This window comes from Phyllobates terribilis, unplaced genomic scaffold (genome assembly GCF_046119375.1).
Source record: "Phyllobates terribilis strain yellow unplaced genomic scaffold, ASM4611937v1 Scaffold_1__5_contigs__length_1240528914, whole genome shotgun sequence".
NCBI classification, from domain to species: domain Eukaryota; kingdom Metazoa; phylum Chordata; class Amphibia; order Anura; family Dendrobatidae; genus Phyllobates; species Phyllobates terribilis.
Genome location: NW_027362761.1, coordinates 170108082 through 170180170, shown reverse-complemented (window position 1 = coordinate 170180170; position 72089 = coordinate 170108082). Strand labels below are relative to the sequence as shown.

The window sequence follows — 72089 nt, the reverse complement described above, 5'->3', positions numbered from 1 at the left end:
ACATTACCACCTTTTTAGCATTTTGTTAATTGTCCCAACTTTTTTGAGATGTGTTGCTACCTTCAATTTCTAAATGAGCTAATTCCTTCAAATGAATTGGAAATACGTCTAACTTGCATCTTGTGATCTGTGTTTTGTTGCAAATAAAATATGGCTCTAGGAAATTTCCAAATCATTGCATTCTTGGTTTCTTTATATTTTACACAGGTTCCCTACTTTTTTGGAAGTGTGGTTGTAGATTTTTCTCTTGGCGTTCTATTGTCATTTTGAGCTTTTTTTTGTCAAGTTATTTGGATAGAGATTCTGTTTACCCATAATGAACATGTTCTGCTACTGTGGGACTATAACTCCCAACATCCTGTTATATAATTTTTATTTTTATATTTTAGTTTTTTATTATTATTATTATGCCATTTATTTCATGGCGCTTTACATGTTAAAAAGGGATATACATAGCAAAGACAATTACAAAAATCTTAAACAATAGAAGTCATCGACTGGTACAGGAGGAGAGAGGACCCTGCCCATGAGGGCTCACAATCTACAAGGGATGGGTGAAGATACAGTAGGTGGGGGTGGAGCTGGTCGTGCCGCGGTATGGTGGAGTGAGGGTTTCTGCACGTTGTAGGCTTGTCGGAATAGGTAGGTCTTCAGGTTCCTTTTGAAGGTTTCCACGGTAGGCGAGAGTCTGATATGTTGGGGTAGAGTGTTCCAGAGTAGGGGGGATGTGCGGGAGAAATCTTGTATGTGATTCTGGGAAGAGGGAACTAGAGAAGGAGATCTTGTGAGGATTGGAGGTCGCATGCAGGTAAGTACTGGGAGACTAGGTCACAGATGTATAGAGGAGACAGGTTGTGGATGGCTTTGCATGCCAAGATTAGGGTTTTGAACTGGAGTCTCTGTCAATCCCTTCACTGGCTCCCCATTGCCCAGGGGGGAGAGGCCGGGGAATAGCGGGGGGACAGGTGGATTAGTCGAGCAGCAGAGTTTAGGATAGATTGGAGGGGTGCGAGAGTGTTAGAAGGGAGGCCACAAAGCAGGAGGTTGCAGTAGTTGAGGCTGGAGATGATGAGGGTGTGGTACTAGTGTTTTTGCAGGCTCTTGATTAAGGAATGTACGTCTGGGAAATATTTTGGAGTTGGAGTCAGTAGGAAGTGCAAAGGGCTTGAATATGTGGTTTATGAAGGAGAGGTCAGAGTCCAGGGTTATCCCGAGGCAGCGAGCTTGCGGGACTGGGAAGAGTGGACGGCCATTTACTTTAATGGATAGGTCTGTTGGGGGAAGTGGGGGTGTTGAGTGAGATGGTGGAAAGATGATTTCTGTTTTGTATATGTTAAGTTTTAGAAATCTAGCAGAGAAGGAGGATAAAATAGCCGACAGACATTGTGGGATTTTGGTTAGTAGAAAGGAGATATCGGGTCCAGAGAGACAGATCTGTGTGTCATCAGCATAGAGGTGGTACTGGAAGCTGTGAGACTCTATGAGCTTTCTCAGGCCAAAGGTGTAAATGGAGATGAGCAGGGGCCCTAGGACTGAACCTTGGGGGACACTAACAGAGTGTGAGGTGAGGAGGTGGTGTGTGTATGTTAATAACACAATATCATATATGTTTTATTTTTGTGTTTTCTTTGGAATGAACCTTCTATCCTAAGTAGGCATAGAATGGCCATTGTAACACTTTCATATTGTGAATCTAGAATGCAGCCTTAGGCTGCGTGCCCACGTTGCGTATTACAAGCGTATATGCTGCGGAATTTCCGCAGCGGAAACACTTGTAAAACGCATGTATATCCGCACCCCATGGTCCCCAATGGCATTCCGCAATGTCAATGCCCATGCTGTGGATTTTTCCGCAGCGTATATGCTGCGGTCAAAAATCCGCAGCATGTTCATTAATTTTGCGTTTCCGCATGCGGAATCAATGTGCGGATGGTACCCAAGTCTGGAGGAGAGGAGACTCTCATCCAGACCTGGGTACCAAAGAACCTGTAAAAAAAAGAATAAAATAAAGTTTATACTTATCTTTTGATGTTTTGCCTCCGTCGCGCTGTTGTGTGAAGGACCTGCCACGTCATTGAGTCATGTGACCCATCACATGACTCAATGACGTCACCGCAGGTCCTACAAACCACAGCGTGAGCCGCTCAAGACACTGGACGGGGCAGAGAATGCATCGGTAGGTGAGTATAAACTTTATTTTTTTATTTTTTACCATTCTGATTCTTTTTTTTTAACTATTACTTGGTCACACTATATAAAGCCATGCCGGTTGCATGGATTTATATAGTGTGAACAAGTTGTCAAGCACTTTTCCAAGTGATGCTTAAATCACTTGGAGAAGTGCTTGATAACCCGCATGCGGAAATGCATGCAAATACGCTGCAAAGACGCCTCACAAACGCTTCTACCTGGCGGGAAAACCGCATGTAAAATCCGCATGCGATTTTCCCGCCAGGGAGAAGCGTAAAAAATATGCTTCAGTTCCGCAACGTGGGCACTTAGCCTTAGAGTACAGGTGGCCATATACACACATTAGATTGATGGTTACACGGCTCTCCTGGTATTATGTTAAGTGGTGTTCCAAATGTCCCCCTGCAGAAGGTGATCGGGCAGTTTCAATATGTCTATTCTGCTCTCCCCATTTGGACGATCAGCTGAGCTGTAAGGGGGTATGAGGAACAGCTGCCTGATGTCTTTTTAGAGCGGAAGTATTTTATATCAGTATACATAAGCATTAACCAAGAGTGGCTCCAAAACAAAGAGGAGGTGCAAAACTCTCCCTCCAGCTTTTCTCTGAAGTATCTGTGGCACCCCAGGGGTCTGGTTTCCACAGTAATAGCCATATTACGTCTGTGAGCAGGTGGGAGGTCTCCTGGTCAGGAATCCTAAGCATACCACACCTCCTGCCCAGTCCTGGGAGGGGAAGAACTTCCCCTATATAAAGCTGGGGCTGAGGCAGGGTTAGTGAGTAGAGTGAGAGAACACAGACAGAGACACAGTCTGGTCTGTAGTGGAGCAGCTATAGGGAAAGAAAGATCAGGAGCTCTGTGGGAGCTGTGCTAAAAGAGATCAGGGGCTGGAAGCTGTAGAGCTCACCCTGATTGAAGAGTTCTGACTGGACCCGGAGTCCGAGGCTGTGGGGACGAATCCTTGCCCAGCAGCAGAAACCGACCGGCAGGGGATTTCAGGTCCTCTGGCCAAGAAACCCGAAGGCACGGTCACACGCAAGGGACCAGCACCGCCGTCGTGGAGCGGAAGCTACCAGAAGGCCCCGAGTCACCGGCCATACGGGTGAGCACCACACGGTACACTCAGGGACGTGGGCTACTTTTACCCGCCTCTAGCAAGGTAGCCAGAAGAGTACGATTAGTTGGGGAGGCCTACAACTCCGCCTGGCCAGGGGAGATCCCATCTGCTCACGGACTGACCAGGCCCCGATCGCTAGCCAGTACTCCGGGAGGGTCTACCTTTGCCACCAGTAAAGACCCTGAACTACACCGCACCGTCTCTGAGTGTTTCATCATCCACGTCCGCTGCCCTAAGGCCATACCCCTCCCGTTGGGGGTTATACCATCCACGCTGCACAACCGTACCACCGGCCTCAGCAGTCTGCCCTGCAGCGGCGGCTTCATAGCCGCATTCAACGGGTGGCGTAGTCGGACACTAATACCATCAAATCAATAACGCCACTTAGTTTGACACCCTGGACACGGACCGGGTCACCGCCACGAGGACTACTACCCCTATCTGATCCGGCTCCGGGTATTCCCCGCGTGCGCAACACTACACAAACATGGCCCAGGGGGCGCGTCAACTTTTGGCGTAGTCGGCAGGATCTCGTGCCCGCAACCACCGGGTACTGCGTGCCTGAAAAAGAGACTTTTAAACTTACCTGTGGTGTAGATTCCCGCCATCCGACGCCATCTTCTACCTTCTTCCCGCCATCCGTGGAGTTTTCCCGCCGTTGGACGCCATCTTCTGCCTTCTTCCCGCCATCCGTGGAGTTTTCCCGCCGTTGGACGCCATCTTGAAGACGCCGCGCGGGAAGAAGAGGGGCGTAGACTCCGAAAGCGCGCGAGAACTGGAGCTCCGCCTCACGTCCGGACGTTGCGTAAGGTCCTGGAGGGAGCCCAGCAGACGCCGACGTCACAGGAGCGCGACGGAAGGTCCTCGACCCTGACGATCCACTGCGGAGCCGCGGCCTACGGAAGAGGATCATCGCAAGGTAGGCCACGGTCCACTAGGGGGGAGGAGGATGTCGGATACGGAGGAGAGCTTCACTGCCACAGCCACCGCCAGCGCCACTGCTGCAGCGGTCATGCCTTTCACGATGCCCTATATCCCGGGGGAGTCACATACCCTGAATGACTTTAGAGAAAAGCTGGATAGCCTCTTCCAGGTGTACCCCCTCACAGAAGAGCAAAAAGTGAGCATCCTGGTGGCCCAACTAACCGGGGCAGCCCAAAGGGAGGTAAAGTCCTGGCCACCTGGGAGGAGGACTGTAGCAGGGATATTGACCCGGCTGAAGGACACCTTTGATACCCGCACCTCAGCTGAGATCAAGCTTAGATTCTACGGGTGCAAACAGCGAGCACATGAGAATATAAGGGACTATGCACTAAACCTACAAGAGGCCCTGAGAGCCATTAAGCAGGCCGACCCTGACGGCGTGGGAAATGAGGACAGGCTGTTGACCGAACAATTTATAGAGGGACTATATTGCAATGCCCACCGAACCCAGTTGCGGGCAATGGCCTTACAGGATCCTCATCTGGACTTTGCACAGTTCAAGGACAGAGCCATTCGGGTGCTCCGAGAACCGGCACCGGGTGGCGTTGTGGCCCACAGGCGCCCTACTACCGCTTACCACCAGGAGGCGGCGCCCTTGTCGGCAGGGCCTGTGGGAGCTGATGCGCAGGCTTTGAACAATGACCCGGCTCCAGACCTGCACCATCAGGTCCAAGAGCTAGCTAAAAGCGTAGCTGCGCTAACCCGAACTGTGCAGTCTTTACAGGTTGCTGCTCCAGGGAAGATCCAGCTGGCATCCGGACCGGAGGACATCCCATGGCGTCAACCAAGGAGGACCCCACCGGCCAGAGGAAGACCCAGCGACCGATACAATGAGGACGGACAACCCATCTGCCGCCGCTGCAATCAACCTGGACATATGGCAAGGTACTGTCCTTTAAACTGGCACAACCTGGGGTAGAGGGCCAACCCCTAGGAATAAGATCACTGGGCCCATCGAACTGGCGTGACAAATACGTGGGAGGACGTCCAGTCTTGCCTGTAGTACTGGATGGCATTCCTATGAGTGCCCTACTGGACACCGGGTCACAGGTCACCACCATCCCGTACGTGCTCTTTAAGCAGTACTGGAATGACTCGGATATAACCCGCTACCCTGACGACGACTTGAGTATCATCGCCAGCAATGGTCAACCCGTGCCACAGATCGGATTCAAAGAGATGACCATTAAAGTCGGTAGAGTCGAACTGGCAGCACAGGGACTGATCATTGTAGACATTGACAAGCGCGAGAGTCACCCAAAGATAACTCTAGGAACTAATGTGATTGAAAATTGTCTTGCAGAGGTGATTTTCATTTTACAGCAGGTTGCCAAGAACACCAGCTCCGGCCAACAGCGAGTGCTCCAAAAAGAGATCCGGGCACTGATGCAGCGGCAACAGGTGGAACTCTCCGGTGGTGAGATTGGAAGCGTGAGAATGTGTGACCCTTTCCCTATTGCCATGCCCCCAAAAAGTGAAATGATGATTTGGTGCCGGGCAGCTATTGGTCTGAGAGGTAGAGATTACCAGGCAATGGTAGAACCAGTCTACTCAGATAGTAGGCCCACCATTTTGACGGCACGGGGGGTGGTTGATGTACGCCATGGGAGGGTGCCCATTCGCATAATAAATATCGGGAAGAGGGAAGTGTACCTGCCCCGGTATGCTACGCTAGCCAAATTGTATACCATCAACCAAAATTCTGTACAGTCTGTGGAACCCTTGCCTCCATCTCATCCAGAGGAAGGTAACGGCTCTAAGCAACAAATGGAGGACTGGTGTCAGCAACTGCATTTGGGTACTGACTCCACATCCGCTCACCAAAAGCAGGGAGTCTACCGGGTGATCCAGGAATACGAGAGAGTGTTCAGTAAACACCCGCTAGACTTTGGGCGAGTAAAGGGGGTAGAACATCATATCCCCACGGGAGACCATCCTCCCATAAAGGAGAGATACCGACCCGTACCCCCTGCACACTACCAACACGCCAAGGGAATGCTTAGAGACATGAAGGAGGCTGGGGTAATCAGGGATAGCTGTAGCCCCTGGGCAGCTCCACTAGTCTTGGTTAAAAAGAAAGACAACACTATGAGAATGTGTGTAGATTACCGGAAAATCAACCGTATCACACACAAAGATGCGTACCCCTTACCAAGGATAGAGGAGTCTTTGGCTGCTTTAAAATCTGCTAACTTCTTCTCCACTTTGGATCTCACTAGCGGGTACTGGCAGGTTCCTGTAGCAGAGGCGGACCGGGAGAAGACCGCATTCACCACCCCGATGGGACTTAGTGAGTTTACCTGCATGCCGTTCGGATTCTGCAACGCACCAGGAACCTTCCAACGGTTGATGGAATGCTGTCTGGGACACCGAAACTTCGAGAAGGTCCTGTTATACCTGGACGATGTCATCGTCTACTCCAAGACCTACGAGGACCACTTGAAACACCTGGCAGAAGTGTTCGAAGCCCTGGCAAACTACGGCCTAAAGGTGAAACCCTCCAAGTGTCACCTCCTGAAACCAAGGGTGCAGTACCTGGGACACGTGGTGAGTGCTGACGGAGTGGCTCCCGACCCTGATAAGATCACCGCGATAAAGGAATGGCCAAGACCCTCCAGCGTAAAGGAAGTGCGGCAGTTCCTCGGGTTGGTAGGCTACTACCGAAGGTTCATTGCCGGTTTCACCAAAAAGGCAGCTCCTATGCAGGACCTCCTGATAGGCCAGTCCAGGAAGGCCAAGAACCAGAAGCCGCTCTTCAGATGGGAGAAGTTGGAAGAAGAGTCCTTCCGCCAACTGAAGATGGCCCTCACGGGGGATGAAATCCTGGCGTACCCTGATTACAGCCAGCCCTTTATCTTCTACACCGACGCAAGTAACATCGGGCTAGGAGCCGTACTGTCCCAGATCCAGCAGGGGAAGGAACGGGTAATTGCTTACGCCAGCCGAAAACTGCGACCCACCGAAAGAAACCCTGAGAATTACAGCTCATTCAAGCTAGAGTTCCTGGCAGTGGTGTGGGCAGTCACTGAACGCTTTAAGCACTACCTCGCCTCTTCCCGGTTCACCGTGTACACGGATAACAACCCGTTGACACACCTGGATACGGCAAGACTCGGTGCCCTGGAGCAGAGATGGATGGCCCGCCTGTCCAACTATGAGTTCACGATCAAATACCGGGCAGGACGCTCCAATACCAACGCGGATGCCCTGTCCAGAATGCCAAACCTACCGAACGTAGGGGAATATCCAGAGGAATTGGAAGAAGTTGAACTCCCCGCGTTCCACCGTCATGGGACTATCCAGTATTCCCACCGTGTAAGGGGTAAGCAATCCGCTACGTTCAACCCCTTACCTCATTACAACTGGGCGGAAACGCAAGACAGTGACCCCGCCGTCCGACTGGTGAAGGAGATGCTGACTCAGCCAGATGCCCGCCTTGACCCAGACGCTCCGGAGGAGACCAAGCAACTGTGGGCTGAGAAGAGTCGACTGTTCCTTTACAAGGGGAAGTTGTGCCGCAGAATGGTTAACTCACGGACGCATGAACTGATCTGGCAAGTAGTGGTGCCAAGAAGAGACGCGGCTATGGTACTGGAGGCATACCACAACGGAGCTGGGCACTTCGGATGGAAGAAGCTGGAGTTCCTGCTGCGCGGGCGGTTCCACTGGGTAGGCATGAGAGGAACCATCGAGAGGTGGTGCAGAGACTGTGGACCGTGCCACCTAAGAAGGAAGGACCGTGCCAGCCAGAAGACTCCCTTGCAGCCCATCATCACCCGACAGCCACTGGAACTGGTAGCCCTGGACCATGTGAAACTGGCTCCAAGCAGATCTGGGTATGTCTACGCCCTCACAATCGTAGATCATTACTCCCGGTTCCTGGTGGTGGTCCCGGTCAAGGACTTAACGGCTCAAACAGCAGCTAGAGCCTTCCAGCAGCACTTCTGCCGTCCACACGGATACCCAGAGCAGGTGCTGACGGACCAAGGACCTGCCTTTGAAGCGGAAGTCTTCCAGGAGTTCTGCACTCTGTATGGCTGCCGGAAGATAAGAACAACACCCTATCATCCGCAAACCAATGGACTCTGTGAGAAAATGAACCAGGTGGTGATAGACCTTCTGAAAACATTGCCCCTGGAAGAACGCAGTCTGTGGCCTGAGAAACTGCCTGATCTGGTGGACCTATACAACCACATCCCGGTAGGTTCTACCAACTGTACCCCGGCTTACCTAATGAGAGCAAGACCTGGTAAGCTGCCTGTTGATCTGGATATGGGAGTCCTGACACCCGAGGACACTTCACCAGAAGCAGACTGGGACACAGAGAGGCAGCAGCAGTACCGGAAAGTACAGGAGAGCGTTGAGCGAAGTCTCTGTCAAGCTAGAGAAAGACAGGAGAAGACTTACAACCAGTATGCTCCCGCTGTTCCCCTGGTACCTGGAGAGCAGGTCTTGAAGAGGAAGAGACGGCTCCACAAGTTGGATGACCAGTGGGAGAAGGACCCGTACACCGTACTGCCCTCAAGCCATGAGAACCCAAAAGTCTGCACAATCAGTAAGGACGGAGGAGAAACCACAGCCATTGTCTCCCGAGATCACCTGAAGAAGTGTCCCGAGCAGCTACGAAACCCTGAAGAAGATCAAGAAAACCCTCAACCCGTAGAGGAAAGGGAGGAGATGGTTAGTACTGTACTCGGAGACTTCCCTCGGTCTTGGACTCAAGTAAATGGCGCTGTTGTGGTACCCGTCCTCACCTTCTTCCAGCCAGCATCCCAAGTGCCTACAGAAAAACAGGTAGAGCTGGAAGAGCAGCCGGTCCAGGAGGCAGAAGACCCCACAAAAGCAGACCAGGAGAATCGATCCTCTGCTTAAAGTGAGCCTGCCGTACCCCTAGTGAGCCAAAGAGCCCGTAGACAGCTGCCCAGTTTACCTTTGACAGCTCCTACATCTTGTAGCTCAGGACCAGTCAGTAAGCTCCGTAGGTCCACTAGAGCCACTAGAGGCCAGTTGCCCGTACGTTGGAGGATCTAAAGTGTTTAGACTGTTTTATTTGTATTTACCTGTTTATTGTTGCTAGTAAATAATTATGTATCTCTAGTTATTTCATAGGTGTCTTTAATGGATTATCCAGAATCCTTTGTATATATGTTTGGAGCGTAACTCAGGAAAGGACTAAGACTGTTAAAGACTCAGGGTAGGACAGACCCCTACCTGGTTACGGCTCCCTGTTCCTTGGTGAAATGGACACCCTTGTTTTCTTCAAAAACTGCACCCGGTTGCGGACACGCCATAACCATCATAATGTGTTTTTCTTTGTTATGCTGTTTCTGTTTATAACTTTTTGTTTACAAAAATATGTTTAGTCCCGGAGTACTAAATTTCACTAGGGGGGAATGTGGCACCCCAGGGGTCTGGTTTCCACAGTAATAGCCATATTACGTCTGTGAGCAGGTGGGAGGTCTCCTGGTCAGGAATCCTAAGCATACCACACCTCCTGCCCAGTCCTGGGAGGGGAAGAACTTCCCCTATATAAAGCTGGGGCTGAGGCAGGGTTAGTGAGTAGAGTGAGAGAACACAGACAGAGACACAGTCTGGTCTGTAGTGGAGCAGTTATAGGGAAAGAAAGATCAGGAGCTCTGTGGGAGCTGTGCTAAAAGAGATCAGGGGCTGGAAGCTGTAGAGCTCGCCCTGATTGAAGAGTTCTGACCGGACCCGGAGTCCGAGGCTGTGGGGACGAATCCTTGCCCAGCAGCAGAAACCGACCGGCAGGGGATTTCAGGTCCTCTGGCCAAGAAACCCGAAGGCACGGTCACACGCACGGGACCAGCACCGCCGTCGTGGAGCGGAAGCTACCAGAAGGCCCCGAGTCACCGGCCATACGGGTGAGCACCACACGGTACACTCAGGGACGTGGGTTACTTTTACCCGCCTCTAGCAAGGTAGCCAGAAGAGTACGATTAGTTGGGGAGGCCTACAACTCCGCCTGGCCAGGGGAGATCCCATCTGCTCACGGACTGACCAGGCCCCGATCGCTAACCAGTACTCCGGGAGGGTCTACCTTTGCCACCAGTAAAGACCCTGAACTACACCGCACCGTCTCTGAGTGTTTCATCATCCACGTCCGCTGCCCTAAGGCCATACCCCTCCCGTTGGGGGTTCTCCCATCCACGCTGCACAACCGTACCACCGGCCTCAGCGGTCTGCCCTGCAGCGGCGGCTTCATAGCCGCATTCAACGGGTGGCGTAGTCGGACACTAATACCATCAAATCAATAACGCCACTTAGTTTGACACCCTGGGCACGGACCGGGTCACCGCCACGAGGACTACTACCCCTATCTGATCCGGCTCCAGGTATTCCCCGCGTGCGCAACGCTACACAAACATGGCCCAGGGGGCGCGTCATATCCGTTCCTGATCTAAAATAGTGCCATGGAAAACTATCCTAAAGCGTACATTATACATTGATTAATAAGAGAGACATATGAAAGGCAAGGCAGTTTGTGTTGTAAACTATAAACAGCGTCACAACCTCGAACACTTGGTCATATTGTGTTGTGAAACTCTTGGCTCCTTCCCAGCAAGCATGTGGCTGTCAAAGTTCATGGGAGTTTCACAAGCGCCTGCACCTTTAAGAGCCAGGATGTGGCTTTGCAGCATTTGAAGTGTGACTCTGCAGAGAACAGCTGAGGCTTCAGAGGGTGGTGGAAGGAGATGTCCAGCAGAAGGTGTTGCTAAACGGCTGACCTATGAAGAAGTCTGCCCTGTCCTGCTAAGTTTATACAAATGTGGCTTTTTTTCCTTATGTGGCAAAAAGAAAAAAAAAAGTAGAAAAGGCAGCTGTGAGGTTAGTAGCTGGATGTGGTGACGGAGACGGAGCTATGACAGGCACTGTCAGCATGAGCACACAGCGGCTGAGACTGACAGTCGTATGCAGCACAGCTCCTGGCGTCTACAAGTAAGTCCTGCTATACAAGCAGCCTCTATATTCATTCTCCGTGGTTTTTCCCTTCCTCATCTAAGTAGCTCTACTTCTGTCCTTAAGGTGAAGTTGGTGTCTTTGCCGGTGTAGTATGTGTCATGGCAGAGCATGAGCTTGTGGGACCCATATATAACTTCCCTGTGTGTGAGCTCAGGCAGTTTCTCTTTCTGCTGTGGCATTTCAGACGGAGCTCAGTACAGGTTCGTCTCCATGTTATTAGTTTGTATTTGTGACGTGGTGGGCTAAAAACCTTTTACCAAGAGCTGTCTCTGCAAGTGAAGGATTCCTCGGTCTATGGGATTGCCCTTTAACTGCCTTGTGTTTTTTATCATGGAGGTAGATGGCTAGTCGTCCTGGATTCCTCATAAAAGGTGGAAAACGCTTGGCTCACCAAGAAATATTTGACTCTTTTTTTACGGAACGGTTATAGGAACATGTTGTTTTGTCAGAGGTTGTGAGCTTTTTCTTGTTAAGTGACTTGTTTGGAAGCAATGGAAAATGTACAATACACCCATAGTCGCCATCCATGTGTATGTGTGTGTGTGCTGACCACAAAGACGTCAGGGTCTTCCATTTATATACTAATATTTTATGTAGGTTATCAGCGTGATCTTGTACGTAGAAGCTCAAACCTGTGTGTTACCGTCTTACAAGAACACAAGGGAGAAAGCTAATTATCTGCCCCAGTGCAACCATTATCTACAGTATATAAATTTTAGGTTGGACTTGTTTGCAGTGTATTTTCCCACACTTCTTGAGGACATACAAAAGGGGAACACCCTGAAGAAAATTAACATTTTAAAGAAGCACAAGTTGGGCTCCCATTTGTCAGAGGACAAGACAGAAACATGCCAGGGAATTGGATGTCCCTCCACAGAGTCTCTTTCCTCCTCTAATAGTGATGAGAATAAGCACTCTCCTTCATTAATTGCTAGGCGACATACTGTTTCTGGTTCTGCCAGGTCACCTGCTTCACAAGAAGCTTCTCCAAACTTTTTAGCCATCCCTGAAAACAAACCATTAGCACCACCATCCCCTCATCTTCCCAAACGCAATTTTCATGTTACAAAAACGCTAATGGAAACGCGCCTTAGGCTGGAAAAAGAAAAAGTCATGCAGTTAGCTTCATCTTTCACCGATGTACGTAGGCCCAGGTTGGCCAGTTTTGGGGGAATGGGTTCCACTGGTTCCCTTTCATCATTGACATCAACTGCCCAGCCGATTCAAAATGGACACCAAGTTAATGGTGATTATAGTGCTTTCTTTGCCTCCTCGTTAGGAAGCTCAATTCGTCACAGTCCACTAAGTTCAGGGGTCGCAACACCAGTGACGAATGTCAGTCCCATGCACCTCCAACATATCAGGGAGCAGATGGCTGTGGCACTTAAACGCTTGAAAGAACTGGAGGAACAGGTAAAAACCATTCCTATACTTCAAGTAAAGATTTCAGTATTACAGGAAGAAAAAAGACAGCTTATGTCTGGAATTAAAAACCAAAAAGTTAGTACCCAGAATGATGCCACAGGTTTCCGTAAAAGATCCTACAGTGCAGGGAATGCTGCTGGCTTTGAATCATCACGGACTACTGTTAAAACTGGTGGGGAATTACATATAGATTCGGAGGAGGAGATAGACACTCCTGAACAAAATACACACACACACTTAAGGAGTTCAGACAACTGACGGCTGAGATGCAGGCTTTAGAAAAGAAAATCCAAGCTAGCAGTTTTGAAGATTACTGTTCCTCACAGTCTAAGGAGAGGAAATCTAAGGAAAAATGTGGTCGTTCTGTTGCGGTCGGTGCTGATGAAAACATGAATGACGTGGTTGTATATTATAAATCTGCTAAACCTACCAGAGAGATCTCTGTTGGTACTGAAATTTGTGTTAGAAGCACTGGAGTGGGGGTAACTGAAGAGATGCTTAGGGTAACTACTGATGTCGAAAGAGAAGTAGAACTCCAACAGCAAACGATTGAAACACTTAAAGATAAAATGTACCATCTTGAAACAGATTTGAGAGAAACCACCTATGAAATGGAAATGACTAAACTAAAGCTGGAGATACGGGCAGCAGGCTCAAGAAAAGGAGTAGACAAAGCCGTGATGGCTCAGCCATTAACTTTCAGTAAGATGTTTGAGGCTGTAGTAGAAACCAGGGACCAAAACCATGGAGAGTATTTAGATGTAGTTGACTCTTCTGTTGGTAGCTGCTTACAAACATGCAGCATCGGAGTTTCCTGTAGCCCTTTGCTTCAAAATGCAGCTGTGGGCCCTGACTTCCCAATGAATCACTGGATTGTAAAGGAGAGCCTGGAGACTTGTGACATGGGTGTGGAGCAGTTGCTTAAGATGTGTGACAAATGTGTTGGTGTGGACCCGACCATTTGTGAAACTGGGCTGTGCATAGAGTATGTAGATGAGCTGTCCCAAGACAAGGTGGTAGTTCAGGATGTGAAATCTGTTGCATGTGGAGATTGTTCTGTGGATGTGATAATTAAACCATTATTGGATTACTATTCACGTGGTGTTAATACAGAACTTGTTACCAAAATGGACTCTGCCATAAATGTGACTCCTTGGACTACAAGCCAGCAAACAAACACAGAATTTGAGGTCTCAGACCAAACCACCAACACAGAGGTGCCAGGTCTGGTTGATGTAAGTACAAATACTGCCTACAGTATGTCCAGCAAACATACCAACACAGAAAGTGTGGAAATGCGCTCAGTAGCTATAGGAGGTGGTAAAGTAAAGGAAATCGATGCCATACCAAAAACACGTTCTATTGGAATATGTACGTCTGAGTCCGATTTTGAACATCTTAATTCCATAAAAAAAAACAAAGATTTTGGTGTAGGTCAAATAAATGTCTTTGATAACTTTCTGGTTGGAGTCAAGTCACGTAGTATAGCCTGTGGACCTAGTGAGCCTGAACCCATTCCTGCAGACACAAGATCTGTTCCTGTTGAAGAAGTGTCTTCCCATGCAGTAAAGGAAAATGTATCAAATGTTAATTCTCCAGCTATAGACCATTACATTGAGAGAGTGCAGAAGCTGCTGCAAGAACAGCAGATGCTCCTTGCCGAAAATTACACCGAACTTGCTGAAACCTTCGGTGAACCATATTCCCAGATTGGGACTCTCAATTCTCAGTTTATCCATACAATCTCATCCATTAACTCTGTTATGAAGTATGGCAGTAATGAAGATTTGCAGACTTTAGGACTACAGAAGAAAAGCTTGGAGCTGAATTTATATTCAGGTAAGATCGTTGCTGGTATATTAAGAGTGACTAAAAACTGTAATAATTGCTGTATAAGGTGCCATGTAGACAATTTATCCAAGGACCTACAAGACATTTCAATACACTGTATGTCCATTCTGTACTTTACTACAAAATCTTCTTCCCGTTGCCGTATAGAGCTTTAATTCAACTCTTTATGCTCTACAGATTTTCCATAGGTAGCACAGAATTTTATGCAATTTACTATACAAACTGTAAGAGAACCAGAATATATGCAAACTGTCCTTAAAATTGGGATAATTTGACTGGTGTCTTTGAGTACTGGGTCTAGTCACTCTGTTAGAAGCACTACCTATTGGCTATAGGAGACTGCACAAATTTATCCCAGAGCTGGATGTTTTGCATGTCAATGAGACCTTCTCTGAACAAGAGAACTTATTAAGATGGGAATAACTGTTTAAGAATATGAAAATGTAACAAAATAACCCAAATATCAACACTACGGGGCTCTGAAGTGCTCCAAATAAATCATGATGGGCACACATGCACTCTACTGCTTTTATTGTCTGAGACTTTTAGCAAAAGCCAAGTACAGTGGCTTTCATAGACAGTGAATGAATTTGTGAGATCGTTTTTTCATGACATATTGTACTTCATGATAGTGGTAAAATCTCTTCGATATCACTTGCGTTTATTTGTGAAAAAATTGGAAATTTGGCGATAATTTTGAAAATTTTGCAATTTAAATCAGAGAGAATTGTCACACAAAATAGTTGATAAATAACATTACCCACATGTCTACTTTACATCAGCACAATTTTTGCAACAACATTTTTTTTATTAGGAAGTTATAAAAGTCAAAAGTTGACCAACAATTTCTAATTTTTCCAACAAAATTTACAAAAACATTTTTTTAGGCACCACATCACATTTGAAGTGACTTTGAGGGGCCTTTTTGACAGAAAATACCCAAAAGTGACACTATTCTAAAAACTGCACCTCTCAAGGTGCTCAAAACTACATTCAAGAAGTTTATTAACCCTTAAGGTGTTTCACAGGAATTTTTGGAATGTGGAAGAAAAAAATAACATTTATTTTTTTTTCACAAAAATGTTACTTTAGACACCAATTTTTTTATTTTTGCAAGGGTATCAGGAAAAAATGGACCCCAAAATGTGTTGTGCAATTCCTCCTGAGAACGCCAATACCCCATATGTGGTGGAAAACCACTGTTTGGGCACACGGCAGCTTTCGAAAGGGAAGGAGCGCCATTTGACTTTTTGAATGTAAAATGTGCTTGAATAATTAGCGGATGCCATGTTGCGTTTGGAGAGCCCTTGATGCGCTTAAACAGTGGAAACCCCCCACAAGTGACACCATTTTGGAAACTAGATCCCTCAAGGATTTTATCAAGGGGTATAGTGAACATTTTGAACTCAGAGGTACGACACAGAATTTGATAACATTAGGTCATCATATTGAATAAGTTGTCATTAGTCTTGAGCGCAAGTGCTCGCTATTTGAGTTTGCATCGGGTACTCGGGTATGCACCAAGTATAGCGGGTGCTCAAGTGACATGCTCGAGTTCCTGCCCGCATGTTTCACGGTTGTTAAAACACCCAAAAAAAACATGCGGGGATCGCTCGTGCATGGCAGGCAATCCCAGCAAGTTTTTTTGGGCTGTATAACAGCTGCAAAACATAGGGGGTGGAGATTCGAGCATGTCACTTGAGCACTCGTGATACTCGGTGCATACTCGAGCACCCGATGCAAACTCAAGTAGCGAGTACTTGGGCTCAACGCTAGTCGCCATATTGTCGTCATTTTTTTTTCTTTATTTTTGAAAAAATCCCAACCCTAGCACAACCCTAGCGTTTATTTTTTACGCCGTTCCTCCTGAAGTATAAGTGATTTGATGACTTTATTCTACGAGTCGGTGCGATTGCAGCGATACCACATTGATATCTGGTTTTTATGATTGACAGCTGTCACACACTAAAAAAACTTTTTTTTTTTTCTTTTTTTTTTTAAAGACTAGTTTTTGCATCGCCATATTTTGAGAGCTAGAATTTTTCCATATTTTAGCTGACAGTCACGTGATGGCTTGTTTTTTTTACAAGACAAGTTGATGTTTTTATTGGTACCTTTTTCGCACACGTGACATTTTTTGATCGCTTTCTATTCCGATTTTTGGGAGACCGAATAAACAAAAACCAACAATTCCGAAATTGTTGGATTTTTTTTTATGCCATTCCATGTGGGGTAAAATTGATAAGGCAGCTTCATTCTTCGGGTTAGTACGTTTACAGCGGTACCACATTTATATTGTTTTTTTTGTTTTGGCGCTTTTACACAATAAAAACTATTTTATAGAAAAAAAAATTTTTTTTGCATCGCTTTATTCTGAGAGCTATAACTTTTTTTATTTTTCCGCTGATGGAGCTGTATGGCGGCTTAGTTTTTGCGGGACAAGATGACGTTTTCAGCGATACCAATTTTATTTAAGTTTGTCTTTTTGATCGCGTTTTCCTCCACTTTTTGTTTGGCGGTATGATGAGTAAGCATCGTTTTTTGCTTCGTTTTAATTTATTAATTTATTTTTTACCATGTTCACTAAAGGGGTTAAGTAGTGGGACAGATTTATAGGTCAGGTCGTTCCAGATGCGGCGATACCAAATATGTGTACTTTATTGTTTTTAACCCAGAGAGCTTGCATAGCATAGAAATGCTGCAGCAGCAGCTCTATGCTATGCAGGCTGCAGCCCTGCACACACAAGTTAGTTAGACCATGCACTGAGCATGATTTAACTAACTTCCTGCTGTCTGGTGACCCGGATGTCGTCATGACGACATCTGGTCACCATGACAACCACTGGGACCCCGCACAGATAGCGCGGGACGCCGGAGAAGAGGTAAGTAAGCAGCGCTTACCTCCCTTTGCCACCGAAATACTTGGATTGCAGCATTTCGGGGGTTAATGTGCTGGGAGCAGTGCAGGAAAGCTCCTAGCAGATAGCACCGGGTGTTAGCTGTGAGAATCAGCTGATACCCGGCGGCAATCGCCCCGCACAGCTTGCGTGCGGGCGCGATCATATTCCGCATAATATTACGTCCCTGGCCCAATAGACCCAGGGCACAAGGACGTACTATTACCACAAATAGTGATGTTAAAGAGATTAATGTCTAGTAAACTATACAGTACGTATGAAAATTATTTGGAGACTAAGCATCATTCACAGACCATATTATATATTTACTGCAAATATTCTGACTGCTCAATGTACAAAACAAAGTGGACATAATCTATTCATCTTTATAACAATTTCTCATAAAAATACACGTTTTATAAATGAGGAGCATCACACATGTCAAGAGGCCACTAGGTCCGATTGTAATACATTACAGCAGTGACTAGTACTAGAAAGCACACTGTAGCCATAACACATACTGTTCCAAATAATCAGGTACAAAGCTTATAATGGTAAAAATCTCTATTAAAGGATGTAGGGTATCAGCACTCTTGTAGCCGCTTGGATACGCACAGGATTTTTATATCAAAACCATATGTCCATTATAAACTTTACCGCTCCAAAAAAAAAGGCATTTCTAAAGTACAAATGAGTAACATAAACAGTCCTTTCTTCAGGCGCAATAAAACAAAGTAAATGTAGCAGCCTCGCAATCTCTGTATTTCAGGCAGTAGCAGCTCAAGCAGTTGGATGGATGGATTATGGAAACAACCTTTTTTCCCTCTTTTGGTTGCTCTTAAATCTTGGACCCAAAATTCAGTCAAATTAACTTTCTCAGTAGTCTAGTGTTACTGATACAGATTTTACATTACCAAAGCCAACCACCTCGGTGGCACATATCTACCATTCAGGACCTTACATCCTCCTTTCTTACAAGGAATATTCTAACTAAAGAGATTTTCGTCTTTTTAAATCCGACTCTTTTTATTAAACATTTTTTCAAATAATTACAAGCATGGGAACATCACCCTGAATAAATTACATACAAAAACAGAAAAGCTTTTCCCCCTCCCTTCCTAAACAAGTCCTGGAACTGTTTTTATACAGGAAGATTAAAGAGTATCTTCTGTATACTACATTGGTCTTATTTGCATATATGGAAATGTCAATCGTAATTCCTCTGATTCAACGTGTAAACAAAAGTTAATTGCCATCCAGCAAGTGTCCCATTATTTATGAATGTCTGTTGGCCAATGGTCACTAGAACTGGGGTCCCACTCATTTGTTTGTTTGGGATCTCCTCCTGAAGTGTCATGGTAAAGCATGACTGCTACTACTCTTCGATGTCTATGGGGCTGACGGCGATAGCCAAGAAGAGCACTTGGATAGATATAAGTGGAGCAGCAGCAGTCATGTCCGACAATGCTTCTCCTTTTAATCCTGAGTCTGATACAGTTGCTGAAGTAGATATACAGTTTGGATTGATTTTAGCTAAGTAGCATAATGTAGTTTATATATGCCATTCTAAACTAATGTTCAGCACTTCAGAATTGAAACCAGCAAAACCTGGCTGGATTAAAATGGATTTTGAAATGATGTTAAAGTGAGTCAGATCCTCAGATTAGAGCACAATGCGATTGGGAAAGTGAAGCCTAGTGCCATGTTACGAACAGCTGATCTATGGGAGTGGCAGGTGTTAGACCCCAACTGATTTGATATTGATAACCTCTACCCTAAGGATGAGTTATAAATATCATAAGCCTGAATAACCCTCGTAATTTAGGTAATCAATAACCAGCTATCCTGCTCCTTCGAACATACCTACACTCAGGAGGCTAAGACATTTGGAAATACTTTTTATGCCTAGATGCACACAAAAAAGCTCAGGCAGTTTGATATAAAGCTGTGGTTCCATGGCAACATCAATCACAGCCTATTATTTTTTGAAATGTGGCAGCTAGAATTAAGCGAGAGAATTTTCCAGGTACCCATAGATTTCAATGGGGTTCGGGTTCATGTTCAAGTTTGGGTAAAGTTCTGGTACCCGAACTTTGGACTAAAGTTAGTTTTTGTACCCAAACCCGAACTTCCACGGGTCCACTCATCCCTAGTGCCAACATTTCATAGACCACCTACTTTGAGAATCTGGTTGTGGACTAGACTAGTCCAGCTTTGGCCCCGGCCGACTCTTCCAAGCACTGCTCCAGGTGATTGACAGATCTCTTCCACACGTCTACATGGGGAGAGACCTGTTAATCACCTCTAGCAGCGCTGGGGAGAGCAACCGTGTTTGGCGCCAGACTGGTCTTCTCCTTGGCCGGCTGCAACTCAAAGTATATTTTCTATAAAATGCCAGAGCGTTGCAGAGAAAAATATACCAGGCTGCAGTTGTACATCCTGGCTCTGAAACCTGCTGACTGCGGTTTAGGCAGCTTGATTCATGTAAACTGTTTTCTCTAACTTATAGAACATTAACTATATTAACAGTATTCAGAAAGGAAGATATGTTTCCCATGGCTTCCTATGAATTTGCTGCTTTATTTGATATCTTATACAAGTAGGATACCAGGTTCCATATGTAGCACCTTCACTATACTAGTTTTCACACATAATTGGGCTCTGCAAACAGGCTATATCCATTATAGCTATGCTCCCTTAAAAGAGTAATGTTTGAGCTATGTTCCTCACAAAACCCCTTGAATCTTTATTATGCTGCAGTCCTGGGAGGAAGTTTCAGCAGTCTGTGTTCCGCTTTAGCAGATAAACATTAACCGTAAAAAGATATCTGACAAATTCTCACAAAATTAGGACAGAAGGGCTTGTCCAGTCTTCTTTAGGTAAATCTTGAAGGGCATGTACTATATAATACAGTATCTAAAATAAAATACCAGATATTAGAGGGGTTGGAGCCATTTAAAATATCATCTGATTTTAAAGGGGTTGCCTCTGCTTCTTCTACAGGAGCACACTGCTCCTCTGCCTCCCGGCTTCCTGCCTGCTGGGGGTGGTGTGCTCCTGCTTGATTGACAGTTCTGACCAGCAGTATTGAGCCTGAACTGTGATCTCTCAATGCTGCTGTATGTGGCAGACTTGCCTCTGCAGCACCTGAAGAGCACACAGTAGCACTGGCATTGTGCAGGATAAGGAGCTAACCATGCGTTCCAGCAATCCCAGCAGGTTCAGAGCCACGATTACAAGCTCTGCGAATGTTAGGCAGGCAACCACCAGCTGTTTAATTGCAGCTGTGCATGTTTCACTGTGAAATTTTGCGGCATTTCAGAGAAAAATGTATTTTGAGAAGTCTGCTGGAGACTGTGTCTCGGATGACTAGCTGAATGCAAGTTCCCAGCGGCTTCTCCAAGCTCCATTCGAAAGACTCCCTATACATCCACATGAAGAAGCTGTCGGGGACCTGCTTCCAGCATCTGAGACACACAGGCCCTGCTTCATGAAAGCTTTTACACCAAAAAAGTAGCATAAAAGCTTTGAAAAATCTCAATCTTGACACAACTTGGAGTTGCACCAAACTGTTGCGACTTTTGCCGTTTTAACGTCCATTCGTTCCAGCTCCTCAAAAATGGGCAGAGCTGGGATGGGACAGGGGTGTGGCGGCGCAGGATGCCACAGCTAGTCTAATTCATGACTAGCCATGGTGTTCCAGATGCCAGAACTCCAGTATTTGACTGGCGTAGTGCACATAACTCGACAGAAGCTCCAGATTAAGGAAGAGGCGTGCACCTCATGAATTAAGAGCGACTGACTCCAGCAAGTCTCCTCAAGACCGGTGAGAAAATCGCCAGTCTTGATGAATCGGAGCCATAGTCCCCAGTTGGCTTCTCAATGTATGTTTTCCATAAAACACCACAGCATTTCAGAGCAGAACAGTCTGCCTGCGCTTTTGCAGCCATGTATTACTGCGGTTTGGGCAGCATGATTATCATGACCGATTTTACTTTGACTCATGAAATGCAGAAATTTTTAAAGTGTGACCTAAAGTAGATTTGGTTATATAGTATGAGAAATATTGGGTGTTTTAGAGGGTAAAATAATAAAACTGTTACTCAATATCAGTCAGCAGACAAACAAGACACTTTTTGCAATACATTGACCTGATGGAGGCATTATGTATACTGTATTTCCCTGTACAAGCAGATATGTCAGACTTTGTGGTGTTGATATGCTGTATAGAGAAGGATTTGGGCCTCACGTTATACAAATTATTTGCAATATTCGTGACAATTCTTTATAGAGGTAAGGGGCACATAATGTGGAAACTGCTTCACTCCTGGCCAGAGCAGCAACCACAGTGCCACTTCAGGATAAAAATACCATTGTACTATTATAGAGCGGGTGTAGGTAAAAGCAGCGCCGGCAGAGCCAGGCCTGAGTGACAAGTGGCCATCTGCTCTGTAGACACTGGAGCATTAGACCAGCGGTGAGGCTGACTTCACACTATGTGTCTACTCATAACATGACTCTTCCTGTATGAGAGGTGTGCTATTTAAAGTGACTGCTCTGACACCGGGAAGTGCTCGGTTCCTTTACTCTATACATGTATGACATTTTCTTCAGATGTACTCGCCAGAGTCATTTCTAGCAATCCTATATCCTAGCATTCCTATGCTTATACTATATATTAGACAACTTCACAAGCTATGATCAGAATTGGCTGCATCTTACAAGTGCCAAGCGCTTCCAGCAGAAATGTATTCCGGCCACGTATTGGGGGACATTTCTGGCATAAATTATGCCACTCTAGTGGTGTCATGAACTTGATGGGTGGTGGGCTCAGCCATACCCTGTCTCACCCATTCTTTTCCCATATTGGCATAGCTTGCTAAGACTGGCATGAAAAATGTCAAAAGTTACAGTACATTCGAGTTGTTCAAAAGTATTGTTGTGTCACCCTGGCCTGGATGCCACTAATGTATAATAAAGCTGTGTCTGAGAGCAAGGGGTGGTACTCTGGTCAGGGACCATTAGCATGCAGCACCTCCTGTCCCAGGCCAGTAGGGGGAGCAGGCTGCCCCTATAAAAGCTGGAACTGGGGGCAGAGTTAGAGAGTTCTGGACGACCTGTCTCTGGAGTGAGAGGTGTCCCAGAGAAGGGAGAGCCAGTTCAGCTGAGGCTGAGGAGGACGAGTGGCAGCAGAGTAGCCAGGGATGGAAGGCGAGGGAAGCCTGTCCTGGCTGAGAGAGAAACTGAACCACCGGATTTTGGTGTCCGAGGTTGTTAGGATTCCAAGTCCTGCAGCAAATAACCAGTCCTCAGGGGATTGTATGTTCCTTGTCCTAAGAAGCCCGGAGGTTCCGCCACAGCAGAAGGGACCAGCAGAGCTGCACCAAGCCAAGAGTAGAAAGGGACCCAAGTTGCAAGCCATACGGGCGAGAAGACACGGTGAGCTCAGGAACGTGGGCTGTTACACCACAAGGAGGGAAATAGCCAGAAAAAGCGCAGAAAGTACGGTAGGCCTTCACCCTCACCCTGACCAGGGCCAGCTTCCCACTTGTTCTCAGACATCCAGGCCCCCTCCTATCCTAGCCGGGACTGTTTTTGGGTCGTCTCACCTGTTCTAATAAAGACCCTGAACTGTTTAAGGGGCCTCCGTTTCCTGGCTATTGCGGTCAGAATCATCCCCTCCATCATCCATCTATATACTGCCCTGGGGCCATACTCCTCCCGTGGGGAGTTGTACTATGCAGTGCTGCACATTTACATCTGCCCCAGCGGTCTGCACTGCAGCGGTGGTTAACCCTGATCGCAATCCACGGGTGGCATAGTCGGACATTCAAAACCCTACAAATAGACTGCCATAACATTTGGTCTGACCACCCTGAGCCACGGACTGGGTTGCCACTACCACCCCCATTATTGCCCTGTTGCCCGGCTCCGAGTGCCCCACGGCCCAGGGGGCGAGTCAGGTTTGGCGTAGTCGGCAGGATTGTGACCAACGGGTATTGCACGCCTGAAAAAGACTGTACACGTACCTCAAAAGTAAGTTTCTCGCCATTCGGAGCCGTTTCCTGCCATCTTCAGTCGTTTCCCGCCATCTTCAGCCGTTTTCCCACCATCCGACGCCATCTTCAGGACACCGCGCGGGAAGAAGAGGGGCGTGGACGTCCAAACCGCGCGAGACCTGAAGCCCCGCCCTACGCACCGACGCTGCGCAAGGTCCTGGAAGGAGAGAGAGCGACGCTGACGTCACCAGGACGCGACGCAAGGTCCTCGTCCGGAGCAGCACCAGCGGAGCTGCGGCCTACAGAAGAGGATCGTCGGAAGGTAGGCCACGCTTAACTAGGGGGGAGGAAGATGACGGACGTGGAGGGACCTTCTATCACCAGCGTGGCTGCAGCAGCGGTGATGCCGTTCTCCATGCCCTACATCCCCGGAGCAGCCTGGCTGCCCCAATACTCAGGGGAATCCCATACGTTAACTGACTTTAAGGAAAGACTGCACAGTTTATTTAAAGTTTATCCCCTGACAGAAGAACAGAAAGTGAGCATTCTGACAGGGCAGCTAACCGATGCAGCCCAGCGGGAAGTGAAATCATGGTCAGATGAGGAGAAAAGGACTGTAAAGGACATTCTGGCCCGGCTGCAGAGTACCTTTGATACCCGTACCTCAGCAGAAATTAAAATGCGGTTCTATGGCTGTAAGCAGCAAGCCCAGGATAGTATCAGAGACTATGCCTTGAACCTGCAAGAAGCCCTGAGAGCTATCAAACAAGGTGACCCTGGTAGCGTGCAGGACACCGATAAGCTGTTAACTGACCAGTTCATAGAAGGTCTGCTGTCCAGCGCCCACAGGACCCAGCTGCGCCTCATGGCCCTACAGAACCCCGATTTGACTTTTGCGCAGTTCAAGGATAGGGCCATCTGGGTGCTCCGAGAACCCCCACCAAGTGGCGCTGTAACTTCCCGGCGCCCTGCCATTACTTACCACCAGGGGGCGGCGCCCTACCCTGTAGACCTTGTGGGGGCCGATGCGCAGGTCCCCCCCTGCAGACCTGCACCATCAGGTCCAGGAACTAACCAGAAGTGTTGCTGCATTGACCAGGACCGTACAGTCGTTACAGGTGGACCCGTCAGGACCCATCAAGCTGGCTTCCAATCCGGAGGATGTCCCGTGGCGTCGACAAAGGAGGATCCTGCCATTCAGAGGGAGGCCCGCCGACTGCTACACTGAGGATGGACAGCCGATTTGCCGCCGTTGCAATCAGCCAGGACACCTAGCAAGGTACTGTACTTTAAATGGGCCCGACCTAGGGCAGAGGGCCAGCCTCCAGGCATAAGGTCACCAGGCCCGTCTAATTGGCGTGATAAGTACGTGGGGGGATGCCTGGTCTTACCCGTAGTGCTGGACGGTATCCCCATGAGTGCACTGCTGGACACCGGGTCTCAAGTGACTACCATCCCCTACGTACTTTTCAAGCGGTACTGGAATGACGCGGATATAACCCGTTATCCAGACGATGACTTAAGCATCATCGCCAGCAATGGCCAACCTGTGCCGCAAGTGGGGTTCAGAGAGATGACCATCAAGATTGGTAAGGTTGAACTGCCGGCACAGGGAGTGATCATTGTGGACATTGATCGCCGTGAGAGTCACCTTAAAATAACTGTGGGTACTAACGTGATTGAAAACTGTCTTTCAGAAGTAATTATGATTTTGCAGCAGGTGGCGATGAATGCTAGTTCCAGCCAACAGAGAGTCCTCAACAAAGAGATTAAGGCTCTGATGAGACGGCAGCAGGTAGAACTGTCTGGTGGTGAGATCGGTAGCGAAAGAATGAGTGACCCATTCCCCATTTCCATGCCTCCCAAAAGTAAAATGATGATCTGGTATCGGACTGCAATCGGGTTGAGAGGCAGAGACTACCAAGCCATGGTAGAACCCGTGTACTCAGACAGCAGGCCCACTATTTTCACAGCCCGGGGGGTGGTTGATGTCTGTCATGGGAGGGTGCCCGTTCGCATTCTCAACATTGGGGAGAGGGAGGTACACTTACCCAGGTACGCTACACTTGCCAAACTGTTTGCTGTTGAACACAATGCTATCAGGGCCGTGGAACCTTTGCCTCCATCTCCAAAGGCGGAGGGTAATGGCTCCCAGAAACAAAAGGAGGACTGGTGCCAGAAACTCCACGTGGGTGCTGACTCCACTCCCCTGCACCAAAAACAAGGAGTCTACCGGGTTTTACAGGAGTACGAGAGAATCTTTGGTAAGCACCCGCTGGAATTCGGCAGAGTAAGAGGGATAGAACACATCCCCACGGGGAGCCACCCACCAATAAAAGAGAGGCACAGACCTGTACCCCCTGCACATTATCAGAACGCAAAGGGCATGCTGAGAGAAATGAAAGAAGCTGGGGTCATTAGAGATAGCTGTAGCCCCTGGGCAGCTCCCTTAGTTTTGGTAAAAAAGAAAGACGGTACCTAGGATAGAGGAGTCTTTAGCAGCCCTAAAATCAGCTAACTTCTTCTCTACTTTGGATCTTACAAGCGGGTACTGTCAGGTTCCTGTGGCAGACGCTGACAAGGAGAAGACCACCTTCACCACCCCGATGGGACTGAGGGAGTTCAATTGTATGCCCTTCGGGCTCTGCAATGCACTGGGGACCTTCCAGAGGCTGATGGAATGCTGTCTAGGGCACCGAAACTTCAAGACGATCCTCCTTTACCTGGACGACATGATCGTTTATTCGAAGACTTACGAGGACCATCTAAAGCACCTGGCCGAGGTGTTCGAAGCCCTGGCAGGCTGTGGCCTGAAGGTGAAACCCTCAAAGTGTCACCTGTTGAAACCGAAGGTCCAGTACCTGGGACACGTGGTGAGTGCAGAGGGAGTAGCCCCTGACCCCGACAAAGTGACAGCCATCAAGAGCTGGCCAAGCCCCTCTAACATCAAAGAAGTGAGGCATTTCCTCGGGTTGGTAGGCTACTACCGAAGGTTCATCCCTGGGTTCACTAAGATGGCAGCCCCTATGCAGGACCTCCTGATAGCACAGTCTAAGTCCAGAAGCCAAAAGCCACCCTTCAAGTGGGTCAAGCCGGAAGAGGAGTCCTTCCGCCAGTTGAAGATGGCCCTCACAGGGGATGAGATCCTGGCCTACCCCGATTATAGCCAGCCTTTTATCCTCCACACGGACGCCAGTAATGTGGGGCTGGGAGCCGTACTATCACAAAACCAACAGGGCAGAGAAAGGGTGATCACGTACGCCAGCCGGAAGCTGAGACCCACCGAGAGAAACCCGGAGAATTACAGCTCTTTCAAGCTAGAATTCTTGGCAGTGGTGTGGGCCGTAACAGAGCGTTTCAAGCATTACCTGGCCTCTGCGAAGTTCACTGTGTACACGGACAACAATCCGTTAACGCATCTGGACAATGCTGGACTTGGTGCCCTAGAACAGCGGTGGATGGCCCGGCTAGCAAATTATGACTTCACCAACAAATACCGGGCTGGCCGAGCCAATGCTAATGCAGATGCCCTATCGAGAATGGCCCACTTGCCCGATGAGGGAGACGATCCGGACGAGCTGGAGGAAGTAGAGCTCCCTGCATTCCACCGGTATGGGGCCACTCAATACTCCCACCGCGTGAAGGAGGAAGACTTAACAACCATCATGATCAATCCCCTACCTCACCACGGCTGGGCCGAGACCCAAGATAGTGACCCTGCAATCCGCATGGTGAAAGACCTGCTGACCCGAGAAGACGCCCGTCTAGATCCGGATGCTCCAGAGGAAGCCAAGCAACTATGGAAAGAGAAGAGCAGGCTGTTCCTCTATGAAGGTAAGCTGTGCAGAAGACTCGTCAACCACCGGACGCACGAGCTGACCTGGCAAGTCGTGGTCCCAAGGCGAGATGCAGCTATGGTCCTGGAGGCTTACCATGACAGCGGGGCACTTCAGCTGGAAGAAAATGGAGTTCCTGCTAAGAGGACGGTTCTTCTGGATCGGCATGAGAGGGGCTGTAGAGAAGTGGTGCAGAGACTGTGGCCCTTGTAATCTAAGGAGGAAGGACCGCACCAGCCAGAAGACACCCTTGAGGCCCATCGTCACCAAGCAGCCTCTTGAGCTGGTAGCTCTGGACCACGTCAAATTGGCTCCAAGCCGGTCGGGATACGTTTATGCCCTGACAATCGTGGACCACTATTCCCGATTTCTAGTGGTGGTCCCGGTAAAAGACTTGACTGCTCAAACGGCGGCCAGCCTTTTATCCTCCACACGGACGCCAGTAATGTGGGGCTGGGAGCCGTACTATCACAAAACCAACAGGGCAGAGAAAGGGTGATCGCGTACGCCAGCCGGAAGCTGAGACCCACCGAGAGAAACCCGGAGAATTACAGCTCTTTCAAGCTAGAATTCTTGGCAGTGGTGTGGGCCGTAACGGAGCGTTTCAAGCATTACCTGGCCTCTGCGAAGTTCACTGTGTACACGGACAACAATCCGTTAACGCATCTGGACAATGCTGGACTTGGTGCCCTAGAACAGCGGTGGATGGCCCGGCTAGCAAATTATGACTTCACCAACAAATACCGGGCTGGCCGAGCCAATGCTAATGCAGATGCCCTATCGAGAATGGCCCACTTGCCCGATGAGGGAGAAGATCCGGACGAGCTGGAGGAAGTAGAGCTCCCTGCATTCCACCGGTATGGGGCCACTCAATACTCCCACTGCGTGAAGGAGGAAGACTTAACAACCATCATGATCAATCCCCTACCTCACCACGGCTGGGCCGAGACCCAAGATAGTGACCCTGCAATCCGCATGGTGAAAGACCTGCTGACCCGAGAAGACGCCCGTCTAGATCCGGATGCTCCAGAGGAAGCCAAGCAACTATGGAAAGAGAAGAGCAGGCTGTTCTTCTATGAAGGTAAGCTGTGCAGAAGACTCGTCAACCACCGGACGCACAAGCTGACCTGGCAAGTCGTGGTCCCAAGGCGAGATGCAGCTATGGTCCTGGAGGCTTACCATGACAGAGCGGGGCACTTCAGCTGGAAGAAACTGGAGTTCCTGCTAAGAGGACGGTTCTTCTGGATCGGCATGAGAGGGGCTGTAGAGAAGTGGTGCAGAGACTGTGGCCCTTGTAATCTAAGGAGGAAGGACCGCACCAGCCAGAAGACACCCTTGAGGCCCATCGTCACCAAGCAGCTTCTTGAGCTGGTAGCTCTGGACCACGTCAAATTGGCTCCAAGCCAGTCGGGATACGTTTATGCCCTGACAATCGTGGACCACTATTCCCGATTTCTAGTGGTGGTCCCGGTAAAAGACTTGACTGCTCAAACGGCGGCCAGAGCCTTCCAGCAAAACTTCTGCCGCCCACGCGGGTATCCGGAACAGGTCCTGACAGATCAGGGTCCAGCTTTCGAGGCTGAAATCTTCCAAGAGTTCTGCAACCTCTATGGCTGTAAGAAGATTCGGACAACGCCTTACCACCCACAAACCAACGGGATGTGTGAGAAAATGAACAATATAGTCATTGATCTCCTGAAGACGTTGCCCCTGGAGGAACACAGCCTGTGGCCAGAAAAACTGCCGGACCTGATAGACTTATACAACCATATCCCGGTGAATGCTACAAACTGCACCCCGGCTTACCTGATGCGAGCCAGACCAGGTAAGCTGTCCATAGACCTGGAGATGGGAGTCCTAACACCCGAGGACACCTCCCCAGATGCGAACTGGGATACGGAAAGGCGACTGCAGTACAATAAGGTACAGGAGAGTGTGGAGAAGAGTCTGGCCCAGGTGAGAGAAAGGCAAGAGAGACTCTTCAATCAACACGCCCCTGCTGGTCCCCTAGAACCTGGTGAGCAGGTCCTGAAGTGAAAGAGAAGGCTACACAAGCTGGACGACCAGTGGGAAAGGGAACCCTACACAGTACTGCAGTCTGATCACGACAACCCGAAGGTGTGCGTGGTCACTAAGGATGGAGGAGAGACCACTAGTACCGTCTCCAGAGAACACCTAAAAAGGTGCCCCGAGCAACTACGGAATGCAGAAGAGGATCAAAGTGACCTTGAACCCGCAGAGGACAAGGAAGAAATGATCAGCACCATTCTCGGAGAGTTACCCCGGACCTGGACTCGGATAAACGATGTCATAGTGGTACCCGTCCTGCATTTCCTGCAACCAATTCAGCACCAGAGCAGGAAAGTGAAGAAGAACAAGCAGTTCCTGAGGCAGAAGAGCCTGTACCAGCAGCCTGGAGAATCAACCCTCTGCTGACAGTGAGCCTGCCATGCCTGCGGTAAGCCAAAGGACCCGCAGACAGCTGCCTGCCCTGCCTGTAAAACTAGCCATTGACTGCACCCCGAGCGCTAGTGAGAAAAGCCAGGTTAGACCACCACCAGACAGTGGGTTGCGTAGGTCAACCTGGAGCACTAAGGGGCAAATACCAGCTCGCTGGAGAGTGTAGGGTGTGATAGCAAATGTAAATAGCCTGCAAAATGTTGAATTGTTTAAAATGTAATTGCATGACCAGTAACTACGTGTTTTCTCAGATTCTTTCAGTTAATACATGGACTAACAGGTTATGAACTGTGAGTAACCGAGACTTTCCTGTAAATATATTTGGAGCTAACCAACGGAAGGAACAAGGACTGTCAAAGACTTGGGGCTACGGCAGACCTCCCACCTGGTTAGAGCTCCCCGTTGTTGTTGGTGAAATGGACACCCGGTCACAGACCACACTGTGACCTTAAGAACTCAACCTGTGCGTCGTTTGCTTCTACCTGCCTAATAATGTTTTTATGGTCATGCATATTACTCTTGTTTTAAGCTTAGTCCCGGAGTACTAAGTTTTACTAGGGGAGAATGTGTCACCCTGGCCTGGATGCCACTAATGTATAATAAAGCTGTGTCTGAGAGCAAGGGGGAGGTTCTCTGGTCAGTGACCATTAGCATGCAGCACCTGCTGTCCCAGGCCAGTAGGGGGAGCAGGCTGCCCCTATAAAAGCTGAAACTGGGGGCAGGGTTAGAGAGTTCTGGACGACCTGTCTCTGGAGTGAGAGGTGTCCCAGAGAAGGGAGAGCCAGTTCAGCTGAGGCTGAGGAGGACGAGTGGCAGCAGAGTAGCCACGAGCCAGGGACGGAAGGCGAGGGAAGCCTGTCCTGGCTGAGAGAGAAACTGAACCACCGGACTTTGGTGTCCGAGACTGTTAGGATTCCAAGTCCTGCAGCAAATAACCAGTCCGCAGGGGATTGTATGTTCCTTGGCCTAAGAAGCCCAGAGGTTCCGCCACAGCAGAAGGGACCAGCAGAGCTGCACCAAGCCAAAAGTAGAAAGGGACCCAAGTTGCAAGCCATACAGGCGAGAAGACACGGTGAGCTCAGGAACGTGGGCTGTTACACCACAAGGAGGGAAATAGCCAGAAAGAGCGCAGAAAGTACGGTAGGCCTTCACCCTCACCCTGACCAGGGCCAGCTTTCCACTTGTTCTCAGACATCCAGGCCCCCTCCTAGCCGGGACTGTTTTTGGGTCGTCTCACCTGTTCTAATAAAGACCCTGAACTGTTTAAGAGGCCTCCGTTTCCTGGCTATTGCGGTCGGAATCATCCCCTCCATCATCCACCTATATACTGCCCTGGGGCCATACTCCTCCCGTTGGGAGTTGTACTATTCAGTGCTGCACATTTACATCTGCCCTAGCGGTCTGCACTGCAGCGGCGGTTAACCCTGACCGCAATCCACGGGTGGCGTAGTCGGACATTCAAAACCCTACAAATAGATTGCCACAACATTCGGTCTGACCACCCTGAGCCAAGGACCGGGTTGCCACTACTACCCCCATTATTGCCCTGTTGCCCGGCTCCGAGTGCCCCACGGCCCAGGGGGCGAGTCATTGTGACATATTAGGCTATGCTTATACGTATTGCAGTGTTTTTTTATGAAAATGAAAAGCAGCCTTTTACAGTACCATACCAGCAAAAGCTGAGACTTCAGAAATCTCATGCACACATTTGTTTTTGTTTTTTTTCCTGACTGCTTTCCCGCTGCGTGTTTAAAAAATCTGCAGCGTGTCCATTCTTTCAGTGATTTTTGCAGCCATAGAAAGCAATGAGTGCAAAAACGCTGGAAAAAAAGCAACCATGCATTTTAGGTGACTAAAACTAACTTTATTAAGAATGTACTGTTGACAATTGACATACATAATCTGCAGCAAAATCTACTTTTTGCAAGACGCTTTGTTACTGCCAAGAGAGCAGGTTTTCCCTGTAGGAAAAAACGCTGCAAAAACGCAACGTGTTAACATAGCTTTAAAGCGTTTTATGCCAGAATTGTGGTGTAAACAGCTTAATGACTTTGCCCCATAGCATTTAAAAAAAATGGTGGTTTTTGCAGCAATGAAATGACAATCAAAACCTAATGAAGGAATATGCAGATTTTGATGCTAATTTGGCATCTCTGCAAAGGGCGAAATCTAACTGTAAAGACAAGGGGTCTTCCTTGGGCGTAACACTACTCAGACAACACAAGGTGAGGGTAAAACAGTGTGGCAATATTTTATTGAACCACAAAACGGACAGTAAACACATAGAACAGTCCCAGCAAAACGCCCAAGATGGTACAACATTACACAGTCTCCCCCCTTCTGCTGGCCCGGCTGGGATAGCACAGCTGTGACATTGGGACTTCCAGGGCCAACTACCTCAACCAGTGGCCCCCTGCTTCTGACGGGTCCCCACAGAGAAGGTAGCGGCAAGCTTAGGAAGCTAGCAGTCCATGGAGGTACAAGGCAAGGAGACCTGAGGGTTCCACCCTGGCCTCTCCGAGAGTTTCCATGGGGCCAGATGACTGGCTGGTCACAATCTGGCTTCTCCGAATGTCTCCATGGGTTCCAGGCGACAGGAGGGTCCCACCTGGCACCCCGAAACAACATACCAGGTGACTTTATCGTCCTAACCTGGTCTCCCCAAATGTATCCATGGGCTCTCTGATGGTAAGTGGAGCAGATCCGTATCTTCCCAGTCAGGGCCATATACTCTTAGTTCGGAATCATGTAGAATCCAAATCTGTCTCTCTTTGGTTAAAGCCATGCTTCCAAGCTGATGGTCCCAGAGAGTCTGAACTTTGATTCTCCTTGTAAAGTCTCCTTCAATTCTCTGTTTCAAAGCTCTTTGCTGCAGGATAGAAAACTCTTTTTTATATGTGCATATAATGGTCATCAGCCACGGGGGGGAAGGAGATGCAGTGTTAAGGTCTCATTGCATTTAATGAATTTGCGTAGTTTGTCCTCCTGTTTTGTGAGTCAACAAGCTACAGGGTCCACACAATGGTTAATCAACATATTTTGCAAACATTCATAGTTCCACAGACCAATAGGAGGCAACAATCAGGGTTATACAAACAGTATGACCTTCTTGACCAGCCACAGAAATACACATACACTATTGTGTTTATGTTGACTTGTAAATGTATTTCTCTTGGTTTAACAAACCTAATCGTCTGGCTGATTGATTAAGATTATAAGCTGTTCCATCACACTAACGTAATAATCAGTAGCACAAATTGCCAAACTATGCATTTAATATCCACCCCACAGGTCAGTTTATTTATTTTACTTGCTTATAATATTATTTATATAGCGCCATTAATTCCAAGGTGCTGTACATGAGAAGGGGTTACATACAAAATAAAGATATCACTTACAGTAACTAACAATGATAAACTGGTACCCTGCCCTTGCGGGCTTACATTCTACTGGATTGTGGGGAAGGAGCGCCATTAATTCCACAGCGCTTTACAGACATCATCATCACTTTCCCCATTGGGGCTCACAATCTAGATTCCCTATCAGTATGTCATTGGAATGTGGGAAGAAACCGGAGAACCCGGAGGAAACCCACGCAAACACGGGGAGAACATACAAACTCCTTGCAGATGTTGTCCTTGGTGGGATTTGATCCCAGGACAGCAGCGCTGCAGTGCTAACCACTGTGCCATTGCGCTGCCCTAGTTTCTGCTCAAATTCAGTGTGGGGTCTTTATGTATCGTGTGATTAGATTTGCTACACTATCGAATTTGTAGCTGATATAAGTGATTGACATTTTACCCAATCTCATCCACATGATGCACGAAAAATTCACACTGGGTCTGAGCAGGGACTGACCTGTGGTCCATTACACTGTGGATTTTCTGTTTATCTGAACCATCTGAACAAACCCAAAGGAAACTTGAATCTTATCCTCCATTTCCAGTGACAGCACATACAATGCTTGTATTCATCATGCCTGGCTGACCAGAAGAGGCTGTTGTGTGGTTTACCTACTGTACCTAGAGGTAAATGCCTGCTCTGCTGCATTATGAATGAACACAAGCTGAAGAATGGTTAAAAATGTCCTATAGTGTCATCGCCTGTAATTTACTGTACTATGGTGGTGCAATAGTTAATGAGCTAATCACAGCTGTCAGTGTATTTGCCAAGCAAAGTAGCTGTCACCTGTGATTGGGTCCTGCAGAGAAAACAGCCACCCCAGACATTCTTGTGACATGATGGCTGCTCTGTCAGTAAATATCCTTCTATTTCTGTTTGAGAAATAAATAAGAGGCTAGAACTGGGAAGCACTGCAGTCCCGCTTAAGGAGACGGCGCATACATTTATGTCAGCCTATTTAAAGGAAATCTGTAGGGTGTATTTTTGTTCAGCCAGGGATCTGAGTAGATTGGAAAAATTATCTTTAACCCCTTCACAACCCCCTTCCCCTCCAGCCAGTTTTCACCTTCCTGACCAGGCCAAATTTTACAATTCTGACCACTATCACTTTCAGGTAATAACTCTGGAACGCTTCAACGGATCTCAGTGATTCTAAGACTGTTTTTTCGTGACATATTGTACTTCATGATAGTGGTAAAATTTATTCGATATGACTTACGTTTATTTGTGAAAACATTGGAAATTTGGCAAAAATTGTGAAAATTTTCAAACTTTTAATTTTTATGCCATTAACCCCTTTTTGACATAAGACGCATCCATATGTCCCTGTGGCCTGGTACTTGTAGCCATACATCCATGGTCAATGTCTCGGCGATTTTGCGTGTACAGAGGCTGTGCGCTCGCAATCGCCGCCAGGTGTCAGCTGATTCTGGCAGCTGACACCCGGCACTCAGTGCCAGGAGCAGTGCCCGCACCACTCCCAGCACTTTAACCTGTTGCCCTCTGCCTGCGATCGCTGCATTTAGCGTGCAGGCAGAGGGAAGAAAGCCCTCTGCGCTTGGATCGAAGACCCCGCGACGTCATTGCGGGGTCCCGATCATTGCCATGGTGGCCTGATGTCGTCATGATGACATCAGGGTCGCCAAAGCTAGGAAAGCTGCCAGATCATGCGCAGTGCATGATCTGGCAACTTTCCGTCAGTGCAGAACTGACAGTTTATGTAGCATAAGAATTCTCCTGCATCCTTATACTATACAAGCAATTAGTGAAAGTCCCATAGTGGGACAAAGAGTGTAAAAGTAAGAAAATTTGTAAAAATATTGTTAAATCACAAAATAATAAAATAATAAAAATATATTGTACCCATAATTAAATATTTTTATGGGAAAAAAATAAAATGAACAAAAAAGTACACATTTAGTATCGCCACATCCAGAACAACCTGAACTATAAAACTGTGCCACAAGTTAACCCCTTCAGTGAAACAAAAAAAAAACTAGGCAAAAAGCTATGAAAGACAAATGTAAATAAAAATGGTACCTCTAAAAACATCATCTTGTTCCGCAAAAAATAAGCTGCCATATAGCTCCATCAGCCAAAAAATAGGTTACAGCTCTCAGAATAAAGTGATGCAAAAATTATTTTTTCTATAAAATAGTTTTTGTGTAAAAGCGCCAAAACCTAAAACGCTATGTAGTATCGCTGTAATCGTACTATCCCGAAGAATAAAGCTATCAATTTTACCACATGCGGTATGGAATAAAACAAAAACAAAAAAAAAACATTCCTGAATTGCTTGTTTTTGTTCATTCTGCCCAGGGCTGGCTCCAGGTTTTTCTCAGTGGGCCCATTTAACACATACCAAGACTCATGATGTACAGATACCGCAGAGATACAGTACAGACCAAAAGTTTGGACACACCTTCTCATTTAAAGATTTTTCTGTATTTTCATGACTTTGAAAATTGTACATTCACATTGAAGGCATCAAAACTATGAATTAACACATGTGGAATTATATACTTAGCAAAAAAGTGTGAAACAACTGAAAATATGTCTTATATTCTTCAAAGTAGCCACCTTTTGTTTGATGACTGCTTTGCACACTCTTGGCATTCTCTCTTGATGAGCTTCAAGAGGTAGTCACCGGAAAATACAGAAAAATCTTTAAATGAGAAGGTGTGTCCAAACTTTTTGTCTGTACTGTGCATGTGTGTATATATAATATATATATATATATATATATATATATATATATATATATATATATATATATATAGTTAGTAAATTCTGCAATAGCTCGGAAACCGGCGAATTCTCACTGTGCACAGCGCAGACCGGACAGAATAGTCCTCCATACAGTGTTATGGGGCCCATATATTACTCCATACAGAATAATGGACCCCATATAATGCTCCATACAGAATACTGGCCCCCATAAAATGCTCCATACAGAATACTGGCCCCCATAAAATGCCCCATACAGGATACTGGTCCCCATAAAATGCTCCATATAGAATACTGGCCCCCATAAAATGCTCCATACAGAATACTGGCCCCCATAAAATGCTCCATACAGGATACTGGCCCCCATAAAATGCTGTAACTGCTCAGGAGAGGGCGCACTGGAAAGACGTCGTCGTGCCCTCTGACTAGAGACGTCACAGTGCAGCAGCCGTGGAAGACACCGGACCTGCTGCGGAGGCACGAGGAGGGGCAAGTATTGTGCCGGGGCCCTGAGCAAGCGGGGGGAGGGTGGACGCTGGCACCGCTCTTCTCTGCTCACGGATCCCATAGCGCGTTGGGGTGCCCGACGGTGAGTTGGCCCCCCTGCCTGCTCAGGGCCCTGGCATTTGCCTGGGTGCGGACGCAGGGCCTGATTCTGCCTCCCAAAAATCAGAATAGAAAGCGATCAAAAAATGTCACGTGCCCAAAAATGGTACCAATAAAAATGTCAACTTGTCCCTCAAAAAACAAACCCTCACATGACTGTCAGCCAAAATATGGAAAAATTATAGCTCTCAAAATATAGCTTTCATATAATTTTTTTTTACAGTGTTTACTGAAGAGGACAATTTTATAGGGTCATTCCAGACGCAGCTGTAGCGCCCCGAGGGTTCGGCCGCTACAGGGGTATTGCACCTCAAACCAGAGGTGTGATATTCCACTCCCGGGTAAGGATGTAGTGTGGACCAGGGCTCGGTAAGCTGCATGCATCACACACACCCCATTTCCGGGGGACAGCTCAACGGTGCGCCCATTAGACAGTAATGCAGGCACGACAGAATCTTTCCCTGGCTGGAGTGAGGAGGGGGGAGGAAAACCCAGTGATGTAGGAGCAGGAGGGGACGGTTTCTGGGCATAGGCAGGAGCCCATTGGTTGCAAATCACCTGGGCTCATACACAGAGAGGGAGGTATAAAAAGTGGGCACCATCTTAGTTCTGAGAGTAGAAGTGAGTTCAGACAGTGAGGAGGAGGAGAGAAGGAGTTCAGCCAGGAGGGCTGACAGGGAGCTGTGGCTCAGTCTGGGCCCAGCTCCATGAGGCAAGCCTAGAGTGAAGGCCAGAGCCAGAAGAAAGGAACAGAAACAGAAAGGAACAGAACACCAAGAGAGGCCCAGAGACACAAAGGCAGAAGGAACCCTAAGGACCCAGGAGATTGCGGGTGACGGGTTGGCAGAACAGGGTACCGGATCCCAAGTTGGTGGAGGTGACTAATCCTCAGCCAAGGACCGGCGGTCGTGATCATATCTTGGTGCGACCCCTCGCTACACCTACTAGAAAGGCACACCACATAGGGTCAGGGAGGTGAGCACAAAGCCCTCCCAAAAGAAGGCCCGCGGGAGCTGGACAGACATAGTGTCACTGGAGGGGCACGGCCAGACAAAGGAATAGAAGGGAGTCCTGTGACACACTCTGGAATTGCCTGGGGGTTGACCGAGCCCCGCATCTGGTGGACGCAGCACGGCTCGGGCAGTCATTGTTGGCGGAGTGACTTGGAATATAAAGAACTGTGAGTAAAGAACTTGAACTGCAAGTAAAGAACTTGAACTGCAACCCACGTCTCTGTGCTTCATCGCCGCACCAGCACTACTAGTGCTTGGACGCTCGTGCACCATCACTCCCATCATCCACTCTTACTGCCCTGGGGCTGCAATCTTCCCGTGGGGAGTCACACTACCTCAGTTGCATACACCATCAGCCCCAGCTTTCTACCTTGCAGCGGCGGTCCCCACTGACCGCAATCCATGGGTGGCGTAGTCGGACAATTAACTTAAAACCCTATAAAGACTGCCACTGGTTTGACCGCCCTGAGCCACGGGACCGGGTCGCCGCCACGGAGACTACAACCCCCCCAGAGACCTGGTTCCGGGTAACCCACTACACGTCTACGCTAGGCCCAGGGGGCGCGTCACAGCTATACTTTTCTTTTTTTACACAGATGTATTTATAGGATTAATATTTTTTTTTTGTTCTTTATTTTGTGATTTTAGTTCTTAATATATATTTTTAGAATTTTTATTAACTTTTTCACATTGTCCCAGGATGGGACATCAACTTTTCCTGCCCTGAAAACTGATCTAATATCTGCAATGCTTCTGCACTGAAGAGCATCAGAGCAGCGCTGGCAGGCCACCTTCCTGCAGGACCCTGAAGGACCCAGCGTCCATCTTGGGACTGGGGGATCACTATGGAGACCATCAGCACAACTCGATTGCATCGCGTTGTGCTGAAGGAGGCACAGAGGGAGCATGTCACTGTCACTATTGACAGAGGAATCACAGTGGTTAAACACCCGCGATCGGACGTTGCTACGGGGTCTCAGCTCTCACTCACATAGCGCTGACACCCGCACTCGATTGCGGCGCTGCCCAGTGAGCCCACGCGATCGCGACGCCAGATATATACGGCTCATGTTGGGAATCTGTCACCAGGTTTTTGCCACATAATCTGAGAGCAGCATAACGTTAGGGGCAGAGACCCTGATTCCAGTGATGCATCACTTACTGGGATGCTTGCTGTAGTTTTGATAAAGGTTGAACTTGATTGACCTGAGTCTTTTTTTTCAACCTAATGTAACTATTTATTTAACAGTTTTATAACCAGGAGATTATCACTAGAGGATTAGTTAACCTGCTGCCATATAAACCTCCATATTCATGAACTCTATAACTCTATAACTCCGCCACCACCTTGGATTAGCAGGTTTGTGCCTACACAGTGTACACACAAAGCTACCAATCAGTGGTGTGGGCTCGGTTATTCAGAGCTCAGCATTCAAAAAACTGCTAGATCTGCAACAGATAAAACAATGATTTTATCAAAACTGTAGCAAGCCGCCCAGTAAGTGATAAATCACTGAAATAAGGGTCTCTGCCACTGCATTATGCTGCTTCCTGATTCCTTTTAAAGATGATCGTCCCAATCTAACAAAACAGATTTCTAATACAGTTTATGGTTATGGGCTCCAGAAGGATAGTGGACAAATATATACCAAAAGGACAAAAAAGCCTATGGGCACATCACAAGATAATTTTGGTTTATATGCCAGTCATGGTTTGACTTGAGTATTGCACCATAGCCCTCACAAAATACATTCACTACTTTCACCCCCATAGCTAATTTAGGTGGACAAATCTAAAGGCCTCATGTAAGTAGGCCGTAATATAGATTAGTAATACACAGGACCCGAACATCGCAAGAGGTATAAATGTGCCAACATTTCTGCAAACCGGACTGCAAAAGATCTGGGTCTTGGCAAAACCACACCCAAAATTGGTTGTTTCGGGGTCATTTTTGGCCTTCTAGGATGTTGGATCTCTAAGTGTTCCTGGTGGTAGTTTTTAAATGTCCCAAAGTTTGCTTGTGAATATTAAGTATGCACACATGCCTTTTCATGAAATCATATACTGCTGTATTAGTTATTCCTGTTGGAGTATTATGACAAAGGCAGATCCATAGCCTCATGGCACAGAATTTAGTCTGAGCTCCTACATACAGATCTGTGCACGCTGAATTAGTCCATAGACCCAATTACACCTAATGTCCATTCTTAGAAAATAATTTGACCAAGCACCCAAGATGAGAGCTGTAACCGAATACTACTGATATAATATATTATGAGTGGGCATAGGTTATAAGTGACACTAGTGCGACCAGAGCCTAGCCATGTGTAATGCAGGTCATGTAGTTGTGACGCTCACAGCCCTCACCCTGGGAAGTGGGGTTACTCGGAGCCGGGTCAGATTTTGAGGGGATGCAGTCATGGACTAGACCCGTTCCGTGCCCAGGGCAGTCACATAAAAGATGTAATGGGCTTTCAGGCTTGAGTGGTATTTCGACTACGCCACCTACGGTTTCCGGTAATGGGCACCAGCGCTGTTTCAGTCCACTGAGGCTGGTGTTGCTGACAACTATGATGGGACGGCTCCCCGCAGGAGGAGCCGGCCTCAGGGTAGTGTGAGGAAGGATGGTGGGTGCAGAGCCGCGCAGTAAATAACAGACTGAAGCGGGGTGTGAAGTCATCCAGGGTTTTTACTCACATTAAGATGAACTTTAGCCGCAAAGCTTCCCTCTGCTCCTCGCGGCGTGCTGCGGCCACCAGGAAGGGGGTCCAGCACTTTCCAGATAGATCAAGAGCACCTGTCAAGACCCCTTTGGTGTGTTCCTCTCCTTCTCCCTCTCTTTCTCCTTCCGCTTGTGTCCCCCTCTGGGATCCACTGAGCCGCCGGGCTTTCCAACAGTGACGTGAAGTACACAGTCAGATATCGGGGGCCGGTCACCCCTCTTGCAGCAGGAATCCCTCTGACTAGGCCAGAATGAAGGTAGCAGGTGGCGTATGCCGCTCCGTCCACATCCCCCTGGGATCCTTTTGCCTGTGGAGCTTGTCTCCTCTACTCCCCTCCAGGCCTTCTTAGGTAGGGACCTTGACCGGGTAGAGACAGCGGTTAACTCTTGCCCGCTCCTCGTCTCAAGGCCAGAGCACGAGGACCGTGTATCTCCAATCAGCTGCCGGTTCTAACAGAAAGCCACGTTCAGTGATGAAGATCACAATCAAAGACCTTGAGCTTAAGATGGCCGAAGATTATATATGATGCCATTAGTGCATCCTAAAAGTGTGTCCTCCACCCTCACCCACTACATGGTTCCCCCTATCTTTGGTTCCCCCCATCTCCTCTATCCTGGGCAGGGGCAGCACCCTGGTGCATTTAGGCCTCCTGCAGGACAGGAGTGGTGTAGTGTTGAATGGTGAAGTAGGGTCCTGAGAAGTGCTCCATCCTTACCTGGAAGAGGAGATACCACACCTCTACTGAGGTGCAGTACCCCTGTGGCGACTGAACCCTCAGGGGCGCCACATGTGCTTTGGGCGATTGTCTAGAATGGCTCGTCATGCAAGCATACTGCTACTTATTGTGAGCAGCTGATTTTTAACCTTCCTTGGAGGATGTGTAACCTGTGTATTGAGCACTGAACACAAGCAGCACTGCATACTGTAATTATTTTTATCAGACATTACATCAAGAAAGCAATTTACAGTTCTCACTCAACGTGTAAATCCTTGTCACATTCCTAAAATTCTGCAGCAATGCTGGGGGGTATGACCTCAAGCACCGTGGTTACCAGCTATGACGTTGGCTTTGTATCAAACTAAAGATACCATGTGGCCAATTTGCCCTTAAAGGGCTTGTCCAGTAACCCAATGCCCATTTAATCTGCTAGCAAGTATGGAGCTATTACAGACTAGTGTTTAGTTTAATATTTTCCTCTCTTGGCCAGAAAGTAGTAGTTATGACTGTGTATTGTTCAGTTGTTTTCTCTGGTCAACTTCAATAGAGACTAATCTGATAACACGCTTTTTGTCACCTGACCACTGCAGCCAATCACAGGCCTCTACAGTCGTTTGTCGGGTTAAGTTCATAGTCTCAAGGTGCCGACACAGGCCACTCAGGAGGCTGCGCTGGATCCTTGGGGGTTACATCAAGTGGGTATGAGAGGGATTATTTTCAGGGAATCCAAGCCCCCAGCCAACATTATATTTAGCCCGGATTAACCCTTTCAGGGTCACAACCAATGTGGCCACACATCCTGTGTTTAGCTTTGCAATGTGGGCGCCAAAACAGACCTTAGCCACTCCTTTACCTTCTGTATTACACATATATTACTGACTTTGGGTTAAAAAAAAAAGTTTCAATATACGAACACTACAGATTCTTAATGCCAAGAACGCCTGCCCCGTAGTGTCTGGTGTAGGTGGTGAAATGTCGTTTATACACTGACTGCAGCCGTAAACTGCCACTGTCACACAATGTGCTGCCCATATGGATAGTAGGTTAGTGGCCTCAATGGGTGTTTAGCTGGTTTCAGGTTTGAATAAAACAGTTTCGGAACCGCTGCCTACTAACTGGCTGCCATCCCCCTTCTGCCAAGGTTCATGTGCCCTCTCACCCCAGAGTTACTTCTATGTTTTGTGATCATCCTTGACAATATAGGATATAATGACAAAAAAAACCTCACATTGCATAAGGTATTTTTATTTTTTGTTATTTTATGTATGAAATATCGATACCTTTCTAATTGTCTTCTGAACAGCTGATGAACAGTGACAGGCAAGGCATAGAGATTTTTTCCTGTGACCCTGAAAAAATGCCTCAGTAGTTTGGATTCTTACCAGTCATTACCTCATCCTATTTTTATCAGAGCATAAGGCCTGAGTACCATTAATGTTCCAAACAAGCTCCAAATTAAGCCCCCTAACAGGAGGGGGTGGAAAATGAAAATGCACCACTAGTAAATAGATGCACAGATCCATTGTGTTAAACACTCCAGAATTGTGGCATAGTTTCTCTATAATGTATATAATGAATACACAATGTATGGTGACCATGGGAAGACATCTCATAATCTCCACCAGTGGTATGGACTGGCTGTAGCCCTCTTGTCTCTCTATATGGGATGTCCTTTGCACATTCTAATGTGTTTAGAGAGAACATTTTACCGGTCTTACCTTTTGGCTGACCAATAAATGAACATGAAAATGTACAATGTGCTTGGATTTCTATTGTGGATGTGCCATAGCAGAAGGAAGTCTGCCAGCACAAAGTGACTGTAAAAGCCAAGTACAGGCGCTCGGTTCAGTGCACCTTCCCACCTGCTTGTTCTCTATCTACCTTGTTCTCTTATTCCTGTAAGGCCAGAGCTGTCAATCAAAGAAGGGGCGCAGAGATGGATACCAAACATGTAGATTGGGAAGGTGCACTGAATTGGTCAGCCATGCCAAGGATGCACCTTACATTTGCAGTGTTGATATTCCAAGAACATTCAGTTGTATTGGCTTCTAGTACATCTCCTATATTGGTATGTTGAAATGTCAGAAGATTCATGTGCAACTTGCATGCAACCTTTTCCACGCTGTCATTTGTATTATGTCGGACGATCAATAATAACATATGAAGTCAGTTAACTAAGCTCTAGTGTTGTACCATGGCTTCTGCCATAAGCAGAGCCATGTTCTATCAATGTGGGGACAATGATATTGTGCTATTCAAAACACGCTAGCAAGGTTGTCATCCCCCCTGGAACTCATTCCACTGCTCTGGGGGGGTGAGAGGCCTTTAAGGTGTTAACCACTTTTAACTTTTTTTTTTTAGCAAATGTTATGGATGTGATTTTATGGCTTTTTCTAATATGCAATATTGCATTGGTTGTCCATCTGCAAAAGAGTACAACATAAATGTATCTCTCACCCACAAAGTTCTCCACAGTTCTGCACCACCTTACATCTTCTCCCTCATCTCTGTCTATCACCCTATTCGTCCTCTCCGTTTTGCAATGATTTAAGACTAACATCCTCTGTAATCCGGATCTCTCACTCCCATCTCCAGGACTTTTCTCATGCTGCGCTAGTGTTCTGGAATGCACTACCCTGGACGATGCGACCTAACACCTAGCCCCTACGTTTTTAAGCATCCTCTAAAACACATCTCTTTTAGACAGGCATTTATAACTAGTACTGTTTGTCCCTTTGTGTAATGCAGATGTCTTTTTGTGCACAGACAAAAACAAAAATCAGTCATTATCCATGTGGGATGGACACCGGATAAGTGAGAAGTGTTGGGAATAACCCAATGTTTCATCCAGTGACCAGTGCACCACTCCATACAGGATACTCGCCCCCATATAGCGCTCCATACAGAATACTGGCCCCCATATAACGCTCCATGCAGGCTGTTCCCCACACATAATGCCTCATGCAGGCTGTCCCCCCCCACATAATGCCCCATGCATGCTGTTCCCCCCATATAATGCCCCATGTAGGATGTCACCCCCCTTATAATGCCCCATGCAGGATGATACACACCCTCCCTTCCTTATAATGCCCCATGCAGGATGTTACACAAACACCCTCCCTTATAATGCCCCATGCAGGATGTCACCCCCCCTCCCTTATAATGCCCCATGCAGGATGTCACTCCCCCTTATAATGCCCCATGCAGGATGTCACACACCCCCTTATAATGCCCCATGCAGGATGTCACCCCCCCCTTATAATGCCCCATGCAGGATGTCACACACACCCACCTCAACCCCCTCCCTTATACTGCCATAGGCCTCCATACAATGAAAAAAAAAAAAATCAAATACTCACCTCACATCTCACCTGCTGCCGCTGCTCCGGACTCCAGCGTCGCCGGCTTCATCCCGTTCTGCGATGTGACTGCTCAGGAGAGAGCGCGGTGTAAAGACGTCACCGCGCCCTCTGACCTGAGACATCACAGGACAGCAGCCGCGGAGGATGCAGGAGCTGCTGCGGAGGCACAGGGAGGGGTAAGTATTGTGTCGGGTGCCGGGGCCCTGAGCAAGCGGGGGGAGCGGGCGCTGACAGTGAGGGGCCCCCCGCCTGCTCAGGGCCCCGGCATTTGCCCGGGTGCGCCGGGTGCTGATGCCGGCCCTGGCATGCGGCGTGCGTCCCTGCTTCTAGGGGGGGGGCAGCTGCCCCACGGTGGGTGCGCCCATTTTGTAAAATGTAATTCTGTGTCGGCCGTACTAGTAGTATGGTCACTTGTATGAAATGTGTGGAGATGTCGCTCCTACTTCTGTGATTGGTAAGATAACATGCATGTAGGCATTGTGATAGTCATGGGTAACAAAGTATATGGCCTCAATTTTTCAGTGCTGTTTTTTTTTCCAGAGTCCTGGCATAAAACCCCTTGAAATGTCACATAAGTTTTGCACAATTCGAAGTTGTGCCAATTTTTTTTTTTTTTACTTTTGCCGTGTTTAAGGTGTTTAAACAAGCCCAAGCAAGCTCTGCCTAAACTGTTGTAATGTGGCTTGCTGAAGCCCAATTTGCAAAATAACCATAAATTACAGCAGAAATATATGCCAAACCCTGGCTGAAGTACAATTTCTGGTGCAGTTGTCGGATGCGTCTAATTCGTTATGTGGCATGTACCCCTTCATGAATTAAATGCATCTTACTCAAGTGGTGCCTTCGTTTTTCAGTACAAATCTTACTGCATCTGAGCCTATGTGGTTACATTCCAGGTATCATACTTAAACAGTCATGGGATGCACTTAACAGAATTTGGATTACTTAAAGCGCACCTGTCAGAAGGGTTGTATTTAGTAAACCACATACATTGTCAGGTTGGCGCCGTTACACTGAGTAAAATGATAACTTGGGTGATGAAATCAGTTCAGTGATTCTTTTATAATCTTTACTTTCATTTCTGACATAATGGTATGCATGTTCTCTGGTGCTCTTATTATGTATTCATGTATGCTTATCTGTGGCTTATCTCTGGCCTCTGACAGGTCACTGTGCTTTCAGTGACCTGACTACTATTTTAAATATTGCCTGTGTAATTTGTGCGTCATATTGAAATTTACATTCCACCAAAATGGCCGCGGCGGCCAGCGCATGCGCAGTGGCATCTCTTGTTTGCCATGCTCCATTTTGCTTTTGGAAAGAGAATTTTGATGTAGCAAAATGGCGCCGCGCATGCGCAGTACAGTAGCATCTCTCTGCAACCGAGAAATGCTACTGCGCAAGCGTGGGTGGCGGGGGCCATATTGCTGCAGGAATTTTTTTGTTTTCCTCTAGCAAAATGGTGTCCGCACGTGCACAGTAGCATCTATCGGCAACCATTTTGGGGAATGTAAATTTCAATATGACACACAAATTACACAGTCAGTATGTAAAATAGTAGGCAAGTCACTACAAGGCAGAGATAGGCATACATGAATACATAATGAGAGCACCAAGGCACATGCATATCATTATGTCAGAAATTAAAGTAAAGATTATAAAAGAACCACTGGACGGATTTCATCACCCAAGGTATCATTTTACTCAGTGTAATGGTGCCAACCTGACAGTATATGTGGCTTACTAAACTCAATCCTGCTGACAGGTGCGCTTTAAGCACTAATGGTGACCAATGTTGAAAAATCCCTTTAATCTGTTTCACAGACAGCAGTGTATAACTATGGAGCATAGAGCAGTGTATAACAGATTGCACTATACACACTGTACATTCTCTGATGCCTCCGACTTCCATCCTTAGAGTACGTGAAAGCCTCATGTGGCTCCTGGGCTACTGGTTGTGCACCATTGATGTGTACATGATCTTGCTGCATAGGGATGGATATACCACTAGGAGTGTCTTCTCCATGTGATTAGCGGCCAGATACATCTGACAATCTTAACGGGGGAACTCCTATTGGCAATGGAAAAAGATGTATGTGAGTGCTTTGTTCCTGGTGATTGTCTGATGTGTGACCAACAGGGTCTATGAGAGAAGCTCTGCATACATAGACAACATGGGAGTTTCAGGGGCAGCGATGATTTATTTGGGTTAGGCTGGCACTCACTACAGTATAGGTGTGTGTAACTGGCAAGAAACTTGTGCAGACATTTAGCACTTGTACTTCACAGGGTCATGCTGCACACTATTCCTTTATACAGCTCCTCATTTCTTGTAGCCATTTCTGGAGCATTTGCTAGCCTTAGTAGTCTACTTAAGTTGTATGAAAAATCTCCTATCCCAGGTAGCCCTACTCTTGGTTGCTGATGAGCTGCTCAGTGATGAGTTATTGTGGCACCCCAGGGGTCTGGTCTCCACAGTAATAGCAATGTTATGTCTGAGAGCAGGTGGGAGGTCTCTTGGTCAGGAATCCTATGCATGCCACACCTCCTGCCCAGTCCTGGGAGGGGAAAGAACTTCCCCTATATAAAACTGGGGCTGAGGCAGGGTTAGGGAGAAGAAGAGTAGAGAAGCAGAAGAAGCAGCTATAGGAAAGAGAGATCAGGAGCTCTGAGGAAGTCGTGCTAAAAGGAATCAGGGGCTGGCAGCTGAAGAGCTCGCCCTGATTGAAGAGTTACCACCGGACCCGGAGTCCGAGGCTGTGGGGATTAACCCTGACCCAGCAGCAGAAACCGACCGGCAGGGGATTTCAGGTCCTCTGGCCAAGAAACCCGAAGGCACGGTCACACGCGTGGGACCAGCACCGCCGTCGTGGAGCGGAAGCCACTAGAAGGCCCCGAGTCACCGGCCATACGGGTGAGCACCACACGGTACACTCAGGGACGTGGGCTACCTTTACCCGCCTCTAGCAAGGTAGCCAGAAGAGTACAGTTAGTTGGGGAGGCCTACAACTCCGCCTGGCCAAGGGGGATCCCATCTGCTCAAGGACTGACCAGGCCCCGACCGCTAGCCAGTACTCCGGGAGGGTCTATCTTTGTCACCAGTAAAGACCCTGAACTACACCGCATCGTCTCTGAGTGGTTCCTGCTATCCCCATCATCCACGTCGGCTGCCCTGAAGCCATACCCCTCCCGTTGGGGGTTATACCATCCACGCTGCACCATCCATCCACCGGCCTCAGCGGTCTGCCCTGCAGCGGCAGCTCCATAGCTGCATTCAACGGGTGGCGTAGTCGTCCTACATCTACTGCTATTACACCGCCAATTAGTCTGACACCCTGGGCACGGACCGGGTCACCGCCACAAGGACTACTACCCCTATCCAGATCCGGCTCCGGGTATCCCTTGAAAATTGCGCAGGGGGCGCGTCAACTTTTGGCGTAGTCGGCAGGATAACGTGCCCGCAACCACCGGGTACTGCGTGCCTGAAAAAGAATGTTCAAACTTACTTGTGGTGAAGATACCCGCCATCCGGCGCCATCTTCAGCCTTCTTCCCGCCATCGGTGAAGATTCCCTCCATCCGGCGCCATTTTCAGCCTTCTTCCCGCCTTCCGTGGAGTTTTCCCGCCGTTGGACGCCATCTTGAAGACGCCGCGCGGGAAGAAGAGGGGCGTGGACTCCAAAAGCGCGCGAGAACTGAAGCCCCGCCTCACGTCCGGACGTTGCGTAAGGTCCTGGAAGGAGCCCAGCAGACGCCGACGTCACAAGAGCGCGACGGAAGGTCCTCAACCCTGACGATCCACTGCGGAGCCGCGGCCTACGGAAGAGGATCATCGCAAGGTAGGCCACGGTCCACTAGGGGGGAGGAAGATGTCGGATACGGAGGAGAGCTTCACTGCCTCAACCCCCGCCAGCGCCACCGCTGCTGCAGTCATGCCTTTCACCATGCCCTATATCCCGGGAGCGGCCTGGCTACCCCAGTACTCAGGGGAGTCACATACCCTGCATGACTTTAGAGAAAAGCTGGATAGCCTCTTCCAGGTGTACCCCCTCACAGAAGAGCAAAAAGTGAGCATCCTGATGGCCCAATTAACTGGGGCAGCCCAAAGGGAGGTAAAGTCCTGGCCACCTGGGGGGAGGACTGTCGCAGGGATACTAACCCGGCTGAAGGACACCTTTGATACCCGCACCTCAGCCGAGATCAAGCTTAGATTCTACGGGTGCAAGCAGCGAGCACAAGAGAGTATAAGGGACTATGCACTAAACCTACAAGAGGCCCTGAGAGCCATTAAGCAGACCGACCCTGACGGCGTGGGAGACGAGGACCGGCTGTTGACTGAACAATTTATAGAGGGTTTATATTGCAATGCCCACCGAACCCAGTTGCGGGCAATGGCCTTACAGGACCCTCATCTGGGATTTGCACAGTTCAAGGACAGAGCCATCCGGGTGCTCCGAGAACCGGCACCAGGTGGCGTTATGACCCACAGACGCCCCACTACCACTTACCACCAGGAGGCGGCGCCCTTGTTGGCAGGGCCTGTGGGAGCTGATGCGCAGGCTTTGAACAATGACCCGGCTCCAGACCTGCACCATCAGGTCCAAGAGCTAGCTAAAAGCGTTGCTGCGCTAACCCGAACTGTACAGTCTTTACAGGTTTCTACTCCAGGGAAGATCCAGCTGGCATCCGGACCGGAGGACATCCCGTGGCGCCGATCAAGGAGGACCCCACCGGCCAGAGGAAGACCCAGCGACCGATACAACGAGGACGGACAACCTATCTGCCGCCGCTGCAATCAACCCGGACATATGGCAAGGTACTGTCCTTTAAACTGGCACAACCTAGGGTAGAGGGCCAACCCCTAGGAAAAAGATCATCAGGCCCATCAAACTGGCGTGACAAATATGTGGGAGGACGTCCAGTCTTGCCTGTGGTACTGGATGGCATTCCTCTGAGTGCCCTACTGGACACTGGGTCACAGGTCACCACCATCCCGTACGTGCTCTTCAAGCAGTACTGGAATGACTCGGATATAACCCGCTACCCTGACGACTACTTGAGTATCATCGCCAGCAATGGTCAGCCCGTGCCACAGATCGGATTTAAAGAGGTGACCATTAAAATCGGTAGAGTCGAGCTGGCAGCCCAGGGACTGATCATTGTGGATATTGACAAGCGCGAGAGTCACCCTAAGATAACTCTAGGAACTAATGTAATTGAAAATTGTCTTGCAGAGGTGATTTTTATTTTACAGCAGGTTGCCAAGAACGCCAGCTCCGGCCAGCAGCGAGTGCTCCAAAAAGAGATCCGGGCACTGATGTGACGGCAACAGGTGGAACTCTCCGGTGGTGAGATTGGTAGCGTGAGAATGTGTGACCCTTTCCCTATTTCCATGCCCCCAAAAAGTGAAATGATGATTTGGTGCCGGACGGCTATTGGTCTGAGAGGTAGAGATTACCAGGCAATGGTAGAACCAGTTTACTCAGACAGTAGGCCCACCATTTTGACAGCACGGGGGGTGGTCAATGTACGCCATGGGAGGGTGCCCGTTCGCATAATAAATATCGGGAAGAGGGAAGTGTACCTGCCCCGGTATGCCACGCTAGCCAAATTGTATACCATCAATCAGAATTCCATACAGTCCGTAGAACCCTTGCCTCCATCTTCTCCGGAGGAAGGTAACGGCTCTAAACAACAAATGGAGGAATGGTGTCAGCAACTACATTTGGGTACTGACTCCACTCCCTCACACCAGAAACAGGGAGTCTGTCGGGTGGTTGAAGAGTATGAGAGAGTGTTTAGTAAACACCCGTTAGACTTCGGGCGAGTCAAGGGGGTAGAACACCACATCCCCACGGGAGACCATCCTCCCATAATAGAGAGGTATCGACCCGTACCCCCTGCACACTACCAACACGCCAAGGGGATGCTTAGAGACATGAAGGAGGCTGGGGTAATCAGAGATAGCTGTAGCCCCTGGGCAGCTCCACTAGTCTTGGTCAAAAAGAAAGACAACACCATGAGAATGTGTGTAGATTACCGGAAAATCAACCGTATCACACACAAGGATGCGTACCCCTTACCAAGGATAGAGGAGTCTTTGGCTGCTTTAAAATCTGCTAACTTCTTCTCTACCTTGAATCTCACTAGCGGGTACTGGCAGGTTCCTTTAGCAGAGGCGGCCCGGGAGAAGACCGCATTCACCACCCCGATGGGACTTAGTGAGTTTACCTGCATGCCGTTCGGGCTCTGTAACGCACCAGGAACCTTCCAACGATTGATGGAATGCTGTCTGGGACACCGAAACTTTGAGACGGTCCTGTTGTACCTGGACGATGTCATCGTATATTCCAAGACTTATGAGGATCACCTGAAACACCTGGCGGAAGTGTTCGAAGCTCTGGCAAGCTACGGCCTAAAGGTGAAACCCTCCAAGTGTCACCTCCTGAAGCCAAAGGTGCAGTACCTGGGACACGTGGTGAGTGCAGACGGAGTGGCTCCCGACCCTGATAAGATCACCGCAATTAAGGAATGGCCAAGCCCCTCCAGCGTAAAGGAAGTGAGGCAGTTCCTCGGGTTGGTAGGCTACTACCGAAGGTTCATTCCCGGTTTCACCAAAAAGGCAGCTCCTATGCAGGACCTCCTGATAGGCCAGTCCAGGAAAGCCAAGAACCAGAAGCCACCCTTCAGATGGGAGAAGCTGGAAGAAGAGTCCTTCCGCCAGCTGAAGATGGCCCTCACGGGGGATGAAATCCTGACGTACCCTGATTATAGCCAGCCCTTTATCCTCTACACCGACGCCAGTAACATCGGGCTAGGAGCCGTACTGTCCCAGATCCAGCAGGGGAAAGAACGGGTAATTGCTTACGCCAGCTGAAAACTGCGACCCACCGAAAGAAACCCTGAGAATTACAGCTCATTTAAGCTAGAGTTCCTGGCAGTGGTGTGGGCAGTCACCGAACGCTTTAAGCACTACCTCGCTTCTTCCCGGTTCACCGTGTACACGGATAACAACCTGTTGACACACCTGGACACTGCAAGACTCGGTGCCCTAGAGCAGAGATGGATGGCCCGCTTGTCCAACTATGAGTTTACAATCAAATACCGGGCAGGACGCTCCAATACCAACGCGGATGCCCTGTCCAGGATGCCAAACCTACCGGACGAGGGTGAGGATTCAGAAGATTTGGAAGAGGTCGAACTCCCTGCGTTCCACCGTCATGGGACTATCCAGTATTCCCAACGTGTAAGGGGTAAGCAAGCCGCTACGTTCAACCCCTTACCTCACTACAACTGGGCGGAAACGCAAGACAGTGACCCTGCCGTCCGGCTGGTGAAGGAGATGCTGACTCAGCCAGAAGCTCGCCTTGACCCAGACGCTCCGGAGGAAGCCAAGCAACTGTGGGCAGAGAAGAGTCGACTGTTGCTTTACAAGGGGAAGTTGTGCCGCAGAATGGTTAACTCCCGGACGCATGAACTGATATGGCAAGTAGTGGTGCCAAGAAGGGACGCAGCTATGGTGATGGAGGCATACCACGACAGGGCTGGGCACTTCGGATGGAAGAAGCTGGAGTTCCTGCTGCGCGGGCGGTTCCATTGGGTGGGCATGAGAGGAACCATCGAGAGGTGGTGCAGAGACTGTGGCCCATGCAACCTAAGAAGGAAGGACCGTGCCAGCCAGAAGACCCCCCTTCAGTCCATCGTCACCCGGCAGCCGTTGGAACTGGTAGCCTTGGATCATGTAAAACTGACCCCAAGCAGAAGTGGCTACATCTACGCATTAACCATCGTGGATCACTACTCCCGGTTCTTGGTTGTCGTCCCCGTCAAGGACTTAACGGCTCAAACAGCAGCTAGAGCCTTCCAGCAGCACTTCTGCCGTCCACACGGCTACCCAGAGCAGGTGCTGACGGACCAGGGACCTGCCTTTGAAGCGGAGGTCTTCCGAGAGTTCTGTACTCTGTATGGCTGCCGGAAGATCAGGACGACACCCTATCATCCGCAAACTAATGGACTTTGTGAGAAAATGAACCAGGTGGTAATAGATCTTCTAAAAACATTGCCCCTGGAAAAACGCAGTCTGTGGCCTGAGAAGCTGCCCGACCTGGTGGACCTATACAACTACATCCCTGTAGGTTCCACCAACTGTACCCCGGCTTACCTAATGAGGGCAAGACCCGGTAAGCTACCTGTTGACCTGGAGATGGGAGTCCTGACACCCGAGGACACTTCACCGGAAGCAGACTGGGACACAGAGAGGCAGCAGCAGTACCGGAAAGTACAGGAGAGCGTGGAGCGAAGTCTCTGTCTAGCTAGGGAAAGACAAGAGAAAACTTACAACCAGTATGCTCCCGCTGTTCCCTTGGTACCCGGAGAGCAGGTCTTAAAGAGGAAAAGACGGCTCCACAAGTTGGACGACCAGTGGGAGAAGGACCCGTACATCGTACTGCCCTCAAGCCACGACAACCCAAAGGTCTGTACCATCAGTAAAGACGGAGGGGAAACCACAACCATTGTATCCCGGGATCACCTGAAGAAGTGTCCCGAACAGCTACGGAACCCTGAAGAGGAACAAGAAGACCCTCGACCCGTAGAGGAAAGGGAAGATATGGTTACTACTGTGCTCGGAGACTTCCCTCGGTCCTGGACTCAAGTCAATGGTGCAGTTGTGGTACCCGTCCTCACGTTCCTCCAACCAGCATCCCAAGTACTTACGGAGCAACCGGTAGAGCTGGAAGAACAGCCGGTCCAGGAGGCAGAAGACTCCACACAAGCAGATCAGGAGGATCAACCCTCTGCTTATAGTGAGCCTGCCATACCCCTAGTGAGCCAAAGAGCCCGTAGACAGCTGCCCAGTTTACCCTTGACAGCTCCTACACCCTGTAGTTCAGGGCCAGACAGTCAGCTCCGTAGGTCCACTAGGGCCACTAGAGGCCAGTTACCCGCACGTTGGAGGATTTGAAGTGTTTAAATTGTTTTATTTGTGGTCACCTGTCTGTTACTTGTAAATAATTATGTGTTTCTAGTTATTTTTAGGAGTCTTTGGTGGATTTACCGGGAATCCTTTGTACATATAGTTGGAGCGTAACCCAGGACGGACTGAAAGACTGTTAAGGACTCGGGGCAGGACAGACCCCTACCTGGTTACGTCTCCCTGTGTTGGTGAAATGGACACCCTTGTTTTCCTCAAAAGTTACACCCGGTTGCGGACATGCCGTGACCATCCTAATGTGTTTTTCTTTATTGTACCGTTTCTGTTTTTACCTGTTATGTTTTACAAAAATATGTTTAGTCCCGGAGTACTAAATTTCACTAGGGGGGAATGTGGCACCCCAGGGGTCTGGTCTCCACAGTAATAGCAATGTTATGTCTGAGAGCAGGTGGGAGGTCTCTTGGTCAGGAATCCTATGCATGCCACACCTCCTGCCCAGTCCTGGGAGGGGAAAGAACTTCCCCTATATAAAACTGGGGCTGAGGCAGGGTTAGGGAGAAGAAGAGTAGAGAAGCAGAAGAAGCAGCTATAGGAAAGAGAGATCAGGAGCTCTGAGGAAGTCGTGCTAAAAGGAATCAGGGACTGGCAGCTGAAGAGCTCGCCCTGATTGAAGAGTTTCCACCGGACCCGGAGTCCGAGGCTGTGGGGATTAACCCTGACCCAGCAGCAGAAACCGACCGGCAGGGGATTTCAGGTCCTCTGGCCAAGAAACCCGAAGGCACGGTCACACGCGTGGGACCAGCACCGCCGTCGTGGAGCGGAAGCCACTAGAAGGCCCCGAGTCACCGGCCATACGGGTGAGCACCACACGGTACACTCAGGGACGTGGGCTACCTTTACCCGCCTCTAGCAAGGTAGCCAGAAGAGTACAGTTAGTTGGGGAGGCCTACAACTCCGCCTGGCCAAGGGGGATCCCATCTGCTCAAGGACTGACCAGGCCCCAACCGCTAGCCAGTACTCCGGGAGGGTCTATCTTTGTCACCAGTAAAGACCCTGAACTACACCGCATCGTCTCTGAGTGGTTCCTGCTATCCCCATCATCCACGTCGGCTGCCCTGAGGCCATACCCCTCCCGTTGGGGGTTATACCATCCACGCTGCACCATCCTTCCACCGGCCTCAGCGGTCTGCCCTGCAGCGGCAGCTCCATAGCTGCATTCAACGGGTGGCGTAGTCGTCCTACATCTACTGCTATTACACCGCCACTTAGTCTGACACCCTGGGCACGGACCGGGTCACCGCCACAAGGACTACTACCCCTATCCAGATCCGGCTCCGGGTATCCCTTGAACATGGCCCAGGGGGCGCGTCATTATACTGTTTGGCATCCCATCTGCTACAATATCTGTGTATCTATACACACATCATGTTATTATAACCCAGGGCTGTGCCAGCAATTAAGAAATGGTAACCTTTACAGATTTGTTGTAAAAATATAATAAGAAAAACGTTTTTTCATTCCTGATGTAGATTACCACAATTTGTTTGTGTTTAGTGCTAGATGCCATGTTCAAGGACAACATGAACTGACCTTGTATAATTCCTTTCTATAAAAAAAAAAAAAAAAGTGTATTTCCATACATACAATACTTTGGCTAAATGACAAGATCGGTGCATCCAGATCGAAACACTACAGAGTTCCCTTTACATACAGTACTCATATTCCTGTGTTAAATCCATGGTCCATGCGTCCATAAGGACCTTTTTTTTTTTTTTTTTACATTAGCGTACTTTATCTGTGGTCCTTGTAAACTGGATACTAGTCATTGGCAAGCCAGGACACCCTTGTTGTTGTGATGATTCACTAGGTGCCATCTGTAGCACAAGTGTCTTTTTTTTATACATGATAGCCTGACAATTGTTCCTCTATTGTTTTTATCAGTTTGCTGAGACTTGGGACACAATACCCATAAGATCTTGCCATCTACCTTTATCATTTTATGTGATCCGTCCTGTGTAAAGTATTGGGAGACGCTGGGTTATTTAATAACTTGTTGACCTGAACTCTGAAAATTTACCCTAAGTTATCTATTGACATAATCTGCTGTCTCTTCATTTTATCAGGGTCTAAAGAGGACTGCAGCGGTCAGGCCAAAGTTTCTACTGAATGTTCTGCTTCTAGTACTCAAACCATCGACCGACAAGGAGTCTCTAAGCTTGAGAGGCTGAACATTGTGAAAGATGGAGACGAAGTGTTCTCTGCTTCAGCCAACTTTGTGGCTGCAAATGAGCTGGGCTGTGAAAACACGGCTTCTTCTGTTTATGGTAATATTCTAGTATAGACAACATTTTTGTAATAGCCATAGGTTTTACCATGAAGTAATGGCTAAATGGTCTGTGTGCCATGTCATTTGTTACTTCCTCTCAAGCAGAGGAAAAGGAGGGTGACTGAAACAGTCACTTCTCTTTTCCTCTTTTTGCCCTGGGTTAATGGGTATATCAGCAGATACAAAATTTCAGTTCTCTCAATTGACGTGGGACCCCAGCAATCAATCATAAATTTCACTTGTCAATTTGACCCTACTCGGTGGTTTGGTGAAACACCTCTGCAAAACTGACTGACATAAAAACTCCAAAGACCTCATAGGCTTAATGTTCAAAAATGTGCAGTACAAGATAAAAAGGGTAGGTTGTCAGCTCACCGCTTGAAATTAAATGGAGTCCAGTGTGGCCTGAACCACGATCTGACCAGACGTGAGGGAATGCATGCAAAGAAAAGGGTATTGTTCAGCTCCTGGTTAAAAACACCACTTTAATTGCAATTTTTTAAAATTTGTTACAAAAAGAACATGGCTGAGAAAAAGGAAAAAGCTACATGTATCGAACGCTATCGGTAAAGTGGAATTTGTAACCAGGAGCTGGAACAATACCCTTTCTTTGCATTCAAAAATGTATATTTTAACATGTCCCATTTTTTTTACTGAAATAGCTCAGTAGGCTTCACCAATAAACTGTATGCTGCTCAAACGCAGGGCAAAATCAAACTCCTCCTGCTCCTTCCAGAAATGGAGGCCTATGGACACATTTAGTTTGTACAGTTGGCGCTATCCTGGGGTAGATGCTAATCCTAGGGCAAAAACGAGACCTGAACAGGACCTAAGAAGAGGACACTCGGGTCTACCAGAGCAAGAGCTTTCTGTTCTGGTACTCGTACGCTTCCACGTAACTAGTAATGTGCAATATAGTATCTGTACATCATGTCTCCCTCTGTCCCCACAAGTCTCCATGTACATCCATACTTTAATTATTTTTTTAATCTCCCCCACAAGTTCTTGGTCAATATTTGTTGCAGTTTTCAGATTGCCTATATTTACACAGTTTTGGCCTAATTTGTAATGTAAGGGATCCACCTTTCTGACTTGACTGAGTATAGAGGTTCTCCAACATAATCTGTTTTTGTTTTGTTATTTTTGCTAAGAATTTCTACTATGTAATTTGGTCACGAACTATGTGTCAATGACTCCTGCTACTAGATGTAGGAATGATGTTTTGAACAGGCTTTTGACAATGATATATATTCTAGTAGCCTTTAGTATCTTTGGTACAATATTTTTCTACTTACCTCCTCTGTATTAGTGAGTACAAGCAGCCACAGGACCCTAAAGTCCACCATGAAGAGAAAAGATGAGAAGAAAGAATCCTCTAAAACAAAGAAAAACCTTCAGTTTGTCTGTATCAATGGCGGGTAAGTATGTTTGAAAATTATGCTAGAGACGGTGTTGTCTGTGTGTATAGAGCCTTTTACTAGTAAGACCAGATTCACACACCAATGTGTCACTGTGCAGTTATGAGAATCACGGACGGGCTGCGGGTCTCCTGTCACGATCTTGGGGATCATACAAGATGTAGAAAACACAGAACACATCCTTATGTACTTTGTGATTCATCCATGTTTCACCCATTTTTTTCACTGGCCCATTACTAAGAAACAGTTCACACAGTCTACCTAATTGAGTTTTTAAAATTAGACTAAACAAAAAACAGATGCAACACAGATGAAAATATTTCCATTTCTCACAGATGTAATTGACACGAATGTATGAATTTAGCCTTCGTGTATCTGCCAGCTGCCCTACTCCCCCTAAACCACCACCATGTATAACAAGATTTTCCTGTATTGTAACAAGCCCCCTTTCTATGCTATGACTCATAGATTGTTGAATTAATATAACATTAACTTTGAAACTGGGCTCACGCTATGCAAATTAATGGATTATTTCCACAAGCTAATCCTCTCTCTCTTCATGAGAGAACGCCCCTGTGGGCGCGAGCGATATGATTTACAAGAGCCGTGTCACCCCAGCTCCCTGCAAATCTCGCGCATGCTTGTAATGTTCTCCCTTCTTGGGAATGCGCAATGAAGCCAGTCGTACGTCCCCGACGTCATCACAGCACAGCGCATGCCAAGAGTTATTTATTTATCAAAGTAAATATAGTAATCATTGGTGTCATATGGGGGCTGTAAGAACGTCCTTATGTGTTTGGCCTATAATGGTCGAGCTCTTCCACGGCTGTCTGAGTCTGGCATCACTGCTGCCTCCCTGGGCATACGAAGTGTGCCCATGAAGCTCCGGACATACACTGGCTTCATTGTGCTTTCCCAGGAATGGGGAATGTTGCACACATGCATGAGATTTGCAAAGAGCCAAAAGTGACAGATTTGACGTGGAACGGATCCTAAATTAACCCATTGATTTGTCATGGATCTATTAGAGTTCCACTTTGAAGGTTTCTCACATGTACCAATTGAATTAAATGTGATTATAAATGAAAGTGTTAATAGATCTATAGGATTTTTCTGTTGCTACACAAGTTATACAGCTCTTACCTTTCTAATGTGAGCAGCGTTAAGGTCTTATGTGTACTTTTCAGGTAGGAAACCAGATCTAGTGATGAAACCAGCTCAGATGGAAGTTCATCCACAGAGTCGGATGATGAACGTGAGGAAGAGGAAAACTTAAATGAAGGCTCGGAAGTGGTGAAACTGGTTGTAGCAAGTGGACAAACAGAAGGAACTGAGCCCAAAAGTGATGCTGAGAAGGAAACGGAGAAAGTGGAAATCCGAGAAAGATACAGTTCTGTCCTGTTAGCGCAGTTGCCGTAATCTATTAGATCAATGTCTCATTTACAGCTTTTTGGATGTCTGTAAAAGCACAGGAATTTACTTTTATAGTTTACTTGATTAAGTTTGCATTATCTGGTGAAGTCAGTGAGCCGTGTGCACAGTATTTCCGCTGTTGCATTTTATAATGTATTGTTAGGATTCCTGAAGCATTAATCTGGTTTGTTTCCTATGCTGATATGAATTTAGTGAGAAGATGCTGCCTGCCTGCAATCTTCTGAAAGAGGCAGTTGATGATCCTCGGGCCTTGGCAAGTAAAGACATGGTAAGTGCTCACTGACTGTCATTACTATACTACTGCCACAATAATAATAAATATAACTTTTATTATTAGATGCTGAACCTAAATATGGAGGGTATTGGAAATTAGATTGTAACTTAAAAAGGACATTTGCACTATTAGGTACTTTACAAGTTGTATTTAACTTTAAATGGAATCTGTCAGCAGGATTTTGCAACCAAAACTATTTTTATACACCTGTAGCTCTTTCAAAGACAAGTCCAGCTATATGTTTACATGACCAGTCCATTCCTACGTTATTGAGAATTGAGCCTGAAGTATTTGCATATCTGAAGCCTATGTCACTCCAGCTCTATTCCCTGCCCAGTACCATCTCTCCCTGCTTGACAGACAGCCTCTATGCTGTGTGACTCCAGGCAGAGAATCTATTAGTCATGCAGGAAGAGGTGATGCTGGGAGACGAGTAGAGCTGAAGTGACAGAGGCTTCATATCTGTAATAGTTCTTCAGTCACATTTACATATCCATTCAAACCACTGACTTCTCAGTAACAGAGGAACAGACTGGCTATGTAAAGGTATTGCTGGACTTGTCTTTGAGAGAGCTACATGTACATATAAATAGTTTGGGGGTGAAATCCAGTTGACAGATTCCCTTTTGAATAGTGTCCTTTATCTGCGTGTACTATACAGATCTGTGATCTCACAAGTAATATGTGATGGTATATAGCTAATGGCTATGTGTTTTATGTAAAAAGCAGCATTTCCATTAAATAGCCTTCTGCTCGTATTATTGTAGACATATCAAAATAAGCATGAGTGGTATAAAAATCTGAAACCACACAGCTTTCCCAGTATTCTGTGCCCTCCTACGTCCTTTTAGCCGGGTATAATGAGCCACGTAGATGACTGAACACCCAGGCTTTGGGCTCTTTACACAGTAATTACTAGTACAGCAGGTTCGATTTATACCATTGTATTAGAACCAGTGCATAATATTATTTATTACGAGTACTTATTACTATTATGTGAAGGAAGTCTCTCCATTATTAATTGTAAGATGTGCCATTGGTGAGAACATAAAAACACTGCACCCTATACTCGACCTGCTCTGCCCTAATTATATGGCGAGAACTGTTAATAACATCATTTTGCTGCAATAAAGTCACTTTCTGAAAAGATGATTGTAAATGACTGACTTGTGTACTTTGTTGGCAGAGGCTGTGCTTGAATACTATACAAAATGAATGGTTCCGCGTGTGAAGTCAGAAATCTGCCGTTCCAGCCATGGTAGAGGATTACATTGCAGCGTTTAAAGAGCTTTCTCGTGCTGTCCTTCGCTACATCATCAACATGGCAGATGGCAATGGGAACACCGCACTTCACTACAGCGTATCCCTTTCCAATTTTGAGATTGTCAGACTATTGCTGGATGCAGTTAAGGCAATTTATCATTACAGATATTCTCTCCAGATACACAGGAACAATGTGTCTGACCACAGTGCTGTGTGTGTGACGCAAAGTACTCTTAGGCTACAGCATATTATTTGGTTTATTAATAAAATGCCATGGTAATGACCAGCAAGTATGCATCTCCTTACATGGATTTCAGCACACCGATTACTGGAAAATGATGCAGGAAAGCTGTGTGGAGCACAAGTCTGGCTATGCTGATAAAGCCCAGAATGTTAAAGACAACACAATGCAGTCTTATCACTGATTTACCATGTGCTTGTGAGGACAGTAAGATGATTACAGAAGATTCCTGTGTGATGGGAAATAGAAAAATGTTATTTTTCATCTGCGATGCTCAGTCTTTCTCAGCATTTCTAATGCTTTGTATATATGAGCGCAGCATTGTCCAGTTTATAAGACAAGTACTGTTCCAATCAGAAGAATAACAGCAAGCTGCAATGACTAAAATGAGCTAATGTTCTCTGTTTCTCATGACTTCATGTGTACTAGAATGGCTTCTTTCTTAACAGATGTGTGTAACGTAAACCACCAGAACAAGGCTGGATACACTCCTATCATGCTCGCTGCCCTGGCAGCTGTGGAGGCAGCCAAAGACATGCAAGTGGTAGAGGAACTGTTCAGTTGTGGAGATGTCAATGCCAAAGCCAGTCAGGTATGTGCCATAGAGTCCAAGCAAATACTCCATGTGCATAACAACATCCTGCCCTTTCACTGACTGTTCCTTTCCAGCCCACGGACCAAAGTCACGATTTTAACCGGTTTCTGCTTTCTCAGGATGCAGATACCTGTGAAGAAAATGGTGAAGGAAGGAGCAGTCTGCTCCCTTTTCCACCATTTAGCCTATGTGACCAGGTGGTGCAGTGCAGCAAGCATGATGGGATCATATTGTGTTGGTCATCATTCTATGTTTGGGGGCTGTGGGGACCACCATACTGTGTATAAGGGACTGTGTGGGCCATCGTGTTTGGGAGCTTGTGGTGGACTCCATTCTGTATATAGAAATCTGCGGGGTCATCATTCTTTGTGTGAAATCATACTTTTTGTAGAGCTGTGGGATCATACTGTAATGGTATTTGAGGGGATCATATTGTGTAGGGGGACTGTGGGGCATCATACCATGTGTGGGGAGCTGTGGAACCATAATAAGGTTGGGCGGGTGGGACATCATACTGTTTTAGAGGGAGCTGTTAATCATGGTACAAGGGCTGAATAACAAGATCAGTATGATTTACTGCTTTTTATAATCTTTACGCAGTAAATGATATGGTTTTAATCTGCTCAATAATAATAAAATTCATATAAAATGTAAATATTAATATTGAACAGAATTATTTCAGCATATTGGTTCACCCCTTTATCACAGTCACGGTCTCTCATATGGTCCCCCTCCTCCCGGAAGAAAGAATTGCCCCTTCCCCTACTGTAGTGTATCCATTGATACCTCTAGGTAAGATTTTGGGTCCCATGTTTATGCAAACACTGATATACATATATTCTGTTTCGGGCCGGCCAGACAGCTCTAATGCTAGCTGTGAGTCTTGGCAGGATAGATATGGTCAAAGCCTTCTTGGTCTGTAGGGCAGATGTTAACATCCAGGATGATGAAGGCTCCACAGCTCTAATGTGTGCAAGTGAGCATGGACATGTGGAGATAGTCAAGCTGCTATTGGCCCAGCCAGGCTGTAACGCTGCACTAGAGGACAATGTAAGTTAGTTTCCTCCTTTATTTTGATGAATAATAATGGATGAAAAAATCTAACTGAATGCAGCTGTAGATCGTTGGGCACTGAGAAACTATAGTCCTAAAACTGCTGTGTAATTGCTGATCTCTATCAGAAGTTCTATTACAAAAAAGCAGTCCTATTACATGGCACCCATTACCATTATTAGGCGTCTATTGTGTGGTAAATATCTGCTCTCATCCAGGACAAGACACAGCTCTCTGCTTAGAAGGTAGTCCTGATTATAGTATCATACATGGATATAATGTATGCATACATTGCTTATAGTGTCTGCGGATGCTGAATTGATTTGGATGTCATGAACACAAAATATTACTCACCCTGGATGTCTAGAGACCTGTTCACAATTTTAGGGTTGTACTTATTATGCTTTGCTTATATAGCTATGATATTCCACAGCGCTTTACAGACATTACCGGCATTGTCCCCATTGGGGCTCACAATCTACTTTCCCTATCAGTATGTGTTTGGAGTGTTGGAGGAAACCAACACAAGCACAGGGAGAACATGCAGACTCCTTTCAAATGTTGTCCTTGGTGGGATACCCAAGACCCCAGTGTTGCAAAGCAATAATGCTACCCACTGAGCTACCGTGCTGCCCAGTACTGATTTTATGCCAGCTAATAAATTCATCTATATAGAGGGCAGTTGATAAAATACTGTAAGATAGATACTAACTTATAGTATAACATATAAAAACTATATGCTTTTTTTAACCAAATCCTGATTTGTTCCTAGGATGGCGGCACGGCCTTGTCCATTGCCTTAGATGCTGGTCATAAGGATATTGGAGTCCTTCTGTACGCCCATGTTAATTTTTCAAAAGCCCCATCACAAGTAAGTAGAATCCTACAATGCATATGTATCATATAGATATTGATGTTATTCGTCTGGTCTCTTTGGTGATATGTCATATTATACATTTAACAAATCAGGAGGAATACGGAGTATTATGGATGCAAATAAAAACAATTTTTATTGGGTATATATTAAAAGACATAAATAGATAAAATGCAGACAGAACAGACAAAAAAAATTTTGGTACAAAATGTGTGCACAGCAATGCATATAGTTATCGGTGTATATTTCAATCCTGCATAGACTTATACTAAAAGATTCTTTTCCTTTAAGCGACACAGGTGTGTATATACCAAAAATGGGCTTTAAATTAGCAGGTTATCATCACACATAGTGCATGAATCAGATAGGCATGACCAGGTCATTCTAAAACTGTTATGAGTACATAGGTAATGTGTGTATCCAATATATCCAATATAATTACCATGGCTTACCAGAGAGCAGGATAAAGAAAAAGAACAGTGCAGCAGGCTGGCACACAGGAACCCCCTTGGACCCCAACGCACGTTTCGCTTTTCAGTGTTACAGCTTCATCATGGGGGATATGGCACTAAGCCAGAACAGGACCTTAAATTCTCATGGTAACAGGTCACATGGTGTGAAAGTGACCAATGATACAGCCTTCACAGCGCATGTGCACTGTCAGTCGTGACCAACAAGGACCTAAAGTGTAGGTCACATGGGAATAACACACCACTCCCATATTGATGACGCTCGTCGGCATGTGCGCACCCGGGAACACGCAGTCCGGTGATCCATCAGAGGCGTCACTGTCAGCGCGCGTGTGCTGGAGCCGGGACGCGTCTCCATGGCACCCGCGCACGCGCACAACAGCACATGACGCCCCGTGAATCCCGGACATACGGCAGCCGGCGCGCGCATGCGCACTGCATCACGGAACAATACAACAGCATAACAATGGATCCCAGAGCATAATTGATATAATGCAACCCTTCAATATATACATGAATGACCACATATGGTGACCGCTACACAAAGGCAAATAACAAATAACAAATCGACAGTAATATTATTATTATATGATGTTGTCTGGAGTAGATGTTTTGCATGAGAAGAGGGGTGATCCATATGTTCTAAACACCAATGATAGAATGCAATTGCCCCGGGAAAAATTGAGTGAGGTATTGATCCGATTCAAATGACCATGAGAATAGGTCACTAATATAGAAATGAAAAAAATATAAAATAAAATTAGAACTACAAAATTAAAATACATGAAATTCAAACACGGGAAAAAGGAAGAGATAAGTAAAAAGAGCTGAGAATTAAAGTATGGTCTACAGGAAAGATGCAAAATTTACGGTCTCATTGAGGCCGTATGGAGTGATGGATCCAAGTACGGTAATCCATCGTGCTTCCTTTTGTGCGAGTATTTTCTTTAAATTGCCACCTCTAATGCCGGCATGGACCACATCAATGCCCCTTATACGTAATGATTTTGCGTTGCAGTTGTGGAATTGCCTGAAATGACGTGGCAATGTTTTTAGGGTAGAAAAATCAGATATTGTTCCGGCTGCCTCAATGTCCCGAACATGTTCCCTGGTCCTAACTTGTAGTTCCCTTGAAGTGAGTCCTACATATACTTTTGGACAATCGCAAGTTGCATAATATACAACGTGTGTCGTACTACACGTTATATATTGTTTAATATTGAAAGTTCGTGTGCCATCCACAGAAGCAAAAGATGTAGAGCGAATAATGTTAGCACAAGCGACACAACGGCCGCAGGGGAAACAACCCAAAAGGGGCCATCGGGAGCCAAATAATCCAGGAACCGGGGGAGCATAATGACTACGTGTCAATAAATCCTTCAAATTTTTACTGCGTCTTGGGGTCATTGATGGCCCCTCACCTAGACATTCTGTAAAACATGGTTCAGTCCTGAGGATTGGCCAGTATTTCAGCATAGCCAACCTCATGGTTTCCCATTCATGGTTATATGTAGAGATAAATCTGACTGTTTGGTCAGACCTACTCTTCTTGTTTCTGGACTGAAGCAGCTGGCCACGAGGGACTTGTTTGGCCCTATTATATCTAGCTCTAATACTTCTCCTACTATAGCCCCTCTGAAGAAAACGACTTCTGAGATCATCTGCCTGCATCTGAAATCTTTCTTCCGTAGAGCAGATCCTTTTCATCCGAAGGAGCTGACCAATCGGGACGGCCCTAATTGTGGATGCATGGTGGGCTGAGGAAGCATGGAGGAGAGAGTTGACAGAAGTCGATTTTCTGAAGACATCGGTATGGAGGGACGCATCAATGTCAACCTCCAGACCGATGTCTAAAAACTCAACATAATGTGAATGGTACTTATATGTGAGTTTAATATTCATCGTGTTCCGATTCTACTCCTCCATGAATACATCGAACTCCCCAGCCGTGCCCCGCCAAAAAAATAAAACATCATCAATATACCTCAGCCAGCACTGCACACGGTCAGCGGCATGCACGCCCTCGTCGCCAAAAATATTCCTCTCCCAGTGACCCAAGAAGTGGTTGACGTAAGAGGGCGCACAGGCCGCGCCCATGGCAGTGCCGCGCTGCTGAAGGTAAAAACGGTCTTTAAAGACAAAGAAATTATGCGTGAGCACGAACTGAAGGAGCTCGACCACCAGGTCACACAACGGGCCATCCCGATCAGTCCCCCCCAGGAAGAAACGGATCGTCTCAAGTCCATCTTTATGGTTAATACACGTATAACGTGACTCAATACTAGCCGTCACAATGATCCAGTCTGGATCCACAAAGACCCCATTTACCCTATTCAGGACGTCCGTCGTGTCTTTTACATAAGAAGGAAGAGTTTCCACCAAGGGTTTTAAGTAATAATCAATGAACTTGCAGATAGGGTCACATAGACCATCTATCCCTGACACGATCGGACGTCCCTGAGGGGCCACGGGGTCCTTGTGGATCTTAGGATAAGGGATCAGTAATCCCTCAAAAACTTTTTTAGTAATGATGCCATTATCCAAAGCTCTAGTTAAAATTTCCAACAGCATACAGGAGAAGGATGGCAGGGGATTGTAGGACAATTTAATATAAGTAGTTCTATCCCGTAATTGACGGAAGGCTTCCTTTTCATATAGGGTGTTTGGCCAGATCACCACATTCCCCCCCTTGTCCACTGCCTTAATTACCACATCATCAAGTGATTGTAGTTCTACTAGAGCCTCCCTCTGACGGTGTGTGAGATTGTCATACCGTCTTCTTGTGAATATCCTTCTGAATTCCTCAGACACCAATTTAGTGAAAATCTCCACAGGAGCACAGAGGGACAAGGGGGGGAACCTAGTTGATTGGGGCAAAATATTAGTAGGAAACATACCTTCCTGGTCAGGCATCTGTTCCCTAAGGAGATCCTCAAGGGCTCTAAGGGCTTCAACTTCGGCTGGAGTATCCAAACCATGTATGTTCATTTGTCTATTGTAATGTAACCTCCTCAAAATCAATTTGCGAGAAAAGATATGTAGATCCTTCAATACTGCAAAAAAGTTGAAAGAATTAGTAGGTGCAAATGTTAGTCCTTTAGAAAGGACTTCAATCTGTGCTTCAGACAATAGATGGTTAGAAAGGTTAATCACCTGTAACGCATTTTTATTGTTTGTAGTGTTGGACGTAGTGCTTGTATTTGGCTTCCCCCGATTCCTGGTGGCTGCCATGGATAACTCAGTCTCCACATTTCTAATTTTATAAGTAGCCCCCATAATGGATTCTTCCACTGACGAGCTCGATTTGATTGATGCAGAACGTGATCGAATACTCGAACCAGATCTCGATGGGGCCCTGGAGCGACTATTTAAATTTCACCATCTATATACTCTCTCCATTTGTAGATCATTAGTGTCCCTCTGGAAATTTTTAATTTTCAATTCCCTCACCTCTTTTTCCCATTTCTGATAGTCCTGATCCAGACTCTCATTAAATTTCTTTAGAGCCTCCACTGAAAGTTCACTTTTAATGGAGTTCTGTAAGTCTTCCATTTCAAGCTCCATCTCAGTAAGGGACGAAGAGTTTAATTCAGACAAAAGCCTCATAAAGCTGATGGAACAAATATTCGATAATTCTTCCCATTTCTCCTTGAACCCAGGGCTGTCAATAGGAAATGAGGGGAACACCTGTATTCTGAGACCTCTAGGTATAAGGCTCTTAGAGATGTATTTTTCAAGAAAAGCCCGATTCCACCATGTGCGTGTCCGTTTTTTGGTAAGTTCCTTATATCTAGTCAATTTTTCCTGTAGACCAATACCACTAATGCCAAGCTCTATGTCGTCACCATCTTTAAAAACATCATGTAATTGAAGGGCCCACGCCTCGTCGCGTGTCCTAAAGTCCATAATGGCCCTGGGCGATACTGTGGATAAAACAGAAAGACAAATTAACACAAAAAGTCCCAGATCAGGCATTATTCATATAAATACCGGGGGGGCACAGCCGGGGAGTCACGGCCCTGCAACCCCATCCACCTCCAAGTTAAGACATTTAACAAATCAGGAGGAATACGGAGTATTATGGATGCAATTAAAACATTTTTTATTGGGTATATATTAAAATACATAAATAGATAAAATGCAGACAGAACAGACAAAAAAATTTGGTACAAAATGTGTGCACAGCAATGCATAATATATTCTGTTGTTTTTTTTCTACTTGTGAGCACTGAAAAAGATGAAACCAGCAAAGCAGAGAATTTCTTTAAAAACACCCCTGATTACTTTTTTTAAACTTTTCTCTGTAGGGGACACCCAGGCTGGTCAAGAAGCTTCCACCAAGTCCAACACAGAGAAGTTCATTTGACAGTTAATTTGGAGACCATAATCCTTTTTGCCACCTCGGAGCTGCTACTAACAATTACTGTGTCTAATGACAGATACTGAATGTACTTCTATGCCTGATTATACCAGCAGACTAAAGCAACAGTTGCAGCATTCTGACTACATGGAGGCCCCGGAGCTTGCTACCTTGATCAAAGCTGGAGCAGTGGAGCGTAAGCTTCGAATCACTGAGACTACTTTTTATAGGTGGGATTCTGGAGCCAGTCAGCAAGGCTATGAAATACTACATGATACGTCTAGCAATAAACATGTGTTATAGAGTGCCATAGTGCCTTCCGTGTCCTTATATTATCCTCTCCCTGCTTTCTGCACCCCATTTTGAACTGTGTGCTGGAATGTCCCCACATTCGGCCCCTGAGCTGGCTCGCTGGCTATAAGCTGTCAAGTGTAAAAGCCCTCAGTAGATCTGAACGGACTAAGTAAAGGCGTCCACCTGACTTTATGAATTATGTAACTTTTATATTAAATGTTGAGAAATTCAGTATTGGCAATATATTTTATAATCTGTAAGAGAAAAATATGGTACGTGGCCTGAGGACATGTACTCAATATATATTTATGTATGTATTTTTAAATGTCTAGTACTATGCATTAATATCTGTACAACGGTATACAAATCACAAATCTTGGTCACACAGTATGTATGTCTGGTGATAAGGAAAATAAGCTGTTCTCGTCCCTGCATATTTATATATTAGTTTGTCTTTAGTCATGTATGTTTTAAAGCGTTTGAAGTGCCTTAGACTCTTGCCATATTTTCTCAATAAAGTTTCATCATGTGGTTTTTATTCAAAATAATATTTTATTTTTTGCACACCAGGGACTTTAAAAAGCATTTTACAGCATCTGGTTAAAGCACCGGTTCAGTCATTACTCTGCTCTGAGAATACAGAGCGACCCCTGTAACCGTGCCCCGGCCCTGACTGACAGCCGGCCTCAATGTAAAATGGCGTCGGTGTTGGCGTATGCACACACTGCTCTATCCGGCTCCATTTTTGTAAAGACACTGTCTGAGAATTCGCATATATAGTGTCTTCAATAAAATAGCGCCAGGTAGCGTGGTATGCGCACGCGCTGACTCCGGGTCCATTTTATTGAAGTAATATACTACAACGTCAACATAGCAGTGTGCATGCACCGCCCATCGCCATTATCCCTATAACTACACGTGTGCACTGCTATATTGACGTTGTTGTACATTACTTCAATAAAATGGAGCCGGAGTCAGTGCGTGGGCATACCACGCTATCCAGTTCCATTTTATTGAAGACACTTTATATGCGAATTCCCAGACAGTGGTTTAAAAAAACAAATGATATCGGAAATGTACCAATAAAAATGCTCGCCACCAGGGCTTAGCTAGTATTTAATATGGAGGGAAGACCATTATAAGTATAGCAATGCGTTGAAACTCATCAGTTTCTCTACGTATATACGGGTTCTAAGGGGTAACGTTTCTCCTTGTGGAGAATGACTTGTCCGTAGTGATAAGCGAGCTTGCTCGGTTAACCCTTTCACCGAGCACGCTCGTGTGCTGACCGAGTATTTTGGTGTGCTCGACTCCTATGTTCGAGCTGCCGCGGCTGCATGTGTTGTGGCTGTTAGACAGCTGCGACACATGCAGCTGCGGAAGCTCGAACATAGTTGTCGAGCACGCCGAAAATACTCGGGCATCACCCGAGAGTGCTAGGTGAAAGGGTTGACTGAGCGTGCCAAGTTACACGTCAAGCCTGGCATGTCAGAGTGAAAAGACTTAAAAGCCATGGATGCCCCTCTGGGAAATTAAATTGAGATTCTGGTTTGGCTTTTATCCTAACTCATATTGCAAGGCTCGTTGAAGAGTCGATATTGACTTTTAGGATTGCTGTTTCTAATAGGTGGTGTTAAAGTCCTCTCTGAAGTGACAATTTGCATATCTAGGTATATAGAAAACAAAAGACGAGCCCTGACAGGGAAAAAAGTGCATCTAATGTGTACATATAAAAGTACATATATAAGCAATATATTATCAGAGATGACTGAATCGATTTGCAAGACCTGTCAACATCAGTAGACCAGCCAGGAGCCCTATGCCTCTTTAAATAAATAGGCCCACTGTAATGTCATGCATGTGTTACAGCACAATGATGACACCCGGTCTACAAATCAAAAGAGGCATTAATGATTCTGGCAGCAGGTGGTTCACAATCTCCTATCCAGCAGCCACGAATTACTGATATGGTTACTGGACCAGGGTTTTCTCGTTAAATCCTTTGCGATGGAGCCAATTTTGGTCTTCGTGATCGAGCTCCGTATTTAAATTTTTACTTATCATTTTGTAGGTAATAATGTTTGAATGGTGATACGTATCCCAGGGATTCTGAGTTTTATTTTTTTTGTGACACATTGTACTTTGTTAGGTTGATGTTTTTATGAAAATTTAGAAAAATTAGCAATTCTCAAACTTTACGTTTTTAAACTCTTAAGCCAGATTGTACCAGGCAAAACAAAATGAAGAGTATTTAATATATGCTTACTTTATGTCAGTGACATTTTTCAAATTACCTTTTATTTTTTTTAGGATGTTCGAATGCTTTAAAAGTTTAATATCAATTTTTCAGGTTTTGTTTTTTTCAAGGAAATTTCAAAAACTTATTTTTTACAGATCTATTTGGGTTTAAAGTAATTTTAAAGGATCTGTATATTGAATCCCCCCAAAAGTGATACCATTTTTGAAACCTTTGCAGAGCTTCTGAGGTGCCAAAACAGCGGAGATCTCCCTCAAGTGACCCCATATTAGAAACTATACCTCTTAGACCATGTTCCGATGTAGCTTAAGTACTGTATTTTCTTTTTGCTTAAATCTGCTGCCTTTAACTGTCAAAGAAAAGTGGATATGATTTAATGAAAACTCGTGTCCATTATGAGTTTAAAAATGTTGTTGAATTGTGTTTTTTTTGTTTTTTCTTTTGTGCATTTCTTTTTTCTGTAGGTTTCTGGGGGAGCCTGAAAACAGCAAAGTTGCATTTCTAAATGCAGAATCAAAGCTTTTTCTGTATTAAAAAAGTAACAAACAAAATGTTGCTTTCAATCTGCACCAAAAACTCATCAAATCAATAGGAAAACGTACAAAAACTCCACAAGATCAGAGAAGATTATTATGTATTTTGTTCAGGACACCTGCAGAAAAAATGTGGTTAAAAAGTATCTGAAAACCATGCAGCGTTTATGCTTTCACACGACCTTCAGGAATTAATTTAAGGGTCGGATCAGCATTTTGAACTCATAGGTGCTTCACAAAATGTAATAATTATGGCTGCAAAAAATTAAAAATTGTATAATCTGCCAAACAGTAATGGGAAAAAATGGACCTCAACATTTGTTATGCAATTTCTACTGAACATGCCAATACCTTAGTGGTCATACACTGTCTGGGGAATAGAAAGGAGAAGCATTTGGTTTTTGGAATGCAGATTTTGTTTGAATAGATTGTGGATGTTTGTAGATCCTCCGAGGTGCTAGGACCGCAGAAACTGCTCATAAAGTGACCCCATTTTTTAAACTACTGCCCTTCAGGAATTCATTTAGGGTTGTAGTTAAAATTTTAACACGGGTGCCTCACTCTCAAAGGATTTTAGAACTTTGAACCATAGAAGTAAAAGGTTATAAAAGCTGAAATATTTTCAATTTTTACAAGGGGTAATCAGTGAAAATGTACCTTCCAATTTGTTATGCAGCTTCTCTTGATTGCGACAATACATTCGAAGCCACTGTTTGGCCACATATCAGAACTTGAGGTAAGGAGCACCATTTGACTTGGAGCACAGAATGTGCTGGAATAGCATGCGGGTGCCATTTGCAGAGTGTCAAGGTGCCAGAACAGCAGAAAACCCCCCAAAGTGAGCCCATTTTGGAAATTGCACTCAACTGTGTATTTATTTATGGGTGCAGTGACTATTTTGTCTCCAGATGTATTGTCCAGAGAATAGATCGGAGTTGATGTAATACATAGTGTCCAGCTTTTGGGTACACATACTCCATAAATTAAGTGGGTTCCTCCTGCAGCACTGTAGCCTTACATGTGGAAGCGAACTGTGGTTTGAGCACAATTGGTGGAAGGTAGGGGGCATTTGGTTGAGTGCAGATTTTCCTTGGAAGGGTGGGAGTGGGTCTGCCATGTTGCTTTTCTGAGTTGTTGATCTACCTATGATGTGAAAACACCCTGTATTTCTGTTGACCTATGATAAACTTGAGTGTGGACTTGTTTTTTCTGGATGAATTGAAGCTTTTATTGTAGCACCTTGGGGTACATAACTATGCTCTTTGCTAAACCCTTAGATTGGGGTTTCAGTCTAAACCATAAAAAAAAAGTAGTTTTAGACTGAACCCCCCCATGGAACCATTCACTGTAATGAGTCCGATGTAGTCACTTTGGGCTCTATATGGTGTCTGTTCCAGCACTGTCCCATCTTTTTAGGCATGCTCAAAACTGTGGTTTACCGCTTGTTTGTGCTCTGAAAAGACGTCTAAAAAGACA

At 46.7% G+C, this 72089-nt stretch overlaps 1 protein-coding gene across 1 annotated transcript; it reads left to right on the top strand.

Annotated features, from left to right (window-relative positions):
- Positions 1–12024: 12024 nt before the first annotated feature.
- On the top strand, positions 12025–68329 carry LOC141248348 (KN motif and ankyrin repeat domains 1-like). The gene is given in 11 exon segments (XM_073669352.1): positions 12025–12921; positions 12924–14535; positions 55345–55545; positions 56857–56965; positions 58153–58365; positions 58592–58667; positions 59860–60079; positions 60627–60768; positions 61621–61822; positions 62598–62696; positions 67477–68329. Coding segments are annotated over 11 exon segments (3513 nt in total). The 5' UTR covers positions 12025–12348; the 3' UTR covers positions 67543–68329.
- The last annotated feature ends 3760 nt before the right edge of the window (positions 68330–72089 follow it).